The 72089-nt window shown below is 43.1% G+C and overlaps 1 protein-coding gene across 5 annotated transcripts; it reads left to right on the top strand.

Moving 5' to 3' along the window:
* Positions 1-32407: 32407 nt before the first annotated feature.
* LOC144680902 (actin-5) lies at positions 32408-67098 on the top strand. Of its 5 annotated transcripts, none has more exons than XM_078542438.1 (8): positions 32408-32432; positions 36245-36348; positions 39269-39397; positions 45256-45340; positions 45795-45919; positions 49467-49654; positions 60592-60725; positions 65002-67098. In XM_078542438.1, the coding sequence occupies exons 1-8, from the start codon at positions 32408-32410 to the stop codon at positions 65232-65234; spliced, it is 1023 nt and encodes a 340-aa protein (XP_078398564.1). In that variant the 3' UTR covers positions 65235-67098. The 5 variants fall into 5 exon arrangements, with proteins under 5 accessions (XP_078398564.1, XP_078398565.1, XP_078398561.1 ...); XM_078542439.1 differs by having other exon boundaries at positions 45145-45340; positions 49467-49507; positions 60631-60725; XM_078542435.1 differs by having other exon boundaries at positions 45145-45340.
* Positions 67099-72089: the final 4991 nt, after the last annotated feature.

The raw sequence follows: 72089 nt of genomic DNA, 5'->3' as shown, positions 1-72089 counted from the left end.
GTTTGTGAACGGGATGCCTACAAAGCGGGCTGCATTGTCCTGGACTGTGTCAAGTTTCTTGAGTGTTGTTGGAGCTGCACTCATCCAGGTAAGTGGAGAATATTCCATCACACTCCTGGCTTGTGCCTTGTAGATGATGGACAGGCTCTGGGGAGTCAGGAGGTGAGTTACTCACCACAGGATTCCTAGCTTCTGACCTGCTCTTGTAGCCACAGTATTTATATGGCGAGTCCCAAATTCAGTTTCTGGTCAATAGTAACCCCGAGGATGTTAATAGTGGGGGATTCAGTGATGATAATGCCATTAAATGTCAAGGCGTGATGGTTAGATTCTCTCTTGTTCGAGCTGATCATTGCCTGACACTTGTGTGGCATGAATGTTACTTGCTACTTTTCAGCCCAAGCCTGGACATTGTCCAGGTCTTGCTGCATTTGGACATGGACTGCATCAGTATGTGAGGAGTCGCAAATAGTGCTGAACATTGTACAATCATCAGCAAATATCCCCACTTCTGCCCTTGTGATTGGAGGAAGATCATTGATGAAATAGCTGAAGATAGTTGGACCTAGGATACTACCCTGAGGAATTCCGGCAGTGATGCCCTGGAGCTGGGTGACTGACCTCCAGTAACCACAACCATCTTCCTTTGTGCTAGGTATGACACCAACCAGTGGAGAGTTTTCCCTCTGAATCCCATTGACTCCAGTTTTGCTAGGGCTCCTTGATGCCACACTTGGTCAAATGCTGCTGATATCAAGGGCAGTCATTCTCACCTCACCTCACCTTTGGAGTTCAGCTCTTTTGTCCATGTTTGAACCAAGACTGTAATGAGGTCAGAAGCTGAGTGACCCTGGTGGAACCCAAACTGAGCATCACTGAACAGATTATTGCTAAGCAAGTGCTGCTTGATAGCACTGTTGATGACCCCTTCCATCATTTTACTGATGGTCGAGAGTAGACTGATGGGGCGGTTGGACTTGCCCTGCTTTTTGTGGACAGGCCAGTTAGATGCCAACAGTGTAGCTGTACTGGAGCAGCTTGGCTAGTGTTGTGGTAAGTTCTGTGCTATTGCTGGAATATTGTCAGAGCCCATAGCCTTTTCAGTATCCAGTATCCAATTACAAGGGCTGCTTGATAATTTGAGCCAGGTTTGTTGGCTTGCAGAAGTTGAGATTCTGCTTCACCTTTCTTATAAACCCATTCATGGTTGATGTGGTCAACGATGGTTGTCTGATTCTCGAACCTCTGGTTACAGAACTTCTGCGTAGAAAGAGAATTATTGGACTTCCAGGAGGACCAAGGTCTAAAGATGATGCATAAATCACAATCTACAAATTCTGGGAGCAAGCACCAGAAACAAAATATCTTCAACTCAAGAAAACTAGTGTGCGACTCATTTCAATTTCCGGCACAACATCGTGCTGTGAATCGCTGAAGTTTGTAAAGGCGAAACATCATCTAATCCTTACAAATCAACACCTGGTGGTGTGTACTGCTTCGTACAGCCTTGACAACATATTAGCGAGATTTTCAAAGACTTAGGGCCAGGATGGAGACCCGCAAGGCCTCCACTAGCAGTAATTCACCTGTGTAAAGTTTGTTGATGTCTTGCAGCTCTCGATCATCTGAAGATTCTTGTATGCGGCTCTTGGGTTCAGTAAGTTTGGCCACCCCTGCTATAGTTCAATGACCAGAACTGCACTGAGCGCTGAAACAGTGTTTTATGCAGCTCCAGCATAGCTTCCGTACCCTTATATTCTATGCCTCAGCTAATAAAGGCAAGTATCCCATATGCCTTCTTGACCAATTTATCTACTTGTCCAGCCACCTTTAGGGATCTGTGGACATGCACTCCAAGGTCCCTCTGTTCCGCTACACTTTTCAGCATCTTGCCATTTGTTGTATATTCTTTCACCTTGTTTTCCTTTCCCAAATGCATTACCACACACTTTTCTCCGGATTAAACTTCATTTGGCACTGTTCAACCCACTCAACTAGTCCATTGATATTTTCCTGCAGTCTACAGCGTTTTTCTTCGTTATCACAGCCAATTTTTTGTATTGTCTGTCAACTTCTTAATCATATCCCCTACATTCAAGACCAAATCATTGATATATACCACAAAAAGCAAGTGGCCTCATACTGAGCCCTACAGAACCCCAGTGGAAACAGCCTTCCAGTCACAAAAGCCCCATCAACCATTGTCCTTTGCTTCCTGTGTCTGAACCAATTTTGGATCCAACTTGCCACTCTGGGCAGAATATTGCCATCAGCGTGTAGGGACAGGCCTGACACGTTGGCACGTAAAATGATGCGCGATGACGTCGGGCATGTGTCCCGGCATCATCACGCGATATTTCGTTCGGCGGGCACACGCCAGAGTCAGCTGCGCGCCTGCTGAACTGTCAATGGCCTAGTAAAGCCGTTAAAAAAGTAATTTAACTTATTAACAACGTTGCCCGTCCAACCTTAAGGTTGGCGGCAGGCGAAGAGCCCAAGTGGCCTTCGCATTTTTCAGGAAACCCCATCCACAGGCAGGATGAGGTTTCCTGACGGTTTTATAAAATAATTAAATAAATTTTGCAAATTTCACAAATGTGCCCCTGCTCATGTGACACTGTCACATGAGGGGACATGTTTAAATAATTTTTTACTTTATTTTTTTTAAAGCTTTATTATCTACTTAACGTCCCTGAGGTAGCTCCATGCATGTGTGCGAAACAGCGCAGGCCCCGACTTTTCCTCCCCCCACCTGCACAGGTAGCGCTGAGCGCTACTGGGTGCGCATTACACTGGTTGGGCTTTAATTGGCCTGCCCGTGTAAAATGGCGGTGCGCAGCCCTCTCCCGCCCAGCCCGCCCGCCATAGGAAAAATGGGCTTTTACTTGTGTGACCAGTCTGCCATGTGGGACCTTATCACAAGCTTTGCTAAATTCCATGTAGACTACATCAAATGCGTTACCTTCATCAACATTCGTTAGTCAGAATGACCTTCCCTTAACAAATCCGTGCTGACTGTCTTTGATTAATCCTTGTCTTTCCAAATGAAGATTAGTGTTCTGCATTTCCATTGCTCGAGTTGTAGGGAAATTTAGCATGATGGGGGAGAAAATCTTCAACATTCTCTTCTCTTTTGTAATGGAATAGCACTATAGCAAAATACGCATTAGCCTATGTTGGGTTTTTAAATTTGGATTTCTATGTTGGTAGAGCCAGCACTTAATAAGTTAAATTAGTATTTCTCAAAAGAAAATACATTGGTTTCATTCCAGACCTATTGACAATGGTTTTCTTCACATATGCAAATTGACAATTGACAACAGTAGAATGGCCCAGATGTCAATTAGCTGGAATGGGAACATTTGTTGATGAACATATTGTGTTATTAATAGGAACTGTTTCCTATCAAAATTAATGGGTGGCTCTTTTGGTTTGATTTAATTACGAGGTATATGGTTGCTGCCTTTGTTTTGGTCTGCAGGAGTTTGGGGGCTGTTTACCACCCTGCTCACAGTTCAATGGCTAGGCCACAGTCTGGGTTAGCAATTTTGATTGGCACCATTTCTGAGACCAGGGTAAAGGGGGTAGGTTTTGGATTGGCCGGAGCCAGGGTTTGATCCCACAGACAATTTGTAGATGCAGCTGCATCCAGGAATTGCAGGGTTTCTTGGGTGTTGAAAATTCAGCGCCAGCTGGACAAGTGAAGGCAGGCTAGAATGAGACTGTAGTAAATAAATGCATGGTTAGAGGCTTTACTTAGAAAATGTTATACCTGGACTATTTCAGGCTAGTATGATTCTCTATAACTTTATAGATCAAGAACCATAGGAAAATACCTATTTCATTGTGCACAAATATCAACTCTGTTCAATAACAATAATTTGCATTTATATAGGGCTGTATTGGGGTGTGGTAAAACACCCCAAGGCACTTCACAATAACACAATTTGTCAGAAGTTGTCATTTTTTTTGTCAAAGATGTAAGTTTTAAGGAGTGTCTTAAAGGGGAAGACAAAGGAAATGGTGGTGTAGTGGTAATGTCACTGGACTAGTAATCCAAAGGCCCTGGCTATGCTTTGGGGACGTGAGTTAAAATCTCACCATGGCTAGTAGAATTTAAATACAGTCAATAAAAATCTGGGATTTGAAGCAAGTAATGTACCGTGGCAACTATCATCGATTATCGTAAAAACCCATCCCGCTCACTAATGCCCTTTAGGGAAGGAAATTTGCCGTCCTTACCTGGCCTGGCCTATATGTGACTCCAGACCCAATGCATTCTTAACTGCCCTCTGAAATAGCCACTCAGTTCAAGGGCAATTTGGGATGGGCAACAAATGCTGATCTTGCTAGCGATGCCCACATCCCATGAAAGAATAAAAAAAATGATGTGGAGTGGTTTTGGGAAGGGGGATTTCAGAGCTTAAGGCATGACCTCCACTGAGTGGATTGAAAGAAATTAGGAATGCAGAAGAGGCCAGAATTTGAGTTTGTGAAGGATTGTAGGGCAGGAAGGGGTCAGAGAGGGATTTGAACACACGGATGAAATTTTAATTTTGAGGCATTGGCCTCTGAGCACTGATGTGATGGGTGAATAGGACTTGAAGGGCAGGAGAGTTTGGATGACAAGTTTATGCAGCATAGCAGATAGAAGGTTGGTCAGGGGATCAATGGAATAGCTGGAACAGTTGTTATGGAAGTGAAAATAGGTAGAATCATCTACAAATAAATAATTTAGTTAAGTTTTTGTCTTAATTCAGCAACAATGATCATCTAATCTTCTGTCTCTCGAGAAAGGCGAGGTCATGTAGTGATATGAGTAAAGATTTTTAGTTCCACTCACTGTATTTTGCTGTTATTTAACTATTTGTTGAGCAGCAAAAGATGCATTCTGGAAACATTGACCCAGAGAAGATATTTAACATTCAAAATGTTTGTCATAGCTTTTGTGTTTTAATTAGTCACCATTAAGCATTTAATATATTTTGATAAATGTAAATGGAGTCTTTATTTAGTAACTTTGTGGTTCAGTGTAATTGTGCAGTTAAATGTTCCTTTGGACTATATCAGGCTGGTATGATTCTTTATAACCTTCACACCTAATTTTCTGTGAACTGCAGTTTAGTTTGAGTTATGTTGATGAGGCTTACTTGGAAACAAATCTTTTACTCTTGCTGATGGGTGTTCTTCACCTTCTTCTAGCTGAGATGCTTCAATTTTTATTACTTGCTTAATGGCCTGTAACTCCCAGGCTCCCCAGTGTTGGATTTGGGGGGGTGTACTCCAAAGGTGTGCTGGGAAATCCCTCTGGAAAGTTCCCAGGTAAGGGTTTGAACGGCAATTGCCCAGAAGTGCACACTTCCTCTGGACAATTGCGCTGCTCTGGGAACCATCTGAAAATTCAGTTTAAATCGCAAACTTCGATGGTTCCGCCAGGATTATACCAATAGTTACTCAGAAAAAGTTAGAATTAAAACCTCTTCTAACTTCTGAGTAACTATTGTAAAGACCCAGTCTGACCCCATGGGACTCCCCCCACCCGACGCTAGTTGGAAGTAACAACCTAATGTTTCTATTAGCTTGCAATAAAAGCAAAGGACAACAGGTGGGCTGTTCATTTGCAGTATAGATGAGAGGATGACCTCTTTAAGGTAAGAGTGGCATAACGTTGTGCAACAGTTGCCATATAGATGGCTTTTGAAGGAAATATAAGTAGAAGGTATTTTTTAAAAAAACACAGATAATGCCGCCTGCTAAAGTATCCGAGAAATGTCATACCAACACAAATTTCTAGTTCAGACGAGTTGGGTTTCTTCTCCAGAAAGGAAAAAGGTTTTTCACGCAGAATTGTGGCACTAGATATAGCCTGCAATTTTTTCAATTATTTTTTGTTGTTGTCATCTAACATGTGACCAGGATGCCTCAGAATGCTTCTCTATCACGAGTAAGGTTTGAAAGCAAAACAAATCAATGTCAGTGACTTCACTGATTTTTGTTTTCTCCTTCATCTTTCCCGGATTAGTACATTTGCACAGTACATAACCAGTCTTAAACGCCTAGTGAACACTGTACAAACTCACTTTCTTTTATACTCTGTATTAAAACTGATAATACAACAGTAGTAGCTTTCTTTTATTCAGAACTTTTAATGCACCTCAGGACATTTTGCTACATTGGTCAGACAAAAATTGACACCGAGCCAAAGGAGGAGGCATTAGGTCAGGTGACCAGAAGTTTGGCGCAAGAAGCCATGGTTGGAGGAACACAGATTTCCCGAAGGGATGTGGGTCTGGAGGAGGTTTCAGAGATGGGGAGGGACATGAGGCTATTGAGGAATTTGAAAACAAGAATGAGAATTTTTAAAATCAAGCCATTAGTGGACCTGGGCAAAAACAGCTCGGATTATTTTTGTGAGGCTCTGAGGAGGCAAGCCTCTTCGTTTCTATCACCCATACAAGCACATGCAGCTTCTGACCGAAAATGAAACTCGGGTCATAGGACTCCCTATTAAAGGGGGCCTAAAACAGTGCCTGAAACAGATGGGAGCTTTAGAGACAAAAACAAAAAACTGCAGATGCTGGAAATCCAAAACAAAAACAGAAACAGAAATACCTGGAAAAACTCAGCAGGTCTGGCAGCATCGGCGGAGAAGAGCACAGTTGACGTTTCGAGTCCTCATGACCCGAGGACTCGAGGTCATGAGGACTCGAAACGTCAACTGTGCTCTTCTCCACCGATGCTGCCAGACCTGCTGAGTTTTTCCAGGTATTTCTGTTTCTGTTTTTGTTTGGGAGCTTTAGAGAACGAGAAGTCGGCCCCATTTCAAAACAGAACTTTCCAAATCTTCAGTGTTTGCAATGCCTCAAGACTCAAATTTGAGATTAACACCAGGCGAAAGCCGTGAAATTCAAAAAGCAGGATTTTAATGCTGAATGATGAGCCAGCTGTCGGAAGTGGGTGAAGATAGAATGATTAAGGTTGGGCGATGAGTGAGGAAGAGGAGTAAAGTGGGGGACAGATAAAATTCCTGAAATCATGGGAAAAGAGTCTTGAGCATAAGCCAACAATTGTGGTACAGTTGTAGAGATTTGAGAGAGAGCTTGATATCCATAAATGTAACATTTAGAAATGCAGTATGTCTTTGTCTTTCTGCAGATGAAGATTGACCATAAGTACTATTTTAGAATTCCATCAATAGTTTTTTCCTTAAATTTGGTGATTAAATGCTCATTACATCAATGGGGCTACTGGCTTAGAGGAGTTACTGAATTCAGCATTGCAGAAGACAGAAGACTGCATGAATGACATTTAAAATAGGATCCCATAAAATAAGAAGCACCTGAGTTTGATTGCATCTATTTGATTGAGCACACTTGCTGCTCCAGTCACTACTTCTGTATTACAAAATCATGTTTTTAACACGAATGAGTCTCTTGAAGGATGCTCTTAATGATACCATTTGTGAGAGTATGTTCAGTGGAAGTCTCAACAGCAATATCAACATTTACTTTCTGCATCCTTTATCCCATTTTCAGCTGCAGTTGTTGATTTTGGGCAGGATGCAGTCCCACAAACAATAATGTCCTTCTACTTTGTCCAACTGTGAGCCTGTGAGTGTCATTGGGCTATTTCATCATGTTGTGCATCACATCTGAGACTGGCTTCTGTCAATCTCCCAAGATAAAAGTATTTCACCCTGTGCAGACTGGGAGCATTGAATGTGGTTTCCAAACAATTGTCGAGAGATGGAAGCAGGATAATCATTTCTTGACCAAGGATGGTATGTTGCATGGGACACCAGACAAAAGAAGAACAGCGTTTTAAAAGAAATCAAGAAAATGTTCAAATTTGCTATCTAGCTGCAGGGGGCTGTTTTTATGAATAGTTCTGTTATCATCAGTCGGAAGAGAAAAAGGAAGGTTCTTTGTTTCTTTTCTGCAGGCCCTAAAACAGGAAAAGAGATGGATGGAATTTAGGATTGTGGTGCTGCTGCCACTACTGTCAATAATGGAGCAAAAAGAAGTCAAATAAATGAGTGTCCAGGTTGGTGGCAGCACTGGAGATGGTTATGAAGATAGAAGAATCATTTAATAGAACCACAAGGTCTCAGCTCTGTATCGTGGACAGGGGAGGAGGGAGAAACTGAAACCCCCAATCCCCTTCCCTTCTGTCCGCAATCAGTGTGGTTTATTTTTGAAAAGGTAGATATGTGTGTTTCTAAACGCTGGTTAGTGCGTGGTCAATTGAAAGGTCACCAGCAGCAGACTTCCATGGATTTAAAGAGGACTTTTTATTCACGCACTCCCCGAAAGATCAAATCTACTTGTCACACACTCGAGAAAGATAGAGTTAAAGAAGGTAGTGCACTTTACAAGTATTAAACCAATGGAGTAGTTTACAGTTCATGTGTATTTGAGAGTCCGTGGAGGAAGAGAACATTTCCCCACTCTGGGAGATGAAGTCCCGCCTTCACATTGAGGATACCCTCTATCATGTTGTGTGACACTACCACCATGCTAAATGGGATAGATTTCGAACAGATCTAGCAACTCAAAGCTGGGCATCCGTGAGGTGCTGTGAGCCAGCAGCAGCAGCAGAACTGTACGCAATCGCAATCTGTAACCTTATGGCCCAGCATAGCCCCCACTCTACCGTTACCATCAAGCTGGGGGATCAACCCTGGTTCAATGAAGAGTGCAGAAGGGCATGTCAGGAGCAGCACCAAACATACCTAAAAATGAGGTGTAAACCTGGTGAAGTTGTAACACCGGGCTACTTGCTGCTTATGCTGTTTGGCATGCATTCAATCAACAGAGCTAATCAATTCCACAACCAACAATCAAATCTAAGCTCTGCAGTCCTGCCACATCAGTCATGAATGTGGTGGACAATTGAACAACTAACAGGAGGAGGCTCTACGAATATCCCCATCCTCAATGATGGGGGAGCCCAGCACATCAGTGCAAAATATAAGGCTGAAGCTTTTGCAACAATCTTCAGCCAAAAGTGCTGAGTGGATGATCCATCTTGGCCTCCTCCTGAGGTCCCCAGCGTCACAGATGCCAGTCTTCAACCAATTCAATTCACTCCACGTGAATACAAGAAACGGCTGAAGATACTGGATATTGCAAAGATTATGGGCCCTGACAATATCCCGGCAATAATACTAAAGGCTTGTGCGCCAAGCTGTTCCAGTACAGCTACAACACTGGAATTCACCTGGCAATGTGGAAAATTTCCCAGGTATGTCCTGTACTTAAAATGCAGGACATATCCAACCTGGCCAATTACCCCCCATAAGCCTGTTCTTGATCTTCAGTAATGGAAGGGGTCATCAACAGTGCTATCAAGCAGCACTTGCTTAGCAATAATCTGCTCAATGATGCTCAGTTTGGGTTCTGCCAGGGCCACTCAGCTCCTGATCTCATTAAAGCCTTGGTCCAAATGTAGGCAAAAGAGCTGAACTCCGGAGGTGAGGTGAGAGTGACTGCCCTTGACATCAAGGCAGCGTTTGACCGAGTGTGACATGAAGGAGCCCTAGCAGAATTGGAGCCGATGGGAATTGGCCGAAAAACTCTCCACTGGTTGGAGTCATGTCGAGCACAAAGGAAGATGGTTGTGGTTGTTGGAAGCCAATCATCTCAGTTCCAGGACATCATTGCAGGAGCTCCTCAGTGTGCTGTCCGACACTCAACCATCTTCAGCTGCTTCATCAATCCTTCCATCATGAAGTCAGAAGTGGGGTTGTTTGTTTATGATTATGCAATGTTTCAGCACCATTCACGATTCCTCAGATACTGACGCAGTCTGTAACTATATGCAGCAAGGCCTGGACAACATTCACACTTGGACTGATAAGTGGCAAGTTACATTCTCACTACACAAGTGCCAGGCAATGACCATCTCCAACAATGGATATTTTGTGTTGGTCTTCACTACAGAGGACACAAGTAACAGCCCAGGAAGTGGAGGGAAGAAAGGAACTCAAGAAAATTACAATCATCAGGTAAGTGGTACTGACAAATTGTTGGAGCTGTGGGCTGACAAGTCCTGGGGTCCTGATGGACTTCATCCTAGGGTCTTACAAGAAGTGGCTAGTGAAATAGTTGATGTTAGTTTTAATTTTCCAAAATTCCCTGGATTCGGGGCAATGCTCCGTTAGTTTGGAAAATAGCGAATGTAACTCCTTTATTCAAAAAGGGAGGGAGACAGAAAGCAGGAAACTACAGGCCAGTTATCTTACATCTGTCATAGGGAAATGTTAGGATCTATTATTAAAGATGTTATAGCAGGGCACTTAGAAAAACTTCAAGGTAATCAGACAGAGTCAAATGTGGTCTTGTGAAAGGGAAATCATGCTTAACCAATTTATTGGGAGTTCTTTGAAGGAGCTACATGTGCTGTAGATAAAGGGAAACTGGTGGATGTACTGTACTTAGATTTACAGAAGGTATTTGATAAGGTGCCACATCAAAAGTTATTGCGGAAAATAAAAGCTCATGGTGTGAGGGGTAACATATTAGCATGGATAGAAGATTGGCCAGCTAACAGAGTATGCATAAATGGGTCATTTTCTGGTTGGCAAGATGTAACAAGTTGTGTGCCACAGGGGTCAGTGCTGGGGCCTCAACCTTTTACAATCCATATCAATGACTTGGATGAAGGGACCGGAAGTATGGTTGCTAAACTTGCTGATTACACAAAGATAGGCAAGAAAGTAAGTTGCGGAGGGGACATAAAGAACCAACAAAACGATATGGACAAGTTAAGTGAGTGGGCAAAGATCTGGCAAATGGAGCATAATGTGGGAAAATGTGAAGTTGTCCATTTGGGAAGGAAGAATTAAAAAAAGAAGAAGCATGTTATCTGAATGGTGAGAGATTACAGAGCTCAGGTGCAGAGGGATATGGGTGACCTAGTGCATGAATCACAAAAGATTAGTATACAGGTACAGAAAGTAATTAGGAAAGCTAATAGAATGTTGTTGTTTATTGTGAGGGGAATTGATTACTAAAGGAGGAAGGTTATGCTTCATTTATACAGGACATTGGTGAGACCACATCTGGAGTACTCTGTGCAGCACTTGTTTCCTTATTTAAGGAAGGATGTAAATGCGTTGGAAGCAGTTCAGAAAAGGTTTACCAGACTAATACCTTGAACACGCAGGTTGTCTTATGAGGAATGGTTGGACAGACGAGGCTTGAATCTGCTGCAGTTTAGAAGAGTAAGAGTTGACTTGATTGAAGCATAAGATCCTGATGGGTCTTGACAGGATGTGGAAAGTATGTTCCCCCTTGTGGGAGCAGGTAAAACTAGGGGTCACTGTTTAAAAATAAGGGGTCACTCATTTAAGACAGAGATGAGAATTTTTTTCTCTGAGGGCCGTGAGTCTTTGGAACTCTTCCTCAAAAGGCAGTGGAAGCAGAATCTTTGAATATTTTTAAGACAGAGGCAGGTAGATTCTTGCTAAGTAAGGGGGTAAAAGATTATTGGGAGTAGGCGGGAATCTGTAGTTGAGGTTACAATCGGATCCACTATGACCCGATTGAATGGTGGAGAAGGCTGAAGGGATAGAATGGCCTACTCCTCCTAATTCGTACATTTGTATGTAATAAGAGAGAACCCAACCATCTCCTCTTGACATTCAATGGCATTACCATCACTAAATCCCCCACTATCAATATCCTAATGGTTACTGTTGACCAGAAACTGACTGGACCAGCTATATAAATAGTGTGGCTACAAGGCTGGAAATTCTGCAGAGAGTAACTCACCTCCTGACTCCCCAGAGCCTGTCCACACTATACAAGGCACAAGTCAGGAGTGTAATGGAATGCTTTCCACTTGCCTGGAAGAGTGCAGCTCCAACAACACTCAAGAAGCTCGACACCATCCAGGACAAAGCTGTGCACTTGATTGGCACCCCATCCACCACCTTCAGCATAGTGGCTGCAGTATGTACCGTCTACAAAATGCACTGCAGCAACTCACCAAGGTTCCTTCAATAGCATGTTCCAAACTCACGACCTCTACCACCCAGAAAAACAAGGGCAGCAGATACATGGGACACCACCACCTTCAAGTTCCCCTCCAAGCCACACACCTCACTTGGAACTTTATTGCCATTTCTTCACTCACTGAATCAAAATCCTGGAACTCATCTTCCTAACAGCGCTGTGGGTGTACCTACACCACATGGAACGCAGAGTGGCTCACCACCATCTTCTCAAGGGCAATTAGGGATGGGCAATAAATGCTGGCCGAGCCAGTGATGCCCACATCCTGTGAAAGAATAAAAAAAGCTCAGGAATTGGAGTTTAGGTAAATTCAGATGGCTGGGGTCAAATCCGGATTAACTGCAGGGTTCCTTCAAAATGAAGACTGTTCAGCAGGTCATGTGGACAGGCACAGGCTGTTGTATCTAGAGATCCAATTTCTTTACAGGTGAATTCGGAACTTTGGAAACTTTGGAAGGCTTTTAGAAGACTTTTAAGCCCCTCAGTTCTGGAAAGGCAAAGGTAGCAAAGCCTTTCTCTTCAATTATCGGCATTATTCTGCAGACTGCCCAGGTCTTTAAGTTTTGTGATAAAAGATTTCAGTATCCAAGAACTGGTTTCTGTCACATGCTTAATGGCATTGATATTCAATAGAAGGTAAATAGTAGCCTCACACTTAACTTGTGAATAGCTGGTCTCGTTAGCTTTCCTGTGTTACAATGCAAACCTGGAGACATACAGGCTAGGACTCCATTGTTTCTGTGTTTTGGAGTAACTGTCAACAATAGCAAGTGTGAAATTCCACAGTAGAGTCAAAGGATTGCTGTCTTGACATGTCTGTTCAAAGAGGTGACCCTGGAACTTTCTGGAAAATAGTCTATGTTGAAATAGGTCACCTGACCCCTTGGCATCCATCTTAACAGTTCAACAGTGTCCATTTCAAAAGGAATGTAATTTTTAAATTTGTAATATCTTTATGCCTGTACAACTGGCATGATGTCTCAGTGGCAGCAGTCTTGTTTCTGCATTTCTGATTGTGAGTAAGGATGAAATCAACGATGAGCGAAGCTCAAATGAGAGGTTAGCAGGCTGTGGAGACTTCATGGGTAGTATTTAGAAATAGAAAAGGATTTAAGACTGTAGTAGGAGTTGTGTGTGGGCCCCCTTGTAGCAGCGGTGAAATAATATCCCTTGCAATTTTTGTACACCATCATACGATGATCGGTACTAGAAAGATGTTTATGCACCATTAGGCTGTTAAACGCAGAGAATTAGACAAACGTGGAACAAAAGCGGTGTGATTTTAATGGGAGATTTTAACTTGCATATAGATTAGGATAGGCAAGACTAGCACATGTCAGAAAGATGGTGAATTCCTTGAGCAAATTTCAGAATAGTTTTCTGCGTCATTATTTCCTACAATGGGGCAAGCCATATTTGATTTAGTAGCGAGTAATGAGCTAGATTTAGTCAATAGCCTAATGGTGCATGGAACATTTTGTTAATAGTGATCCTAATATGGAGTTCAGAGTAATGTTTGAAAAGGAAAAACACAAAACTCAGACATAGATTGTCCACAGTTAACTGGGCAAATCTGTTAATGGGTAAAATGACAGATCAGTGCTATCTGTTTGAAAATAATTTAATGTGATGCAGAATCAGTTTATACTCCTAAGGAGCAAGAACTCTACTTTCCAAAAAAAGCATACGAAATAACTAAAGAGCCTTCTCCATGCATTAGCACATCTCTCCTTAAATACCACACCTCCACCTTTCAAGAATGCAGATGAGTTAGGGGCACACTCTGCCTCAATTGTACAGAGCCAAGAATGCGCATGACGGGACCCTATGAGACACGGGAATGAGGTTCATTCCCCAGGCACTGTTAACAAGAAGGTGCAGGCATTACTGATATGTTGAAATGAGACACTTACTGTGGTGAGATGGTAGCTGTAGGGGGTGGTGGTGTGTGTCAGCTTCACCTCTGACTTCTGATCGGTCTGAATCGCGCCCACTCCCTGGGTTCTAGACCTTGGACTTATTTGGGGGTTATGACAAAGTGCAGCAGACAACTGGTTTTGGTGCAAGAGAAAAAAAAACTGGGTTTATTGAAGTCACAAATGAATTTATAACATTAGGATTACACTGAGGTTATACAGACCTACAAAGTACACTTAGTTAAGAATGGGAACACACGGCATAACGAGGGAAAATCATGCTACTAATCCCCTTACCCTTGTCCCACCCCAAAAACCTAACTAAATTGAACAAGGAGAAGTCAGGGATCATGCTCACCAACCAGGGTTCCTTGACAGTTCGAAATCCAGCCAGGTAAGCTGGTTGCAGTTTTGGGGTACGCTCTTTGTGTCCTCTGGGGCCTGCCGTCCCCACGTGGTCCTGGTCTGTGGAATCTGCGAAGGTTCAGTTGAGTGGAGGACGCGGTTGTGGGTGGTCGATTTTCGTGGAGGGCTGCGGTTGCGGCCTTGTTGTCTTCGGTTGAGCCTGCCATCCCGTGCCCCTCGCCTTGATGTTGCCTGCGGGCCTGCAAGCCTCCAGATCTCCTCCCTCCGCTTCAACCACTCCAAAACTGCTCACCCTCCTCCCTTCGTAACTGGTGGCCCAGTTATACTGTTTTTCGAATTTCTTATCTCAATCCAAATCAAGGTTAGTTCTTTGTCTGATTTTGGTGGGCTTCTTCAGGTGATTGTTGTTTCGTTGTTTTTAAAGGGCTCGCATGATGTTTATCGTTGTCTTCCTGTCCCCGTAACTAGTCTTGAACTGAAAGCCATTGTATATGTGGAGTATTGATGGGTTCACATAATTGCATTGATTGCTACCTTCCTGCCTTAGTAGTTAGTAGCGATTATTTATGCAAGATTTTGATGGGCTTTAGTTTTGTGTAAGATGAAGTCTTTCTCTGGGTTGATTGTTTTAAAGGGAAGAATGCATATTCTATCTCCTCTCGTTGTCTGGCTTCAGGCAACAATCCACAAAGCACTCAACAAGCCTGGGCATGTCCAGTCCCAGGCCTTCATGGGCTTAGCCTCCTGTCTGCAGGGTTCTACACCTAACTCAGCAGTTGGGTCCTCTGCCATAAAAGTCCAAAAGTCATATCCTTGTTGATGATATGAAAAATGTCGGAATTTTGAGAACCCTTCATAGCACACTGCACAGAAGAGAGGCCCAGGATAGCAATCGTTGCAGTAAGTGGGTACCAGAACCAAGGTCTCACATGTGATTGACAGTGACACAGCTCATCATAAGAAGGAGGCTTAGACAAGTGCAGATATGAAATGACTGTGAGTCTATTTACATTTGTGAACATTATATACATATGGTTATCACCCATGCCAACATTGTGTAACTACATCTTTTTCACTTTCCTTACACTGCCACTATGTCTTGGTGCCCGACATCCACAGCAACATGGAGGCAGCCTGCTGACTGCTGTGCCCTGTTTCCTGTGATGACCTTGGTGGGCGTCCTCTGGAGGGCTGAGACCTGGAGGACCCCAGCCTGCTTTGGGTGGCCTGATGCGAAGCAGGTGCACCCTCCTTGTCTGTGGAGCTGGAGCTGATGGGGTCACAGGAAAAGGGGAACCGAATGGGCTGGACACTCCTGGAGTCACCTGGGTTGATGGTCCCAGGGTGTTGAGTTGCTGGCGGTCCTCCCTATGGGTGCCCAAGGGCCCCTGGCTGACCCCTTGAGGAGAAAGTTTAGCTGGAGTAAGAATGAGGTGTCCTCCAGCCCTCTCATGTTGACATTGATGGATGCCACCAATGACATGGAGTGCAGCTCCTGCAGCAGTGCAGGGCTGATATCCTGGCCCAAGGTCTCCGTGAGGGACACCATCCTATCAATGTGGACCTCAGTGCATTGGTATGTCAGCGCTGTCCCCTCAGACTGAAGGCGGACGGGCTCCTCCATCATGCATTGCAATCCGACGAGTGCAGCTGACATCCTTTCCTGGTGTTCCCATCGTTGTCTTTACAGCTCCAGCAACTGATTTAGGACCAAGTCTAGAGGCTCATTATCAGACTTGGATTCCGCATAATCGTGGCCTCCAGCAGTCCTCCGAGTGCCAGCGGCACAGAATGTCCCTGCCTCTGCCTGCTGTGGAGCAGATGGTGCGCTGTGCTCACCAGATTGTGACCCCAATGCTAATGTAGAGCTAGGTACCACTGACGTGTGTGTGTGTCACTGCGCTGGGGGAGGGTGTAGGTGAGCACTATGACAGGTTCAAAGGTGCTGTCCTCGGTGTCCTCATTCGAGGTATTGTCAGGGCTGGAGTTGAAAGTCTGGCTTGTGGATGCCCTCGGCAGCTTTCTAGAGGTCCCTACGAAAGAAAGGAGAGACAATTAGTGCCTGGCAGGTAACTCTGAAACAGGAGAAATTATTCATAGTATTATTGCCTGAAGGATGTTGCAGTGCAGGATTCTTACTTGGGTGTGTGCCACTGACCTCACTGTCAGTGCAGGCATGGTCTATGTCCTCTCTGAACAGCTCTACGGCTCTCTTCTCGAAGTCTGAGAGAACCTTGATCACAGGAGCTCCACTCCCGGTATTGGACTTCTCCTTCATGTGAGCCAACTTGTTCTGCATGAAGACAAATGGAGAGAGTGTGAGTAAGACACATGGGAGGGCAGGTGATAAGGAAGCCTGGAATGTGTGGGTGGCAAGTGGAGCCCTGGGCAGGATTAGGACAAACTCCAGAGGAGATAAGGCCAGATGAAGATATCCAGGTGTGTGGGAGTGATTGGTGATGTCCCTTGAGGTGGCAACAAGTAAGATCCTTGTGAATGTGTGATGGGCCTGAGTGTGAGTTGAGAGTGATGAGATGATAGACTTACCCTAGCGGAACAGAGGAGATCGTTCATCCTCTTCCTGCATTGGGTGGCTGACCTCTTCTGCAGGGTATTTGCACTGACCACCGCTGTAACTGTCTCCCAAGCTGGATTGGTCACCTTGGCCAGAGTGGGGGTAGAGAACATCATGGCGGGCCTCGACTGTGCCCAACTGGCGCCCCAGTGAGGTGTCACGGCATTTGGGTGCAGCATGCTTCCAGCCTTTGGAAGCCACGTCTCCACTGGAGGTGTCCTAGGCTGTAGAGAGTGTGAATGCTGCACAAAAACACCGTTTAAACATGGTTCCTGGAGCTAGGGAGTGCTGAGATCACGGTGGACGGGCGAATCAGACGCTGCCTGCCAGCGAAGTGGCATGTTCCTCGTGGATGAATAATTAATACAGCCTGAAGTGCACAATACAGCACAAAAACCTGCCATAGTGGCTGGTGGGTGGAACGTCATTTTTTTAATGCACTTAGTGCATTTCATGGCGAATCTTGGCCATCGATTATTAGAATGTGATGAACAGATACAGAAAATGATCAAATAAGCTAGTGGAATGCTGGCTTTTATATTGAGAGAACTACAATATGAGGTGATAGAAATTATGCTACAGTTATACAAAGCCCTGGTTAAATCATACCTGGAGTACTGTCAGCTGTTCTGGGCACTAAACCTGAAGAGGGGTATATTAGCCTTGGAGGGAGATTTACCAGAATGACACCTGGACTCTAAGGATTACATTACACAAACTAGGGTCATATTCTCTCAAACTTAGAAAGTTAAATAGGTGATTTGATTGAAGCTTTCACGATGTTAAGGGGAGCAGAAAGGGTAAATGGAGAGAAACTATTCCCACTGATACAGTAGCAAAGTACTACAGATGCTGGAAACCTGATGAAAGGCCATTGACCTGAAACGTTAACTCTGTTTCTTTCTCCATGGATGCTGCCGGACCTGTTGCGTATTTCCAGCATTTTCTGTTGTTAAACTATTTCCGCTGGCTGGGTAATCTTAACAGTTAGAGCCAGAACTTTCGGGTGTTAAATTAAGAAACACTTCTACACACAGAGGGTGGTAGAAATCTGCAGCTCTCTTCCATAAATGGCAATTGATGCGAGATCAATGATAATATTAAATCTGAGGTGGATAGATTTTTGTTAATCAAGGGTATTAAAGGGATATGAGGCAAAAGTGAAGTTAGGTCACAGATCAGCCATGATCTCGCTGAATGGCAGAAAAGACTGGAGGGATTGAATGGCCTAGTCCTGTTCCTATGTTTTTGAGTCAGAAGACTGTGGATTCAAATTCCACTCCAGAGACTTGAGCACATTATCTAGACTGAGACAATAGTGCAGTACGGAGGAAGAGCTGCACTGTTGGAGGTGCTGTCATTTGGATAAGATGTTACTCTCTCAAGTGTTGAAGCCGAGTAGTTCTCCCAATATATATCCTTCAATCAGCATCACTAAAACAGATTATTTCATTGCTGTTTGTGAAACCTTGTTGTATGCAAGTGGCTGCTGTGTTTGTCTAAGATACAACAGTGACTACATGCCAAAAGTACTTAATTGGTGATAAAATCCTTTGGGACATCCTGAGGTCGTGAAAGGTGCTATATATAAATGCAAGTCTTTTTCTTTACTTTCAGAAAACTTTTCATGCTCTTCCTTCCATTGGGTGGCATATATGTACGAGAATGATAAATTAATGAAGCAGGTTATCCCTCTTATAGAATGAAAGGATGCAACCCAAAATGTTAATATTGTTACGATCCTGTTAGGGATCTTTAACATTTAAAGAGAAATCTGGACACCTCATTTTAACCAATAGAACTACGTCACAAGCTTTTAAGTTTTTAAACTAAAGTATATAAAAAATATTGTATACAAAGCAAGCACTATTAACTTAATAATATGGTTTATGACTACATATGTTATAACAGGAAAGATCACTACATGCATATGTTATACATATGTTATTCAGGGGAGATGATGGCATAGTGGTAATGCCCCTGGACTAATAATCCAGAGACTCGGCTTAATGCTCTGAGGACATGAGTTCAAATCCCACCCTGGTAGCCAGTGGAATATTAAATTCAATTAATTAAATCTGGAATTGAGCCATCATCAATGGTCATAAAATCCTGTCCGATTCACTAATGCTCTGGCCTACATGTGATTCCAGGCCCACAGCAATGTGGTTGACTCTGAACTGGCCTAGTAAGCCAGTCATTTCAAGGATGATTAGGATGGGCAACAAATTCTGGTCTCGTCAGTGATGCCCACATGCCCGCAAAGAATAAAAAGATAAAACTCAGTTTTACTTCTTACTTCCCTCAATAATTCTCTTATACTTTATGATATCTTAAGAGTTATTTACTTCTGTCAGGACCATCCATAAGTAAGGCAAAGTTCTCTGAATTGATTTTACTTTTCCTCAGCTCCAGCTATTCTCCAAGGTCCCATACTGTCCGTTACTTTGTTTAATATCTTTTGACTGTGGATGCCTCAGTCCCTTGTATTGGTTCTCAATTGCTTCTCAATGCCTCCCAGCTAATTGGGCTGATTGCTTTCTTTATCATAAGGCTCTGTGAGGACCACTGTAGGTTTTTTCACCAGTTGCAAGCTTTATCAAATCTTCCAGTTTCTGTTCTCTCATGAAATCCAAACTGAGATTTAGCTCCTGCAAGCATTCCACATGAAACCAGAGAATCTTCCTAAGCTCCATCCATCTCTATGACGGCATGGCATGCTTGACTGGTGTCCTCAAACAAGCGTTTAGGTTAATTAAAATTCCTTCTTTGATCTGAAGAAATAAACGGACTCTACAATCCTTCAGGGTTACTGAATGCTTTTAAAGTAATTTAGCTCTAACTTCAAAAACATCTCTCTGGTCTGCCCTTACTGCAAGGATTGCAGACGTCATATCTCCAGTTCTTTAGCTAAGTAAGCCCCCCTGCTGTTTTACGACCTTGTCTTTCTTTCTGTTAACCTCTTATTGCAATTTAAGTGTAATAAACCTATTTGAATACTTGATGATTGTTACCAGTTTCTCAAACAGGTACCCCATTTTCTACGATTATATCTTTTCAGTTTTGGGAATTAAAGTTTTATTCTAAAACATATTAACCATATATGTGCAACAGTATAATCTTTGAATTTGATCCCCAGACTGTGTCTGTACTTTGTCACTCACTCACTGTATCTATGCAGTCACACCATCTCGCCTTTGATCTTGCAGAAGAGTTTTCCTGGGTGAGGATCACTCCCTTACTTACCTAGAGTCCTGATCTTCAATAATACAGTGCACGGGTCCTACTCATCACAGCTTCCTTGCTGTTATGTACTTTTTAAATCACGTATTCTGTTGTTGTGACACTGAGTAATAAAAACCTTCAGATCAAGAATCTTCCGTATTTTTTCATATTGTACAGACAACCTTTTTATCTAGTGACACCTGTAACTTTACTCATTTCCATTTATTTGGATAGAATAAGAGCAGCGGTGGAGAAAGTGGAGTTACTGTGGCAACAGGCTCTTGCCAGGGCTCAGCTTTTGCAGAAGGATCTTCAGTGCAGGGAAAAGGCTGAGCAGGTAAAGCCCAAGCATAAAGTGTTTTATTGTACAATAATATGGCTACTTTATTCTCTAACTCACCATCAAAAGGAATGACAAATTGCAAGTTTGATTAAATGTTTGCTCTTGGGCTCTTGTAGGGTAGAATTAATTGCATCTGAATTGATAATATTAATGGATTTTACTGAGTAGGCGTTGACTACAACATGCTGCACTGTGGCTGGGCACTGACAGACTGATACCTCAGTGTATGTTTATTTACATAAAAGCAAAATACTGCGGTTGCTGGAAACCTGAAATATAGGCCCGGATCTTCCGCAAAGCGGCAGTCGTCGGGTTGCCACTCTCTTTGAACTTTTCAACACCCTGACAGCGCTCCGCGTTTCTGGCCAGGTCTTCCGAGCCCAGCTTCTTCAGAAATGCGGAGCATGCAATCCCACAAAGAGCTCCATGGCAGTGCTGTAGCGCCAGGGTGAAGACAAGCCAAGTCTCTTTTTACGGCACTAGCTGCTGTAAGGTAAGTTTAAATGCCCGGTGTGAATGTTGGTGAGTGGATGAGTGAGTGACTGGACAGGGTGGTAGGTTGGGTAGGTGGGTGAGTAAAGTGTGTTGGGTGGCAGGTGGGTGAGATGGGTAGTCGGGTCAAGGGGTGATCAGATCAGGAAGGATAGTCACGTCAGGGGCTAGTCAGGTTGGATTGGGAGGTAGTGAAGTGGTGGGTAGTTAGGCCTGATCAGGGAGGTAGTCACGTGGTTGGGAAGGGTAGTTGAGTCAGGGGGTTGGTGTGGGATCATAGTTGGGTCAGGTCAAGGAATAGTCGTGTCAGAGGGGCGATTGGGGAAGTTGGTTCAGGTTTTAGTTGGGTCAGATCGGGTATAGTCACCAGGGGAGGAGAGTCAGGGTCAATGTGGGGATGGGCGGGGGCGGGGGATCAGTTCTGTAATTACCCAGGGGTTAGACTAGGATTTTCAGTCTAACATTTCTTGGGTAACTATCCAGGTAAGTATTGCAGAACAGTACAAAACCTCTGACTCTAGATCAGAATCGGAGACTTTTGTGGGAGCAGGGGAATTGCCTGTCGGAAGTTTAACCTTCCCAGACAATTTCCTTGGAGGTCAGCGCGTCGGGACTTCCACGGGGTCCCAGCGCACAGCTTGAGTCATATGCCTGGTCTCTGACAATCCGGAGACGGAAGATCTGGGCCAATACCAGAAAATGCTGAGAATACTCAGATGGCCCGACAACATCTGTATGGAGAGAAACAGGGTTAAGCTTTCAAAAAAGTTCACAGACCTGAAACACCAATACTTTTTCTCTCCACGATGCTGCCTGACCTGCTGAGTAATTTCCATATTTTTTGTTTTTATTACTTATATCTACTTAATCTAATATTGTCCTGATAAAGCCTTGATCCAGAGTTTGATTAAATATTTTCTTCTGTGTTCATTCATGTGTGCTCTACCTTGGCTCATTGTCTGCTGTTGCTTCATCCTGAGCCATTTTCTTGACGGTTTTGGTCAGTGGTAGTTTGCTATTGACTTCCACTCTGGACAGGACAAGGAGGCAGGTCCCAAGTCTACCTCGGCCAGAACAGGAATCAAACCCCTTCTTCTGTTGCATCAGACTCTTTGTTGTGGAAAGTATCTCGAGAAATGATCTAATATGGCAGCTTGTGTAGGCAGACAGTTGAAGATATCACATTAATGTTTAATTTTAAGCATTGATTCTGACCAACTAGCAACTGGTAATGCTGCAGTGCTCTCATTGACGATGGTCATTAACCTCAGAATATTTCCATATGACTAACACCTTGTATGATAGATTGATTCAACCAGGTGTTTTTAAAGTTAAAAAGGGAATTTAACACCCTTAACATTTAAGGGTGTTAAATTCCACCCCTTTGACATTACCTGCCTTTCCCCTACTCCTGATCCTGCTGAAACCTTCACCCATGCTTTTGCCTCCTCCAGCCTCAATTATGCCAATGTTGGTCTGGTCAACCTCACATCCTTCACCCTTTGTAAATGCCAGTTTGTCCAAAACTCTGTGGCCAGTATCCCAACTTGTAGCAAGCCCTGCTTACCCACCACACTTATTACCACTTATCTGCATCAGCTCTTAGCACCCCACAGCTTCAGATTTAACATTCTCATACTTGTTTTTACGATCCTCCAAAGCCTCACTGTTCCCAATCTCTGTAACCTTTTTCAGGGTCACAGGCTCCCCCACTGAACTCTCCTTTGCTCTGTTTGATTATGGTAGGGGTCACAATGGATGCCTGGTCCTGTCTTCACTTAACACCTACAACACACTTTGCAGAGGGGGCTATTGGATAGAGCTCAGGTGTGGGAAGCTTGGCTGTTTTATTTTCTTCTTTTACCTGTATTCCAGAGCCCTGAGTTCAGTCATAGCAGTCTATTGCCGTCTCTGTTGAGGCCAGCTTCCTTATAAGCAGAGCAGGATTGAATCATTGATGTTCCCGGCCTCTCTGAGTTACCTGTATGCCAAGCTGAGTACCATGAAGGAAGTTCTCATTTCCATTTTATACAATATATAGGCTTCTGAAATTAAGCACTATTCAGGTTCTTCTGTTTTGCAGAGTATTTTGAATAAAGAGTGAGTTACTTTAGAAATGTTCATCATTGAACATACTGTTAACCTAAACATACTGTTACCATAATGGAGGACAGACAATATGATGCTGTCTAATTCCTTGTGACACATTGGGGCTGCACATAGCACACAGTATGCTTGCATTGTACCAGTGGTTTTGGAAGTCACTAGCATACAAGTTTTCTTTTTTCTTTTGCCTGCAAGATTATTGACTTGATCACTACTGAAGGAATGGAGAAGATCCATTCGTACAAATTAGAAATTGCAAATAATTTGAGCCAAGCAGAGATTCTCAAACTGGATTATGATGTTGCCATTTATAACCCTGCAATGGTGAGCTTCTTTTATCTTTTTTTACATTTTGTATTATGAAATATCCAGTATTTTATCATATAAATGTACTGCTATCTTTTAATTCTGAAACTGAAAGTGTGTTTAAATGTAATGTAAATTATTCTATCATACTAGTTTACAATGTCAGGACAAAATTTTATATTTGTGCTAAACATATAGGCCGGGATTCTCTTGGGGCAGACAGGTCTCACCCACCAGTCGGAAAATCGGCAGGGAACCCCTGTTGCTTTCGTCAGGGAGGCTTGACAGAATCAAGTGCCTTTCAGGCACTTAAGTGGCTACCATCAGGCCTTCCCGTAACTGAGTCCCTGGTGGTGGAAGTCCCGCCTGCTGAGAGCTTCCAGCCAATCAGAGGGTGGTAGCTCATCATTGCTGCCAGTGGGAATGGTGGCAGCTGGCAGCAATGCACCCCATCAGAGGTCCAGGTCCATCATGGGACCCGAGACCAAAGGTGAGTGAAGGTGGGGCTGGGGTCAGAGGAGATGAGAGGCAGAGGGTTAGGAGGCAGGGGCTGTATTTCAACCCACGCCAGGAGGCTGCTGGTCAAACCCAATAAGTTTTGTTGGACAGTCTTTCGAAGGCGTGGGAAGCCCATTGTGGTGAGAACCATGGTGACCAGGAATCCTGCGAAAGCCCCTTCGCCCCCAGACTTATTCAGGGAAGGTTTTGCCATCACTGGAAGGCTGACACAGAGCCTCTCCTGTGATTAAGTGGGCCCAGCCACCATGGTTCTCACCACGACAGGCTGCATTAAATCCAGCCCACAGCTTTCCCAGAGCACACGAACCTTGCCCTTACTGCTAACATGTGTGGAAGATGCAAATACTTTGTCCAGTGAAGGTTATCTTAGAAGGCAGATGCTTCACCTTAAGTAACAATGACTGTTTCTTATTCATTATAGATTTGGTGCTTTGACTATGTCTTACCATTTTTAGAGAATTGTTTGTATTGTCCATGCTATTTTATAGAAGTTGATCGCCGAATCTAAGAGAGTGTTGCAGAATCTTAATGAAATAACCAAAGAGAAACCTGGAGGAAAAGAGGAGAATTGCAAGGAGAAGCTGAGCAGATTAAAAGATATGTTCCACATAGCTGTAGAACTGCCCCGGCAAACTTTAAAAGCAGTTTATGATTTCTACTACATCTTTGAAAAAGTAGGTAACGTATAACCAATCAGATCGGGGTGGCTGGGCATCTGGCTGGAAACAAAGATATTTACGTGCAAAGATGAAAAGACAAATATTATGGTGCTACACACATACTTGATTATCCAAAGCCTGCCCTTAACACAAGTACACATTTGAGCTTTCACACTGGTCCTTCACGTCAGTCTGAGGAGAAACTCAACAATTTGGGGTAAATTCTAACATTTAGTCTGGCACTACACGGGCAATAAAAGATGGACTGCTTGTCTTACTGCACCATTAACCCTGACGACACAGCCGGGAGCATTTTGAAGGAGGCTTACCACTGGGCATCTAAAGTGCTGAAACTCCTGTTTGAGATAATAGGCTCCTTCTAATATGCAAATAGGTCCAATGACCTGATTGCCATTTCAGTTTGGAACTGGTCGGAGTGTAATGCGATCACCATCCCCCAACCCAATTTCACTCCATGATCGCACACTTCCACTGTTACCTTGTTTGCAATGATGTGATCTTGGTCTTGATCAGCCACAGCAGGATACCTATTTGACACTGTGCCCACCTTGCCAACAGGATGTCAGTGAGTCTGTGGCCAAACAATTGCAGCCATCTCCTTGCCATGGCTATTGGTAGCCCTGGTTAGTGGCCCAAAAGTCAAAATTGACCCCCCCGTGTTTCAGATTAATGTGTGTGTCTTTTATTTAAATGTTTATTTGAATATTCACCCAGATTTTAAAATAGTTTTCCCAAAATGGTTCCTCCTAGATTGCTGGCTGGTATCATTTACTGCTGCAAGAAATATTATTTAAGGAGGCAGTATGTGCTCGTGATGTACACGTGTTGAGGTTTCCTCAAGAGGCAGCTATCCATCTTAAACCCAGCTGGCAGCACCAGGTTAATCGCTTCCTAAATAAAGCTCCTCTTCCAGCCATTGAAGAATTGTTTCAGCTCAGGGATTTGGCTGATTGCATTCCAGATGCGCTTCAGAGGAGAAGGGGAAAACTGCTATCCCATCAGTAAGTATTGGTATCCTGCTATATTTTCAAATACTAAGCCATAATGCTCATTTGGAGCGTTAGTGCAGACACGATGGGCCGAATGGCCTCCTCCTGTGCTGTAAAAATTCTGTGATTCTCTGATATTGGGAGATATATACACATCAACTGTGTCTTTTTATCTTTTTGCCATGATATTTCTTTTTCCTCTGCTCAGGTGCTTAATTGTAAGAAAGTTATTGACCTCTCCGGGGCAAGTCTTACTGATCGACTTAGAACAAGCAATTCAGTGGCAAGAAATGTATCTGGAGAGACTGCAAAGTGCAATGCTTCATCATGCTAATTCATCTGTTGATACCAAGGTCAGCGAAGGTGCTGCTGAGGCACTGAAAATTGCCAGTGAAGCACACGTTATTCAGGAACAGTTCATTGAAAATAAAGTACATGAACCAAAACCAGATAATGATTTTGAACCATACATATCCTCTGTAGCAAAGCATTCTTGCTGGAGTGAGAAAATCGAACACAGTAGGAGCAATCGTGATTGTGGCAATGTGGATGAGAAGCTGCAATTAACAACTTTTCTATCCACTTATCAAACTGTCCTTGTTCAACCTGACCAAAAAGGCAGCACATTAACCAAAAAACCCCTATCTTTAAGTTCTTTTGACTCTGGAATTGATGGAGCTGGGAGCTGCAATTTTGAGACTGGAAGTTATGAAGTAGCCAATAGGGAACACAGGGTAAAAAGAATCTCAAAATTATCACTCAAAAATAAAACCGCGAAACTAAGTGAAGAGACTAGAGTTAGTGGGAATGAGTCTGAAAAATGGCCAGGGTTTGATAAATTTGTGTTTCCTGATGCACCATCCACATCAAGTGAAGTACAGCCCATTTCAAAATGCAATACAATGGCTATAAACTTTGAGATAAAAGTGAGTCGTTCAGCTAGTTTGCCTAAGAATCCTTGGATTAGCCTTCCTGTTGAAGATCTTGAAAAGTCCTATGTGGTCACAATTACCCCCAAAAAACCTATGTTGGAGACAGACCTCAAACATCCAAAAGCTGGCAGTTGTAATATGGTGCATAAAAATGAAGAAAGAAATGTGGACCAGTTTACTGACATAGCTGCAAGACTGAACAGCCTCGAGGCAACATCAGTTCAGGTGAAAGGTACAGAAAAGGAGCAAGTTTTAGTTTTTGAAGAACTTGATGTGCAGCCTGTTGAAAGAATTAATCACATACAGTTCTGCATGGGCCATAGTTTGAATTCTACCGAACAGTTTGATGAAGATCTTGAAGATAAGATCCCAGAAACGCCGTGCAATAATTATGAACTTTGTAGACCCGAAAGACTACTGGAAGGAAATAAAAATGAAAGGTATTCCATTATTGCATTCTTCTCTATCCCATCTTCTGCCAAACCACTCCCACATTTTGAAAGTTCATTTGATAGAATCAAATCCCTCGTGATATTGGCCAAGCTATTTCTTCATGTGAATCTTAATTTCTTGATCAAATGGGGCCCAATAATTATAATTACAGCACATTTGGAGGCCTTTCGGCCATTGCGCTGTAGAAAGAGCTATCCACAGCTCCATTCCCATGACCTTTCCCCAGAGCCCTTCAAATTTCCCCTTTTCAGATGCTGACCCAATTCCCTTTTGAAAGTTATTATTAAATTTGCTTCCATCACTCTTTTAGGCAGTGCATTCCAGATCACCACAATTAGCTGTATAAAAGAACCTCTCCTCATCTCGCCTCTGAGTCTTTTGCCTCTTACCTTAAATCTGTGTCCTCTGGTTACTGATCCTTCTGCCATTAGAAGCAGCTTCTCCTTATTTACTCCAACAAAATTCTTCATGATTTTGAACAGCTGTATTTAATCTCACCTTCACCTTCTCTGGTCCAAGGAGAATAACCTCAGCTTCTCCAGTTTCCTACATAACTGAATTTCTTCACCCCTGTTATTATTCTAGTAAATCCCTCCTAGGGTCTTGATAACCTTCCTGAAGTGTGGTGCTCAGAATGCTGGGGTGATGTAATTTGAGTCACTTTTGCAAGAGCACGTCAAGTTTTGACACCAAAATCTTGTTTTGTTACTTTATTTATTTAATAGAAAAGTTACTTAAGGTTGTCAATTATCTTTTTAAAATGGATAGATCATTAATTGATGTGCATTAACTTACTAATGAGGCATGCCACAGAATGATAGCACTTGAGGTTGGTCCACCATTTTCCCCATCAAGTCCGATGCTGCTTCCCACTGATCTGTTAAGAGGATATGCTATTTGGACGGTGAGGCAATTCTTCGTTAGCAGAGAATTAAAATCAGATGCAGTCAGCATAGCATATTCTTGTTTACCTCCAAGAGAGAGTAGGAAGCAGATGATGAGGTAAGACCCTCAAACCTCTTGCCTAATGAAAAAGAATGCGGAAAGGGAAGAAAGTATGTCAAAATGGGTTCAGAAAATGCCAGAAGCACTCAGCGGCTCAGGCAGCATTTGTAGTGAGAACAGCTGACTTAACATTTCCGATGGGGACCCTTTGCCAGAGCCAGTTTCTTTCTATTCTATTGTAATGTATAGTATGTAATGTGCAGGACTGTTTGACAAACACAACCATCACTCTATTTTACTTCCCATATGCAGAGAACATACTGCATTGACTGAATTAAAGCTGTATGACGGTGACATGCAGGAGCAGGAGAAGCTTCAGGATGATATTGAAAAGCTTCTGCTGATGACAGCCAAAATCTTAGAGGTAAAGGTGAAATAATTCTGTGTGATTGAATCATTTCTTTATATTCGCTCATTAATGCGAACATATGAATTAGGAGCAGGAGTAGGCCACTTGGCCCCTCAAGCCTGCTCCGCCATTCAATAAGGTCATGGCTGATCTAGATGTAAGCTCAACCCCACATTTCCTGCCTACCCCCGATAACCTGTCACCCCTTGTAAATCAATGTGATGCATGTGAGTATGAACCAGGCAACTGAAGCCGCAGACGCCACAGGTTGGAATGGAGAAGGTGGATGTACCTGAAGCCAAAAGATAAGAGATCGTGGCAGGGGAATGAGGGGCTGGATAAGGTTGCGGAGGTTGGAGGGTGTGGGGGAAGGGAAAGGTGCTGGCCGAGGAGTGATTTGTAGATAATGACAATGATTTGTAAACGAGGGTGAAGTGAGGGCAAGCTAGGTCTGCAAGGATGGGTATGCGTGACAGTATGTGGGGAACAGAGCTTTGAATGATTTGGGATTTATGAAAGGTAAGTGTTTAGTGGCAGAGGACGCAGGTGTTGTAAAAATTAAGTCTGGAGGTGATGACAATGTGGCTAAGAGGTTTGGCAGCAGTGGAGGTAAAGGACAAATAGAGATGGGCAGTGTTGCAGGAGTTGAAGTAAGTGACCTTGAATGGAATATGGGCTCACAGCACAGCATCTTTATTAGTTGATGATTTACAAATGATATTTAGAACTGGATTCAAGCTTTGACTTTGGAGATGCAGAAGATAGGGTATGTAGCACACTGCTTTAATTCTTGTTTGTTTTTTTTAAATCCTATGACTTTTCTGTTATGAACTAAATATCCTGTCAATAATTTTACTTCAACGTTCAATATTTCCTCTGCTCCTCCCCACTCCTGAAGGCATGACTCAATGCCAGAATATTGTGCCATGGGCACTCTGCTGGCTTCTAGTATTTCAGCAAAGTGACTGTTGTTAATGAGTAAGCCTCAAGTGTGGGTGTCAGCAGTTCATGTGACTGCAGAGCCCATGTCAGCAAAGTTTGATCCTGTCTAAACGTGAGTCCTTCCAGCAGAGACCACTGGCCATTAACCATAAGTAAAGGAAAGAAATGCATGTTTATATAATGTATTTCACTACCTTAGGACATCCCAAAGCACTTTACATCCAATTAAATATTTTTGAAATGTTCTGATGTAGAAAACATGGCAGCCAATTTGTGCATTTCAAGGTCCTATGAATGGATCTTTCTCACCTAATGTCCCACTCAAACCAGAGACCAACTTTAACAGGGAGATGGAATCAGGGCAGAAACACGGGAAATGGGATAGACCTGGTCAAATGACCCTTCCACTGTAGTGGAGGAGAATCATTGGCTGTGAATAAAAGAAAATATTTTTGAAGCTCTGTTATGGACAGTGATATCATCAGAGTAGTTTCAATAGAGATGGAGAAACTGGGAAAAGAGAATGTGTGCTTGCAGGAAGCGAGTTAGGAATAATAATAATCCAGATAATCAAGGAAATTGGTAGGATTATAATAAGAAAGGAAGAATGAAAGGTATATGAAACTGAAGGATGGGTGGAAATTTGAAACACAATTCATGAAAATATCTAGATCAGGCCATATTGCAAAATCACATCAAACATTACTGGCACAGACATCAGTGTAACTGAAACAGAGGACAGGGAGATAGTCTGAGTAGGACTAGAACAAACAACGTTCATCATACCCTAGAAAAGACTGGCATAGCTAAAATCCGTGTGGTTCCCCCAGCCTGACACTTCTTATCTGGTGGAAGTAAGTGGAGTTAAAGGAAGGGTCTTGCAGCCAAAAAGTAAACCTGTCTTTTGGCTTTTGATGCTGCGTAGTCCCATCATTATTCGAGAGAACTACAGCCTGTAAGCCAGTGACTTCCAGTTATTTGCTTAGTGCCAACAATATGAATAATAACATAGGTTTTACAGGACTTAAAATGATCCCATCTTTTGGATCCAGGAGGAAGAAGATGTGCTCAGGCAAGAAAAGGAACTGGAGTTTCTTTTACAGTTGGAAGACAGTGAATGCTATGGTGATATTGAAGAATACAGCACAGTAGCTGATGTGCACAGAGACCAAGACACTGTGAGAAACGAGAAGGTAGTCCTCTCCAGAATAATTTCCCTGGGATTTTTTTGTGATGCGCTGTAGCCAGATGTTTGACTCACTTTCACTTAATTGATTCTCCTGCAGGTGAAAGTTTATTTTAATAATTGGGTTGGACATCTGAAAACATTGTTGAATTCAAGCATTATTTTAAGTTCACAACCTGTTTAACCTCCATCATTAGCACTGCTCTTTTTAGATTGTGATGAAATTTATAGGAATAATCTTCTGAATACATGCTCCTGGCAAGGACCTTGTCTATCTGGCACACAAATATAAGTATCACCCACAACGATTTTCCATCTATTAGAATTAATGGACAGAAAATTCTTGGGGATCATGCGCCGCATGTCAGGAAATTGCAGACATTGTCCCTACACAGACAACATTACGCTACTGGGAATGTCTTTTTTCTTGAAAACGTCAGGACAGATGATTGGCATCTGCATTCCTTTTTGTGCACAGCTCTGCATACAAGGAGTGCATGTCACAAATTCAGGCATAAGGGCATATCTCTCACCTCCCACCATCCCTTTTGCTTTGGTATGCCAGAAGCGCTGAAGACAAGTAACTGCCCCCATTAAAGATCTTTGTAAAATGGTATCATTTGGTTAAACTTACATACTATTACTTTTTTTTTCTCTAGTAGTGTCTTCTTTTATAGGAGCCATAAATGAAGCAAGGGCAATTTAACATGGGAAATTTGACATGAAGACTGTTCTTTGCGCTCAGGTTGAGAAATGAGAGTCCTGGGGAATTGAACCCTTTTCCAATTTGCTACCTAAAGTCAGTGTCAAGTAGTTGTAGGTCGGGCAAAGCATAAACCAGGTGTGTGCTGCCCCATTGAAGTATTTTAATCCTCAGCCTTAGAAGACACTTCACCAATGCACCCATGTCAGATTAACAGACATCTTTATAGACTCTTTGAGTGAGACTGTCAGTTTGTGTCAAATATGCCTAGTTTTTACACTGGCCCATGCTCAATATAAATCGTTTTGAGATGTCACATATTGGATTGATTTTTGGCCTCCACCTAGTCTGGGTTAGGATTAGCCCATTTCTCATGTGGAGAGGACAATGTGCAAATTCACTTACTCAATCTCCTGATCTTTAGTATTTTTAAGTAACTCATTTACTGAAGAATCTTTTGTTCCAGGTCATGATGTCCCTGAGTGAGCTTTCAGAAGCTGGAGTAATTGGATTGGAGGACTATGAGTGGCCAGAAATGGAACAGCAGGAATGTCATTTCAGTTGCACCCATTCACATTTAGCTTGTGATATCAAGTGCATCCAGCAAGAAAGAAGCTTCAAACCTTACAGTGGGTTTTTCACAACAGACTGTAAAGCTAATATTTCAACCCCAGGGTCAGACTGGGGCTTACACAATAACCCCAGGTTACTGCAAGAATTGAAAGAGCTAAATCAAATTGAGGACAGAATTCTGGAAGAGAACTTAAAGATAAGAGAGCTGTGTTCCTCTGAGGAAGAGCAGAATGTTCCAATGCAAAATTCAGGCAAGTCAAACCCAAACAAAGACAGAATAAAGTTCTTGACTGAGCTGGAGAGAGAAAGGAAAGAGGTTGAGAAAATGGAGCAAAGTCTAGCTAGAGAAGAACAAATGAAGTACAAGAATTTAAAGAAACTGCCACAAATATCTTCAAAGACAGGATGTGCTAATCAAACGAAAAGAACCATAAAACCATCTGCACGAGTTCTGAGTTCTTATTCAAAACCTAGCCCGAGAGCTGAAGTAAAAAGCCAATTTGGGTTAACAGATATGAATGTAAAGCCCAGTAAACTGAGTTACCCTGTAAATGGTTTTGATTCGGACTCCAGTCAGGACCGATCTTGCATCAAGCATACCTCAGACAAAACTCCTCCACACGTAAAGGAAGTACATAGCTCAAAACAAAAGGCGGCCAAAAAAATATATTCCAAAAAAAATTACTTGCGAGACCAAGTTCTTGGTCCAGTTTTAAATAATGCTGTTGCTATGAAAGAAGAAAGTGATGCAACAGATACAAAAGATGACCAGACATTTGATACTCATCTAGATAATGAAATTTTTGTGCAGGCCATTCATTCAAATAAAAATGAAACCATTGAAAATAATGAAAGCTATAAAGCTGGCTGTAAAAGCCGAAGAGATCTAGCTGTGCAAACTAAAGAAAAGCCAATAGCAGCGCTACGTACTAGCATACCTGTGAAAGTGGAAATGGTTCTGGCCTCTGCATCTTCTCAGCACTCCTACAGTGACTCTCTTGGAGATGCTGTAATGATGAAGAGTGGAAAGGAAGACCAGCTGAGAGTTCCAGTGCCCAAACCCCGAAAAACTATTAAACTGTGCCAAACCAAAACTTGCCCAAAACAGTGCTCGGAAAATTCCAGTGCTTTAAGGAAACCTGGTGAACATCAAGAGTTTTCAGAGTTTGTGGGAAGCTGTCCAGTTTCAACGGAGTCCAAAATGCAAGAGCCTATGAGCGCTAGTGCAACACCTGAACCAAATCCACAGATAGGTAACAAAAATCAAGCAGAAGATATCAGAAAGGACCATGTAGGCAAAAATTCTTCCAACTTGTCTGACAGCTCAACAAACATGCATATCGGTCAAGTAAATTGTGAGAAAGATGATTCTATCACTGAAGCAAGCTCTTTTGTAAACACCGCAATTAGAAAAATGTATTTTGGGGAAAAAGACTCCCAATTAGTAGTAAAGTCAGATGTATATGGTGAAAGTAAATGTGATTCACAACACATTCCCTTATTTAATGAAGCAATACTAAAAACCAGTGCAATTAGCCTAAAGAGCTTAGGATCAAGAGAGGATTGCATATTTGAGATGTTGCAGTCTGATGAATCCAGAAGCATTGAGACTCAGAAGGACTCTTTACATATAATTGGTGAAACAAGCCATATACGCGATAGTTCAAATCGAGCCTTGCATCCTGTATTTGAAGATTGTCTTGCAAAGGTATCGGTGGTACATAAACCACCAATCAATGCACACGTTTTTCAAGTATCCGTTATGAAGGTAACCAAAGATGATTGTTTTAATAGGACAGCTATTTATACATTGTTGTTGTAATGCAATTTTGCGATCTCAGTTATATGAGAAAAGTCTCTGAGAAGCTTGAATTTTGGTCTTATTTGGCTTTTTTGGGGAATGAGAACTTTTAAGGACAACAGAGGAAGATTTACGAAGAATGAGTTGATTTGATTTCAAAACAGCATGCCAAGGAAATGTTTCCTCCTTCATCCCCCCCCTGCCAGCCCAGCCCCACCAAATCAAATGCCTGGATCTCCACAATGAACTAAACCACACAGGAAGTTGTGAAAGGGTACTTTTTTTTTCTCGAAATAACTCTAAATTGATTTTTCTGCACTCTTCCAAAGAAAAGCGATGTTATAAAATAGATTGAGAGGATTAGCCATAATGAGGCAACCCTAATTTGCAGTATCTGTGATATAAATGTACCAGCGTTGAGGTCTCACGAGAGGTGGAGGAGCACGTGAATCAAGTGAGCGGCGCTGAGGGAACTTGGTGCTGCAGAACAATGGGAGGCTGAGACCAGAGTGAAGGCAGGCCGCAGATAACTCCCCACAAGCTTGACAACTTTTAGCAGTTGTGAGAGTGGGACTGACAGGGGACAAGTTACTATTATTAGTTTTTTTTTTAAAATAATGCATTATCTGAATACTGAAAGTGACCAGCTTTTTTAAAAAATCAAGCAATCAGAAACTCCAGTTAGTAGAGAATTCTGGTTGGTAGAGTGCCAGATAACACAAAGTTTACTGAACTTAGGGAGGGGAAAAAAGGATTAAGGATAGCTTATCTATTAAAATTTCCAACTTCACCACACCCTGTGGAGAAGCTGGGAATCACTGACCGCAAATTGTAGATTTCCATATTTAGTTTTCCATGTGCAGACACCAGAGATTGCTGTCAGTTTTGCAGTTGTAATGGTGGCAAATGCTTTTGCCATCATTACGAGTGCAAAATCTGGGCCAATATGTCAACAACCAATGTCATTTTGAAACAAAAGCATGCAAGCTTTTTAAAAGTCAGATCAGTATTGCAGAGATAGCCAGTCACTGGAGCATAAACATAGAAAATTATCCCTCAACATATCAGTGGATATATACATAAACTCCAGGAGTTGCCACTTAACTCCAGGTGCTCTACATTATAGAGGAGCCCCTCTGATAGTGTTATAAAGGATGGCAATGGACTCTGTCATCCTCACTACCATCTGACACACTCCTTCAGCATCCTTGCAGTGCCTTCATATGGTTCTTTTGTGCTACAAGCATTTTATAGCAGGACCCTTGAGAGCATTGTCTGAATGTGCAACGGCCAAGTCTTAACCTCTCCTACTGCTCAGGTATATTGTGTTCCACTTCATTACCAGTCATTTCCTTGTGAATCCTGAATCGTCGTGTCAATTCTTCATCTCGATTATCTGAATCACCCTGAGTTAACTTATCTGGGCTAGCGAGTGCAAGTGACATGATTCACAATAGAGTGGGTAGTTTCTGCTAGCACTGCTAAACGGTGAAGCCGCCCCCTCTCTCTCTTGCTTTTGGCATCTATGTAGATAAAAAGACTAAGAAATGTAATATGTTTCCTCTTGTCCATTTGCTGTTCCTGTTAAGCTCATGTAAGTGTCTTCTCAGAGTAAGAGCCTCAAAAGAGAAACTATTTCCGACCTTTGACCATTAGCACTTGGTCAACATAAATCTTCTGTGGGTGCAGGTCTTCCCATTCCTTACAGCAGTAGCTGCATGAGTTCTTAGGATTTGATTTGCCTCTTCCTCCTGTCATCTGGCCACCCTATTGATAAACGTCATATCAAAATTTTATGAAAGGAGTAAATTTTTTACTGTATAACAAAAAAAAAGCTTCTTGTTGTCAGACTGCTGAATTTGTTAACTATTTGACAAGTCTCATCACTTCTGTTTTGGTAATCCCAATGAATTAATGAACCTGGCATGCATTTGTTGTAGGATATTAGACACACTTAACTGAAGTCTTCCGTGTGAGTGTGTCATATTGGATCATTTAATATGCAGGATGATACCAGTGAATATAATTTTAAGGGAAATTAATGTTGACTCTTTAAAGTGTACAAAATGTGCATTGATGGCAGTTTACAGTCATCAGACCATCCCCCGCCCCCTTTGCGACCATATGAGGTCTTTAACCCTTGTTCTGCATTGGGGAATGTTCCTGGGAGGTTATGGAGTTGCCAGTCATTCCTGTGCCAAATGACCCTGCCTGCTCTGTTGGCACTTGTTCCCACCGTTCTACCCTTTCCCACTCTATGTCCAATTTTTGTCCACTGAGTTAATCTTTGATCCACAGTTTGGAATTGCTGTATGCTGGTTCTGCTTTGAAAGCAAAAGATCAGCTTTAAGAGCAACACTTTCATCGAGACCAGAGATTGCTGCTCCACTTTCTCCCTGCAACTCCCCACCCCCCCAAAATGAATTTCCTGGGTCTCTTTGAATAACTGATTATAAATTTTTATCCTACCCAAACACTGCCCAGTGCACATACAAAAGTGAATTGTGAGACTTGGCATTTCCTTATTTTGTTCCTTTTTGTTTTGTATAATATTTGTTACCATATCCTACACAATTTACACATTATTGACCTGTTTTACTCCATTGTTTTAAAAATGTGAATCGCAAAATCAATGCATTTTTCAAGGTCCACCACTGCATACAGGCCAATTTCAAGTTCAGAATATCATCAGTTAGAGTGGGAAATGAGTAAAGGCCATTAACACGTGTATTTTCTGCCACTGGCAGGCTTGTGATTATAACATACCAGTTGTACTAGACACAGGCTCTGGACTGATGAAAGCTGGCTTTGCAAATCAGGACCTACCAACTACTATATTTCCAACAGTCATTGGACGACCCAAATATGAGGTAAATATTGCTATCAGCTTATTAGGAAGCACCCAGACTAATCATAAACTTTAAGTCTATTTTATGAAAGAAAGTCATCTACAATGCCAGATTTTGCAGCATATTTAACAGTAGCCTTTAGGGAAACTATCTTTTATGCTGAAGAAAATTACTGTACTGTCAATCTATTCTAGTTTGCTGGTTTCTTAAATGGTAATTAACCATAAAACTTAATGGGGTTACCAATTAATGAGCTTATCACATCATATAACAAGCTATCTTCCAGATTGGATCTACAGATTACTTTTCTGAGAAGTTTGTTTTACCTGGCTATTTTTTATAAATGCCATTAACAAATTATATTTCTTAATTCAAAAGTTGTTTGCATTGAATTATCTGTTCACTTGAATTGAAATATTGCAAAAAAAAAATCCATCATGGGTCCTGGTGCTCCTGTTTATGGGCCCCTTATTCCCACCACTGTTGCCCACCCCTCCCCTGCCACTCCTGTAACCATCTCCTTCAATCATGCGTGATATTTTTTACGCTTTGCAGATTCACCAGTCAATTCACCAAACAATCACAGAAAGGTCCTAGTAAAATGATAATGCCCATTGTTGGCATCTGGTTACAAATATTGTCCAATGTATATGCAGTGTGGGTCATTAATATTAACAGCAGCAACAATGTGTTAGTGTTAGTAACACTAACAGTGTTAGTTTGTGTGCAGCCTCTAGGTGATCCCACCATGACTATTAAACAAATCAGAGTACAAATTTTACTTTAACAGCATCATGCAATATTATTAATTTGATAGGTAAATATCCCATTGGTTTGTTATATCATCTGTGCAGATGATAACATTGATTTTGGTGACTGCCTCAGCTCTCACTAACATGTTCTGCACATTGCACTACATGGACACGGTGACAGTAAATTCATATTTGGGAGGAAGAATAATATTTGTGACCCGGATAAACTGTACAAGAACTTTTTCATTCAGTAGAAGAAGTAGAAAACTTTCTGCTGCCTGGGTTCATGATATTATTCAATATAACTATTTCATACAAGGATGTAATTAGATTCTATTTTATCAGTAATCTCACAGGGTAGAAAGCTAAATGACTCCTGAGCAACAAAGAGGAATGATTGATCAACATAGGTCTTCACTGTCAGTGAGAAGCGTTGGAGCCCTCGGGTGTCTCTGTGTGACACAGCTTTTAAGAGGCCAGAGGACAAAAGACTGAATGGTTCACCATTGTATGTGTTTTCTTGATCAGCAAGTCCCCCGTCCCCATCCCCCCCGCATCCAACTAGCTCTAAAACGACCTAAGGTACTTACCAGCTTTCGAACAAATCTTCAATCAAGAACACACTCAGTTGCTGCTTCTGACCTTTGGGCACTTCGTGGTGTTTTGGCGGGTTTTTCAAATTCGGAACCACGAAGCTGCCGAAAATCAGAAGCAGCAGCACAGCAGCTCATTGAAACTAAGCTGAAAAACCCGGCTTTTTAAAAATCGGAACTCTCAGGCTGATGGTTCTGATTTTTAAAAAAAATAGTCTTTCAGGTCTGGCTGCTCACTCTGGATACCGTTACAACACCGAGTCCGGGCTCCCCCTAGCCCCGAACCCTGGTGTCTGGCACAGCCTGCGTCATCCTCTCCGGGCCCTGCTCTGAATTGCACATAGATTGCCATGGATCATAAGCAAATCTGCTCAATGATTCTCTGTCTGCTTTGTCTCCATTTTTGATTATTTTTTATTCCCACCAATTCCTGGTATTTAGCTCCATGCTCCAAGTGTGTGGGAAGAAGGCTGGATTGTATGAGTCCCACTTGACTGCATACTTTCAAATCTTTCTGGACCACCATAAGCCTCTTTTTCTTCATGGCCAAATGCTCCTATTGCTCCAACATCACTCTGGAGGGCAAAGATGGCCCTAATCCTATCACCACTGTCAGAAAACACCTCTTCATCCAGCACCCACATTCACCACAACCTCAGCTCTGATTGACAATGTGGGAAGCTAATGAAATTGTTTGTTTCACAGTCAAGGCCACCTGCAAAGCCTCCCTTTCTCCTCCACCCTCTCCTATTTCAAAACTTGGATTCTTCATGTACTTTGCAAGTTCTGTCCCTGTATTAAGTCTAGGAATGGAACAATGAGCAAGACACCTGCCCATTCCTGCCAGCAATGGGCCCCATCCATTTTGAAGGCCAGGCCACTGGTGCATGCCCCAAATGGACATTCTGCTTCTGTTCACCATCTTCTGCCTAGTGAAATATAGGGTTAACTCGTGGCCAACCTGCCCTCCCAGAAGGGGTTGGAGGGAGGCAACTGCAGTGGGGGAGGGAGATTGGGGTGGTGGCCACTCTCTCTAGTCCAGTTTCATTCTACTGTTTCTAGCTTATGGTTCTCTTTCTCTTTTCCACCCCTCACCGCCACCACCACCACACCCAGCCAACTCACCACTCCGTGCTCCTCTAGCCCCTCAGCACCAGCTACAGATTTTCATCTCTTTCTTCTGAAATTCCCTTTTTTAAAGCATTTTGGGGGTGAAATTCATCTTGGGTGATTATAATGGAGGATTGTCCGTCCATTTGGAAAGGAAAATTGGACAGAGTGTAAAGTGGACTGCCTTGCCCAAGAGGAATTTCACCTCCCTCTTCTTAAGCCTTCCTGAAAGATGTTTCGCATATCCAATCTTTTCTTATTGTGATCCATCTGTGCCCCTTGTGAAGTATGCTGAGAAACTCTTTATCTGGGAGGGCAAAACATAATTGTGTATAGATGAATGTTTCAGAATTTGCACTGTCCACAATTTTACAAATGGATGCATAATCCTAGCATTGTGAACTGGGAAAATTACCCCTGAGTGTAACAGCCTGTCTCTAATGCCAGAGCAAACCTGTTTTGTAATCCTGTTTATTTTGTCTTCAGAATGTTTGTCGTGGGAGGAATCGACAAGATTTTTACATTGGCCATGATGCTCAACACATGCGAGGCATTCTTTCCTTGCACTACCCATTGGAACATGGAATTGTGACCAACTGGGATGAAATAGAAAAGGTACGCTTGATTGAAATAGACTCAAATTTGAAAGCTGTTTTTACTAGATATTTCTCCAAAGCCTAATGGGTTAGGCCCTTTACCCCGTATAGACCATAAGACTCCAGGTATGATTTCCCCAGTGTTTGGTTAGCTGATCTTGGCCAGAGCAGCAGTTGGGTATTATAAATGATTGGGTGAGCAAGCTGGTTAAAACTAGTTAGGGTTCCCAGTTCTGATTGTTATCCTGACTGGAAAGTGCTTGGATCTGGGTGTTTCAACTCCAATTGGTGAAGCCCAATTACAATTGCAAAGCTAACTTATTCTATTTGGTTTAGTGTCAAATTTTAAATGGGTTGACAACTGTGTAAAAATAACACCCAGAATAACCTACAAGGGAATTGAGCTTTCTTTAAACTTCGCCAATTAAAATTTCTGAACTTGGGAATTGGATTCCAATTAATAATTACATCCTTAAACACTGCTTCGGTGCTAACCTCTGAATAGAACGTGAGTGAATCGTCTGTAATGTCGCTGGACTAGTAATCCAGAGGCCCAGGTTAATGATCTGGGGACTTGATTCAAATCCCACCACGGCAGCTGGTGGAATTTAAATTCAAATTAATAAATCTGGAATTGAAAAGCTAGTCTCAGTAATGGTGACCATGAAACCATTGTTGTTTGTTGTAAAAACCCATCTAGTTCACTAATATCCTTTAGGGAAGGAAATCTACCGTCCTTACCTGGTCTGGCCTACATGTGGCTCCAGAATATTGGTGTGGGAGAAATGGATTCCAATTTATGGGGCACTAGCACCAGTACCGGGGAAGGAGAGAGCTGTTGCATTGGGGCGGGCTTTATTTGAAGCATGCTGGGACCAGTGTCCTTGGTGAATAATCATATAACTAGGGTTGTAGATGGGACTTTAAACTAATTGGTGGGAGGGGAGGGTTCAATTGAGGGGAAGTTTAAAAAATCAAAAAGAAGTGAGAGAGCAGAGGTGCAGGGTAGTGAAGAGGCAAATGATAACCAAAGTGTGACAGGAAGGGGCAGAAAATATAAGCAAAAGCGTGCAGCAGAAATCAGAATCAGAATGAGCAATAATGGTAAAAAGTCAAAGCTGAAGACTCTTTATCTGAATGCACGCAGCATTTATAACAAGATAGATGAGTTGACGGCACAAATAGAAATTAACGAATATGACTTGATAGCTATTACAGAGACATGGTTGCAGGGTGACCAAGGCCCCCGAATAATTTTGACCGTGTGGACCCTTCCAGGTATCAGACAGCCTTCTGTTACCCTGGTAATAGGCATTGTGCTCTCTCCTGGAGGCACCTCCGAGGAGGAGGAAGAGAGGGGCAGAAGGGAGAGGAGGCCAGGTGTCCCAATGCAGCCTCCAGGGGAGGGACCTGTGGGAGGATGGGCGCAGGCACAAGGGGCACAGGACCAGCAGGTAGTCCAAGGCGGAAGGAGCCGCAGAAGACACCACTGTCCTGCTGCCAGGGTTTAAAGGTGGCGATGCAGCTAATGCAATATGTCTGAGGTGCATTGCCGAAGCAGGCTCCGTCTCCCCAGGGAGACTGTGACCTCCATTTGTCATATGATCGGGCCTGAGATCAGCTCCGACTGTGTGCGTGGAAACCCCATATCAGTGGCTCTGATATGAAGGTCACAGTGGCCCTCAACTTATGCCTCTGGCTTGTTCCAGGGGCCACTGGGGCATCTGTGTGGAGTGTTCCAGTCAGCTGTCCACAGCTGTATCAAGTTGGTGACAAAAGCTCTGTTCAGGCGGGTACTGACATTCATTCATTTCCATACGGACGAGGCCAGTCAGGCAGAGTGAGCCAGAGGCTTTGCAGCGATTGCTGGGTTCCCCCACATCCAGGGTGCCATTGGCTGCACACATGTGGCCATCAAGGCACCAGCGGGTGAGCCCGGTGCCTTCGTCAACAGGAAGGGCTTCCACTCCATGAACGTGCAGATAGTTTGTGACCATAGGATGCAGATTCTGCAAGTCTGTGCAAGGTACTCTGGTAGCTCCCATGAAGCGTAAGTCCTGAGACACTCCCAGGTGCAGGGGCTCTTCAGTGCTCCAGCCCGACTGGATGGGTGGCTGCTGGGTGACAAGGACTGTTCGTTGAAAAGGTGGCTTATGACACCTCTCCACCACCCAAGAACAGAGGCAGAGCAGCATTACAATACCAGTCATGCCTCCACAAAGGCTGTGATAGAGAGGACCATAGGTCTCCTGAAGATGCGCTTCCGATGCCTGGACCATTCAGGGGGAGCACGACAATGCCCCCCCAGAGCAGGTGTCTCTGATAGTGGTTTCATGCTGCACTCTCCACAATCTGGCACTGTCAAGGGGGGGTCCCACTGGAAGAAGAGGATCTTGAAGCAGCTCCACAGGCCACAGAGGATGAATCCAGTGGTGAGTCAGAAGAGGAGCACGGTGAGGAGAACACTGAGGGCGTGGAGGCCGACCTCTGTATCCTTCAAGGAGGCAGGGACACCAAGAACGCCTTGGTCCAACATTCCTTCAGCTAGGCTGCCAAAGATCTGCTTCCACCTCATGCCAGGGCTGCCGCCTCCATCCCGGATGTCTGAAATGACCCTTTCCTTTGATCCCAAAGTCCACTCAGTGCCTGTGCAATAAAGTTTTGAGCCACTCACGTGCAGCATTACATACTGGCGTACCCTGCACCAACAAAAAGGTGAAACATACTCAGGCCATTACGACAAAAACAAAATTGATGTAATTTTCACACTCAAAACAAATTAACATTACCATCTCTGGTGTTCATTTCCACACCAGTGAATATAAACAAAACATTACAGAACAGAAGATCACCAGTGACCAGTCCCTCTTGTGCTATTGGTGCCTTAAACTTACGTTTACGAATCCTACGTCTTGGTGCCCCCCTGCTCGCTGGCAGTGGCATGGGAGACAGCCTGCTGCTCTGCTAACTCTGCTGTCTTGTGGGCCTTGATGACCTTGGTAGTCATCCTCTGACCAATGGAGCCTGTGCAGGTCCCGCCTTGAAGGGAGCGGCCAGTGCCACGGATGACAGCTCCCCAGTCATCCTAGCCCCATCAGATGCCACGGTCACTGGCGGAGGGGTGGAGGAGCTGCTGCCATCATCCAGAGTGCCCTGAGAGGAGCCCGTAAAGGCAACAAGCAGGTTGTGTGCCTATGTGAGGTTTCACTGGACCTCTCTGCTCGCCAGTGATGGACAGGCACCTAGCTGGGATATTGGGTGCCTCATCCATCTCCCACACTGACACTGACCACCTAAGGCCATTGCCCATCTGAGGGCTTGCAGATCTGAGCGCAACTCAAGGAACCCCTGATTCTGTTCCTGGAGCTGCCTCTCCATGAGAGTCGTCGCTTTCTCAATGGAGGAGGCAGTGCGCTCGGCCATGAGGGTCAATGCAGTGCTCATGCTCCACATGGACTCCTCCACAACAGAGACCATGGCACACATACCGTCATGGATCTCTGTCGGATCCTCCCACACATCTCGCTGGACATCCAGCATCTGCCGCCTAATGGACGACTCCAGAGGCTCATCATCTGCCGTCAACTAAGCATCGTCCTGGCCCCCAGCAGTCCTCTGACTGCTGGCGCCCTGGGCACTCTCTGCCTCCACCTGCATCTCAAGCAAGTGTGAAATGCCCTCAGCGCTGTGCACCAACATCCTAGCTGAAGATATAAAGCCCACTGAGGTGTTGGTATCTGCGCTGATGCCTGGTTCAGAGAGCGGGTGTGACGCAGGTGCAGCTGAAACCCAGCAGTCCTCTGGTGTCAGGGGTGGCTCTTCAGGGTCCTGCGAATGAGTGCCTGATGGTGAATCTAAGGGAGAACAACGACATATCATTAGTTTCAGTCATCACCCTGTCACTGTGCATGCCAAGCACCCTGGTGACACAATGGAGATCTGCATCATGGTGTCATCGTCTTTCAATGATCAATGGGGAATCCAGTTTTGAGGCTCCCATCAATGAAGAGACTACACACGAATGTTTGCAGCATCTGAAACTCTCACCTCTGTGCACTGCACTCTTACCTTCATCTCTTACCAGCCTCTCCACAACCGGCCGACCGAGGCGGTGGCGCCTCTCCAGCTTCAAGGAGTCCTGCTCATATCTGCTAAAGGATTAGGAGGTTTGGGGGCCCTCCGCCTGTCCATGACCTCTCAATGTTGTTATCAGCCATCTTCTCCTGAAAGGACAGAGGAGCATTGATTAGCCCACTCTCTACCTGCAGCACCATTGCAGCCTGGCCAACCCCACCTGAGGAGCACCTGGCAGGGCACATCCGAGTCGTGGCCCTCGAGTTGCAAGGCACCCAGTCCAAGCAGTCAGGGATCACCCCCTTGGCCAGCTCCGGCGTCATTGACAGTTGGCACTCAGACTCTTAACACCCCTGAGCTCCACAGGGTGACGGCCAACCCTTAACACTTCACCACACTGATCCATGCAAGCACAGCATGCAGCCTTACCGAGCGCAGCAGGTCTTTTGCGGCACTGTACCCATGTGCGCCGCACAACGTCGTGGCTGCTGACCTGGGCTGTCACTTCCTCCCAAGCTTTTTTTGTCTGGTGCGGTGGCCTCCTCCTTCCATCTCTGGAGACAAGGGTGTCCCTCCTGGCAGCCATCTCCTCCAACAGCACCGCAAGGCACTTGTCTGAAAACCAGGAAGGGGCGGGGGGTGCTGAGTGCCCACCCAACCTGCCCTCCTGCCTGGTGTCTCCAGCTGCAGTTGAGGCCTTGGATTCACTCTCCAGAGCATAGAAGATACGTTCTTCCCTGGCAACCTTCAAGGAGCTGCCTGTGCCGTTTTTAAACCGTCCGCAGGGTCACCATTGGCCCTGGTGCCCGAAAGGCCCCGCCCGGCCCCTCCCGACCATTTGGAAGACACGTTTCACGCTGGGTGGCCCTTAATTGGCCATCCAGTGTGAAATCACAGGCCGGGGCCTGTTTCCCGACTGGTCCCACTGATCACACGCACCTGCCAAGGGTAAAATTCAGGCCGATGTTGCAAGATAAGCCGGAAATCCTTTGGAGCCGCTTCAGGTCCGTCAGTGTTACTTTGCCGGAAGTGTGAAGCTCTGTAAATGGAGTTCTGGCTGGACTTCAATGAAGTGATGGTGGTGGAGTGGGAGCAGTTCTAATGAATTAGCCAGCCCCGTACAGTTAGACCAAAGATGTCGGTGAGGAGGGAAAGTCAAGAGATGGCAGCTTAAAAAAACTGTCCGGTTTTCGGATAGCCAGAGTTGAGACGGTGTACCTATTTGCATCCTCCAGGTAGCCCAAAGTGCTTCACAGATATTGAAATGACTGTTATTTAGTTAAGGCAGCATCTAATTTGCACAAAACAAGTTCCCACAAACATCAAGCGAGATTAAGGGCCAGTTACTGGTTGAGGATTAAAAATTGGCAAGACGTTAGGGAGAACTCCCCTGCTCTTTTTCGAATAATGCCAAGAATCATTTACATGTTGAACCTGGCCTCAATTTAGCATCCCACCCAAAAGACAAAAACTGCGACAATGCAGCAGTCTCTCAGTACTGCAACAAATTATGAGTCAGGATTAAGCTTCCAAATTCATTGCAAGGATTAATTTCAAAACATTCGGATTCAGAGGTGAGAGTGTTGACATGGAGCCATGTTGACCGTTAAAGAGTATTCCACTAAAGTGTGTTTCGTTGACTATGGTTTGATGAAAACAATAAACGACTAATGATGAGTCTATTTATTTCAGATCTGGCATCACACATTTTACCATCAACTCCGTGTTGACCCAGAAGAGCACCCAGTCCTTCTGACTGAGGCAGCCATGAACCCACACCAGAACCGAGAGCGAATGGTTGAGATCATGTTTGAAGTCTTTAATGTGCCTTTTTCTTATGTGGCGATGCAAGCTGTCTTAGCACTTTATTCTTCAGGGAGGACAACAGGTATATAAGCATGTTTTTTTTTAAAATGTACACGTTCGAGAGGAGGGATGTTAGTCCTGGAACTCTTCCTGTCGGAGACACCCAATGTCAATATCAGCTAACTCCGGGGCTGTGCTGCGCACCACAAGCATTGACATCAGGCAGTTTGCTGTTTGAAGAGTTAGGAAGGGCATGTGAGAACAGGAAAGTTATTTTAATGGGAATTCTCTGAACTGAATGAATTACTTTGATTTTCCTAGTTTATAGAATTAGAGTTTTTGGTTCTGTTTATCAAAGGGCTCAACAACAACAACTTACATTTATAGACTGTCTTTCATGTACAAAAATGCACCAAATATCTTAAGTAGCTAACTGATGTTCTACTTCAAGAATTGATACCAATTCCCACCCCCCCTCCAAATTACTAAATCTTAAGCACTCCCTGAATTACCTCTTTTTTTTCCACAAATAACAGGTATAACCTTGGACTCTGGGGATGGAGTCACACACACTGTACCAGTCTATGAAGGGTATAGCCTCCCTCATGCTGTACAACGCTTAAATCTGGCTGGTCGAGATCTCACAGAATATCTAAGAAAGGTGTGTAAAATGTTTATTTTAAAACAGATAATACATCTAGGGGGTTGGGTGGGAGCACCATACCTGTAAGGACTAGAGTTGTTTGAGGAGAAGGTCCAGCACCACCTTAGGGCCACTTGGGATATCACCCACATCCTAAGAACAAATATTTCAAAATGCTGGCTATCCACTGTGTAATGGCATTCATTCACCATGGCACAAATACATTATCTTTTTTAGATGAGGGAATTAAGAATTACAGAACAAAGACAGGCAGATGGTATTAAGATACAAGTCAGCCGTGATATAATTGAATGGTTGAACAGGCTTGAGAGGCTGATGGCCTACTCCTGTATCGATGTTTCTTCCCATGATTCAGCATCACAACTTTGTTTGTGACCTTTGTACTAATCCAGTTTTATTTTATAGTCAGATTTGCAGGTGACGATGGACCTTGTCCATGTGGAATTAGAAGACCAGAAAAAAGACCTTTCAACATAATCTATTGTTATGACAAGTCAGATCCCAGGGTGGTACCTGGATTAATAGATCCCAACTTATATTTTTTTGTATAGAAAAGAGCAGATATTGAACAAAGTCACAGGAGTCTGCTGAAGATCTTTTTAAAACAGAATAAAACATTTAAACACTAATTAAATAAGAAAATATGAACTATATTACACTACTGCTCTGCCCCAACTCTACCTTTATGGGTATAGTCGTTTTGTAGTACAGAACGTGAAAATGGATGAAAAAAAGACACGTTGAAGCTTTTCATCTTGCACTCATCAGAACAATTGCAAGAATACCAATGTCAGGGGAAGCAACATACTGTATGAGAAAAGAGTGCTGATTGGTTGTCAAGTGGACTCTGATTGGTAGAGGTGTTGCCATGGAAAATGAACCAGTTAATGGTGACTGACAGTTAACTGCCAAGCATTGTTTGAAACTTAAACTAAGCAGCTTGACCCTAATTGGTCAAGGCATTGCCCTGAGGTATGAGTCAGCGAATGGATGTCACTTATTTTGTTTAACTGAAACGGATGCAATGTGTGTACCTGTTCTTTCTGTCTGCAAAGAACAGGGCCCTGTGTATTAATATATGTAGCTTCCAATACACCCAAATGTGTCACACTGCGAGCCCAACTGACAATCTTAAATGGGTTGTTACTGTTTATTCGTTCATGGGATGTGGGCATCATTTGTCAGACCAGCATTTATTACTCACCTCTAGTTCAGAGGGCATTTTGAGTCAACCATATTGCTATGCGCTTGGAGTCACATGTAGGCCAGACCAAGTAAGGACAGCAGATTTCCTTCCCTAAAGAACATTAGTGAGCCAGATGGGTTTTTACAACAATTGAAAATGGTTTCATGGTCATCATTAGACCTTTAAATTCCAGATTTTTATTGAATTCAAATTCCACCATCTGTCATGGTGGGATTCGAACCTGAGACCCAGAGCATTACCCTGAGTCTCTGCATTGCTAGTCCATGTCAGCATAATTTTTAACACACTGTTATTTAGCAAATGGTGTCCAATTGCGGAATCACATCCAATGTGATTCGAGTTTTGCAAGCACCGGCTGGTTGAGTACAGTCTGTACCTTGCCTGTTGCGAACAGCGGGAGGGACACGCTGTTTGATACGATCCACCAGTCTTTGGGACGTATGGCCTACATACCTAGCATCAAACTGGCACTGAAATTCATATATCACATTACACATTTGTGTGATAGGCAGGACATCTTTTTGGCTTGACGGCAGCATCCTGTTAGTGGCGAATACCACTCGTGTTGCTTCTGCATAGAAGCAGTATGAAATAGCTATCTTCACCTGTTGCTCCAATTTTTGAGATACCTTACCCTTCCAGGGTATTCTGAGGTAGATTGGGCACTTTTCAGAGTCGAAAGTGATGGCTTTAGACCCGTTCATGAGTTTGCGTGATACACAACACGAAATGATCTGATCAGGGTAGCCATTATCCTGCAGGATGCCTTTGATGCGCCTATTTCAGCATCAGGCTTGCATGGTGAGCAAATGGCTTGGGTCCTACTTACAAGGTTGCCAATAAGACCAATCTTATAGCATGTGGAACTGTAAGAATCCCAACGCATATATTGACTAGTGAAGGTAGACCGTGGTAGAGAACCGATTGGAAGATTTCTCAACTAGTATGTCGAGAAAGGGGAGTTCATTTGACTGCTCCATTTCACAGAACATGAGCACAGAATGGAACTCTTTAAGGCATGTAAAGAAATTATCACATGCAGCTGCAGATTTAAGTATATCATCCACATATTGGAAATATGCGAGGGGTAGGAGGTTAGGTGTCATTCCATTGAAGATCCGTTTCTCATGCCCAACAAAGATGTTTGCGAGAGCTGGGCCTAGAGGGGATCCCATGGCAACACCATCTATTTGGGCATACATGGTGTCATTAAAACTGAACTCAAACTGCACGAGTTGTCGAGTTCATAAGTTCCATGAATACTGATTCACGTGATGGTGGCGGGTCCAAATCACCATGATATAGTGCTGCAGCACAAATATCTTTGGTTTCCTTAAGTGGAATATTGGTGAATAGGCTAGCACCTTCAAATGAGCACATGGACACAGCAATGCAATCAATATGCAAGTCCTGTATGGTCTTTGCAAACGTGAAGGAGTCCTTCAGTGTGTATGTGGAAAACTTGTCCAATACTGGTTGTAACAATTCACCCAACCATTTGGCCAATTCATGTTGTGCAGAACATCCGCGTATGTATGGACTGCCCGAGACACACACAGGTGATGTCCCCATACACCCTCTCTTATCTATGACCGGCTCTGCACAATATTGCAAGAAGGACAATATGCATATGTGCGGCCTTTTCAGGGCTGACGCATGCGCAGAGACCGCTGGGGCCCACTGAGAACTGTAGTCCTCAGCCTTCGAGGGCCCAATCTCTGTTTCAAAAGGTAAGTTTAAGGGGTTTTTCTCCGTTTTCCTTTGGATTTGTCATACTATTGCCTTATCAATCCTCAAGACATCCCAAAGCACTTTACAGCCGGTTCGTTATTTTTGAAATGCAGCCGTTGTACTAATGGGGTCAAGTTGTTTGAAAGTTGTGATGTCACCTCCGCCTTCTCAAGGGCATTTAGGGATGTTTCCTTTCCCTGAAATTGGAAAGTGTGTGTTCAACTATTGCATGAAAATGCAGTGGTGGACTGAGTGCTGAGCCCAGTCTGCTTAAGACTGGAAAAGATTGTGGTGACAATGTCATTTATGTTTGTACCCAGTAGCACTGATGCCTGTGGAGGAACCCAGCAATAACATTTCTTGAGGTGGCTGTCTGCTGCACCGGAGGCAGCAATGCTGTATGGGAAAATGGCTGTACTTTATTCTGGTTTTGTATCAAGTATATAATTATACCAGTACCTCTCCACAGCAGGAGTGAATGCCAATTAAACCTTGCGATTGTGTTGCATTTATAAAAGCTTTATTGGAAAGGGAATAATTTCCTTGCAGTTTGGTTTTCTACTCAGTAAATAAAAAATAATTTTAAATACCTTTCTGGTTTTCCAGCTGCTGAAAGAAAGGGGTTATTCATTTAATACTTCTGCAGAGCAGGAAATTGTTCGAGATATCAAAGAGAAGCACTGTTATGTTGCTGAAGACTATGAAGCAGAACTGGGCGGCTTGGAAAATGGTGAAGAACTAAACTACACATTGCCAGATGGACAAATAATTACAATCGGCAATGAGAGGTTCAGGTAATGTGGAATGTGAATTTACTTCTGCTATTTGGTAGCATAATGATATGTGACATAAAGTTGGGGAAACGGATCAAAGATTATTTGAATCCTGTGTGTCTAGGAGCTATGAATGTCATATTTTTGATACAGCCAGTCATCTCATGCTGGTGTGGCTTGCTGCTTTCTGGGTCCACGTCTGTAATTCCCTTGGGTGATACGTTGCCTTATCCATAGGAGGAGGCTTCACATTTTAAGAAATGTGGGGAAAGAAGTCAAGAGCACCATCTGTGTTCATAAACCTTCTAGCAGTCTAGAAGTGGCATCAATGGAGCAAATGGTCCATGAAAGAAGAAATAAAGGGAGTCTCCCTATGGCAAAAAAAAGCATGGGGTTGGAAATTTGTTATACCGTAGCTCATTTTTGGAACCCTAACCAGCATTGAGGCCTGAGGCTGGCCTAAAGTTGTTCCTCGGGCTTAATTTTACACAAGTTACCAGCACTTTTGATACCTTTTGGAGATGGTCACTGCTTAGGCTGCTTAAGAATCCCATGCAAAGCACAGAACCAGGAATGTAGACCATTTAGCCATTCGAGCCTTTTTTCTGGCGTTCAGCGAGATCATGGTTGGTGTGTGGCCTAACTCCATATACCTGCCTTTTGCTATATCCCTCGATACCTTTGGTTAACAGAAATCTATCAATCTCAGATTTAAAATTAACCATTGACCCAGTATCAATTGCCGCTTGTGGGACAAAGTTCCAAACTTCTACCACCCTTTAAGTGTTTCTTAACTTCACTCCTGAAGCGCCAGCTCTAATTTTTAGATTATGTCCCCTAGTCCTAGATTCCTCAACCAGCAGAAATAGTTCTCTGTATCCTACCCTCTCTGTTCCCCTTAATATCTTTAAAATTTTGATCAAACCGCCCCTTATTTTTCCAAACCCCAGAGAATACAACACTAGTTTATGTAATAAAAACAGAAAATGCTGGAAATACTCAGCAGGTCTGGCAGCATCTGTGGACAGAGAAACAAAGTTAACATTTCGAGTCCGTATGACTCTTCAGAGCTAGTTTGTGTAAGCTCCCCTCTTAATTTAACCTTTGGAGCCCAGGTATCTTTCTGGTAAATCTACACTGCACTCCCTCCGAAGTCAGTATATCCTTCCTAAGATGCGGTGCCTAGAACTGCACACAGTGCTCCAGGTGTGGCCAAACCAGGCCTTTGTATGCTGAAGCATGAATTCTAACCGCTTGGATTTTTGTTCTCTAGGTAAAAAGGCCAGCAAACCTTTTAACCTTTACGATTTTTTTCATCAATTCATGGCATTTTAACGATCTATGTACGTGGAACCCGCCCCCACCCCTCCAAATCATCTCGGACCTCCACTGCTTCTAGCTTTTCACCTTTTAGAAAGTACTCTGTTTCTATCCTCTTGTGTCCCAAGTGGATGCCCTTGCACTTACCTATGTTGAAGTCCATTTGCCACGGTTTTGCCCATTCACTTAACCTATTAATAGCTCTTTGTGATTTTATTCTTCCATCAATACTGCTTACAGTGCTGCTTATCTTTGTGCCAACAGCAAGGTTGGATATGTGGAGCTCCACTCACTCAAAACCAATTTCTGCAAGGGGGCTTAAGACAGGCATTAGGCCCAGTGTTGACATGAGGGAAACATTTTTTATGGATCAAGTCATTTGGATGTGGCATACACTGCCCAAGGGTGCTAGATACAGAGTTAATTGTGACTTTCCAAGTGGAATTTAATGAGCACCTGAAGAGAGAAAATTTGCAGCACTCCAAGGAAAGGCTTTATGTCAGGACCTAACCCTTGTTTTCAGCAGTTGCCCAGGAAACCTGCAAAGCCGCCTATACCAATATGGTGACGCCCATCGCACAGGCACAGATCGGACTCAGGGTGTTGCTCCCCCTTTTTCCCCTCATTTTCCATTAGGAGAACAAGGACCAATTTGTACCCCATGATGGTTTTGGGCTTGATTTGATACCATCTCATAGGAACATAGTAGCAGGAGTAGGCCATTCAGCCCATGGAGTCTGTTCCGCCATTCAATTAGATCATGGCTGATCATCAACCTGAACTGTACACAGTAGTCCAGGTGCGGTCTCACCAAGACTCAATACAATTGCAGCAAGACTTCTCTACTCCTGTACTCAAATTCCCTTGCAATAAAGACCAACATATCATTTGACTTCCTAATTGCTTATTGCATCTGCATGCTAGCATTTAGTGACTCATGAACAAGGACAGCAGGTGCTTTTGAACATCAACACTTCCCAACCTCTCAGCATTTAAGAAATACTTTGCCTTTCTGTTTTTTTCTACCAAAGTGAATAACTTCACACTTATTCACATTATATTCCATCTACAATGTTCTTGCCCATTCACTTAGCCTGTCCAAGTCCCCTTGAAGCCTCCTTTCATCCTCCTCACAACTTACATTCTCTCCTAGTTTTGTGTCATCTGCCAATTTGGAAATATTACAGTTGGCCCCCATATCCAAATCATTTATATAGTTTGTGAACAACTGTGGCCCCAGCACTGATCCTTGCAGTACCCCAATCAGAACAGCCTGCCATCCCAAGAATGACCTGTTTATTCCTACTCTCTGTTTTCTGTCTGTTAACCAATTCTCAGTCCAAACCAGTATATTATCCCCAATCCCATATGACCTAATTTTCTTTACTCCTCCTGTGTGTGACCTTATCAAAAGCCTTCTGAAAATCCAAATACACACATCCACTGGTTCTTCATTATCTATGCTACAAGTAACATCCTCAAAAAAACTCCCTAACAGGTTTGTCAAATACGATTTCCCTTTCATCAATCCCTGTTGACTCTGCCTAATAATATTTTTTAAGTGTTTAGTTATCACATCCTTTATAATAGATTCTAACATTTTCTCTACTACTGACGTCAAACTAACAGGTCTGTAGTTCTCTATTTTCTCTCTCTCCCTCCCTTCCTAATTAGTGGGGTTACATTTGCTACTTTCCAGTCTGCAGGAACCTTTCCAGAATCTACAGAATTTTGAAAGATAACCACCAATGCATCCACCACCCCCATAGCCACCTCCTCCAACACTCTGGGATGTAGCTCATCAGGTCCAGGGGATTTATCAACACTCAAGTTAATTTTTTGAATACTGCCTCTTTATTAATATTAATTTCTTTCAGTTCCTCATTTTCACAAGTCTCTTGGTTCCCCAGTATTTCTGGGAGATTTTCTGTATCTCCCTCCATGAAGACCAACGCAAATTAAATGTTTAGTTTCTCCACCATTTCCCTATTCTCCATTATAAATTCTCCTGTCTCTGCCTGTAATGGACCCACATTTATCCGTGCTGATCTTATCCTTTTCACATACTTTAAGAAGCTTTTACAGTCGGCCTTTGTTCCTCACTGGCTTGCATTCATATTCTCTTTTCCCTTTATCAGTTTCTTGATCCTCCTTTGCTGGATTCTAAATTGCTCCCAATCCTCGGGCTTACCACTTTTCCTGGCAACCTTATCAGCCACTTCCTTTGATCTAGTGCAATCTTTAAGTTTTGTTAGCCACGATTGATTCACCTTTCCTGTTGGGTTTTGGTGTCTCAGAGGAATGTATACTTGTTACGTTTGTCCCCCATGTCAGGATTGTTCCAAATTTGAAGCCAGTTTGAATTTGCATTAAGATCTGTGTGGCAACCTTTATTCACACCTGCAAAGCAAGAACTGTGGCTGATCATGCAATACAGATTATAATTGCCTGCTTTTGCCTTCCCACCTTCAAACATCCTTACACAAAAGAAGACACTAATGTGCAGCAGATTGAATGTTGAGTTTTAGATCAAAGTCCATTTGTTTCTATTTTCTATTAAATGCATTGAAAAACGTTATTGAAAAGAAGATGAGCAACATTTCCATTGAAGATGAAATCGACAGTTCTGTGTAATTTCACTTAAATGTAATATTGATGAGTGTTTCCACCCACAAGCTGATGATCATAGTTTTATGTCCATCTTAAAGCCTCAAAGCTTGAGGTATTCTGCTGGGTTCAAAGCAGTCTTTGAAGCTGTCTCTGCCCTACTCTAAACCCATGTCAATCCTCAATACCTAATGACGTGTAATGAGGTAGCAGGAATGATGTTGTGGCTCTGTTATACTGTGCATTTTAAACTTTACAAGTTTTGAATTTTTTTTTAATCTTGCGTGTATTTTCTTAAAACTTTGGATGTGCAGTCTCCGGTTGTAACAACGATTGGGCTCTATTTACTGCAGTCCACCGTGACAGCAATCATGGCAGCTGGGCCCGCTTAAGCGTAGGAGAGGCCCCCACGTCAGGCTCCCAACGATGGGAAAACCTCCCTCCCCCGATTAAGTTGTGGGGGCGGGGCGGAAGGGACTGACGCAGGACTCCCGGCCGCCTCCAGTGATATGTCAATTAGGCTCTTCAGTGAACCAATTGATGCTCATTATCCCTGAGCCTACCACGATTTAACGGTGGCTCAGGAATTTAATGGAGGCTGCGTGGATCTCCCTCGCACTCGGAAGGATTCCCAGCAAACCCAGGGTTGGTGGGGTGGGGGGGCCTTGCTATCGGGCACCTTGCGCCCGATCGAGGGACCAGGCATTCAGCAGGCAGGTGGCCCCTGAAAGCCACACCCTCCCCTTGCCTCTGACCAACACCCCACCCCCCTCCCCCACCCAACAAACTCCATCCCACCTTCACCTATGGTCCGCGATGCTGGCCTCACGTGGGGGTAGTGTTGCCAGCAGCCACTGCTTCCTACTGGCACTGGCAGCATGAGGAGCAGTCAGCTTCTGACTGGCAGCCCCACAGTGGGCAGGACTTCCACCGCCCAGGACTTCAATTGTGGAGAAGGCTGAAGAAAGCCTCATGCAATTAAAGCTCCCACTTCTATTTCGAATATTAGTAACGCTTGAAATTGGCCAGTTGAGTGCCTGAAGGGCATTTGATTCAGTCAGGTCCCCTCCACGGAACGGACAGTGGCTGTGAACAAGATGGCTAGCGTAACAGGGCAGTGCTGTAATACTCCTTTCTTTTATTTTGTTGAGTGACTAATCTTAACGAGACCCTGTCTGTCTGTCTGTCTGTCTGCCTCCCACTCATCCTCAATTCAGCCCAAGTTGCTTGTCGTCTTTCTTGCTGTAGCCACATGCTGGACTGAGTTTCAGATGATTTATTCTCCAGTTTTCCATCATCACAGGAGAGATAAAGAAAAGACACTGAGTTTACAACTGGTGATAATCTGACCAAAAATCTGTATAATCCTGTTTAAACCAGCTTTCTGCCTGTATATAATACGGGTAAGTGGTGTGGACCAGGAATATTCACAGTTGTAATACCCATCATCAGTACCTCTTTGACCTGCACAAACTAACACACTTTTAACTGGTCAGATCAGTGCAAGTTTATTGCCCTGATCTTAAATTACCCCATCAGGAAAAGTTGACTTTAACATGGACATTCGGAGACTGATTAAATTTCAGGCCTGCAATTCAGAAAAACAACCTGAGTGAATTAGACAGAAGCTGAGTTTAATTGAAATAAAGGGGCAGAATTTTAGTCCCATGGGCAGGTGCACACGCCCAACCCATTCGGGCGTAAAATAGCATGCGATGATGTCGGGTGAGCGTCCTGACATCATCGCGCACTCGCGTGATATTTCAGTCGGCGGGCGTGCGCAAGAGTCAGCAATACGCCTGCTGACAATTAAGGGGCCTATTAAGGCTATTAAAGTTTCAATTAGCAGGGATTCTCATTGCCTGTCCAATGCTACATTGGCGGGCGGGAAATCAGCCAGGCAGCCTTTGGATTTTTGAGGAAACATCCAAGGGCGCAATGAGGTTTCCGATATTAATTTTTTTTAAATTAAAATGTTTGGGCAGAATTTTTATCATCAGTATGTTTAGGTGAGTGACTCTTATGGGTGGAAATTTTTTTTGGAATTTCATAATGTTTATTTTTGGATTTGAAATTCCTCAGCTCCCCGAGACAGCTCTCTGGCTTCAGGGAGCTTTCATTGCATGCTCCCCTGCACTGGCGCTGACTTCAGCATCGCCCTCCTCCCGCCCCCACCCCGGCAGCACTGAGCCTTTCACGCTGGCTGGCTGTTAATTGGCTGGCTGTAAAATTGCGGTCGGGGGCCAATCACAGGCGGTGTTTCCTGTTTCCTGGGCCCGCCCATCCGATGACCTGAAAACCCTGTCCAAAGTTCCACGATGATCAGTTTGAAAAAGGAAGATAATTCATTAAATTGTCTCTGTGCTAAGTAAATGGAACATTACACATGCAACGCTATAATCAGCAACTTTAAGATTGACATTAATGCAATTGGATACCACAGCTTTTTGAACGATATTAGTGATTTTAAACGTGCCATTTTAAATGGTGGGAACTGAACCTATTTTTTGCAGCAAGTTATGTATTTTGTTTTAAGCACTCAAGCACAGAATGGATTCATTGTTATTTTTTGTTGACTTCTGCACTGTGTATATTTCAGTTACAGTAAATGGCAAGATTTTCCAGATTAAACATACTTTTTATAATCAATTTTTAATTGTTGCAACTAATCTGAATTTTTATCGTAAAGTATATCTACTTTGCAAATGACTTCCTGCCATAATAGAGCTAAATCAATCAGAAGATCATATTATATTGCTCATTTGACTATAAATGTGTTTTAAGGATTTGAATGAGGGAAGAGTTCTTAATCTCTCGTGCGACTGTCAGGCCCCATGATAACAAGACATGGACATGGAGGTTATTCTATCTAACTTAGCAAAACCAATAGATCCATTAGTGTGTGGCATTGTTTCATGCTTTTGTTCTCGACGTCTGGACATTGCTGTCAGTGCATTGAGCCAACAGCAATGGTGGCTCATAACATTGCAGCATTATGTCGGGTATATATTTTTTTAATCAGTAGCCAATCAGAGCACCTAGTCACCAAAGTTTAGAAAGAAATAATGCCATAAAACATTATGACTGCAGCAATTGTGTGCTGAGGCAAGCATAGAAGACTCACCAGAGGTGTCAGATGGCATTGTATACTGTCCACACCTGAGCCTCCCTTCGGATTAGGTATAGTTACCTGGTAGTGACTGAGGACTGCTGCCTCCACTCACTCTCTAGTTTAATGTAGAGACAATTGAAGCGCTGGTCAATTTTCTTACAGAATACCTGCAAAAAACATGGGCATGGCACCGTCAATGAATCTCAAGGTAACAATGGATATTGTTATTATTCAGAAGGGCTAATGACTTCTTCATTTTCACCACGGGTAACATGCGAGAGTAATATTTTGACAGAACTGCTGCTTTCCAGAGACTGAAGGATCATCACCTGCTGAGTTGCCACTTGTGCCCCTGGGCATGATGCTGTACCCCTGGGTGACGTGAGAGGGACTTAATCTCAATATGTGACCACCAAACAGAATCTTATAGGGCAGAGCCTCAGGATCTTTGCACGTGTCCTGTTATTTTATACTCCTTTAGCTTAACCCACTTCTCGAATTATGATCTCTCACATCTTGCTGTTAACCGATTCTTCCCCGATATCCTGTTTTGTGAAAATTGAAACAAAAGTCCTTGTTAAGTATTCCCGCCAATTTCCATTTATCACCTACTAACTCACTTTCTTCTCCACTGTGGCATCCCAGCTGATATTTAACAATTCTCTTTCAACTGAGAGTTTTGCGCAAATGACATTCTTGAACTTGCTACCAGGGAGTTCCGAGCCTACTAATTTATGCTTGCCTTTCGAGGGAAACCTGAATCTGGATTTTCCTCTTCTATCACACCCCAAATCAAGCAGTATAGCAACAGAAATAATGGGAAAATGTGGTGATGGAGGTTACTGTCACCTTCATGAACTGACTTTTCCTTGCCCCACTCCTATTGGGACTACCACTGGCCATCTTTTCCTGCCCGCCATGTAACAATACAGATGGGCAGATGGAGCCTGGCATCCTGGCATATTTTCATCTCTCCCACCTTCTTATTGCTGCTCACCATACTGACAGAAAACAAAGATAAAAACAAAAAACTACTGCGGATGCTGGAAATCCAAAACAAAAACAAAATTACCTGGAAAAACTCAGCAGGTCTGGCAGCATCGGCGGAGAAGAAAAGAGTTGACGTTTCGAGTCCTCATGACCCTTCAGCAGAACTGAGTGAAGTTAGGAGAGGGGTGAAATATAAGCTGGTTTAAGGTCGGGGGGGGGAGAGAAGTTGGGGGGGTCGTTGTAGGGACAAGCAAGCAGTGATACAGATGATCAAAAGATGTTACAGACAAAGGAACAGGGAGGTGTTAAAGGTGGTGATATTATCTAAGAGAATGTGCTAATTAAGGATGGATGGCAGGACACTCAAAGTACAGCTCTAGTGGGGGTGGGGTGGAAAGACTGACAGGGTATTATAGTTATAGATTTTAAAATAATGGAAATAGGTGGGAAAAGAAAAATCTATATAAATTATTGGAAAAAACAAAAGGGAGGGGGAAGAAACGGAAATGGGGGTGGGGATGGGGGAGGGAGTTTAAGATCTAAAGTTGTTGAATTCAATATTCAGCCCGGAAGGTCATCTAATTCCATTTTGACTCTCTAGCTTAATGTAGAGGCAATCAAAGTGCTGGTCAGTTTGCTTACAGAATGCCAGTAAGGCATTGTCAGTCAATCTCAAGGACATCCCAAAGGACTTTACAGCCAATAAGTATTCTTGCAGTGCAGTCACTGTTGTAATTTAGGAAATATGGCAGCCAATTTGCCCACAGCAAGCTCTAAAACAGCAGTTTTTTTAAAATTCTTTCATGGGATGTGAGCGTCACTGGCTAGGCCAGCATTTGTTACTCATCCCTAATTAGCCTTGAGAAGATGGTGATGAGCTGCAGCCTTGAACCACTGCAGTCCATCTGGTAAAGGTACACCCACAGATCTGTTAGTGAGGGAGCAATGCGACTATGACCAGGTAATCTGTTCTTGTGATGTTGATTGAGGAATAAATATTGGCCAGGACACTAGGGAAAACTCCCCTGCTCTTCAAAATAGTTCCGTGGAATCTTTTATGTCCACATGAGAAGGTAGATCAACATTTCATTTGAAAGATGGAAGGCGATTGTGGGGTCTAACAGAGCCACCTCTTCCTCCATTTTGGGTCCAAAATCTCCCCTTCTTGGGCTTTGACTGGACTAAGGCCTGAAAAGCATTTTTTTGATTTATCCTTTTTGGGACTTCTCCCAATTAAATGCCCGACTGTCTGTACATTGGCTGCAGGGATTCTGCTACCAGTGGAGCCCACCCTACATGGTAAAGTACTCGAACCACTGGAAAATGGGTCAGGGTCGTGGCAGGGTTGGAGAGGTAGGTGCTCTGCCAAATCCTGCTGCCCATTACTCTACTAAAGAAAGAGACAGTCAGCCCCTGGCCTCTTAGTAAATGCAGCAGAGATGGGAACTCTCTCTCTAGGTTGGGAGAATCAAATTTGCAGCTCTTTGCTTTATAGCACGATGCAGCGGTGCTGCCATACTGCCTGTGGTGGAGGAGTTTTAAAGAGCTGAGATTTGATGTTTCATACGCTTTAATAATCTTTACATAGAAAAAAAAAGACTTGCATTTATATAGCACCTTTCACGACCAACCCTCTAATTTTTTTGTACTGTCTGGGCCTTTCAAGTTTTTTAGCATAGCCGCACACATGTGGTAACTTAATGGGGCTGACTTGTGTGTGACCCGTGTGGTAACCTTCAGGTTGCTGCACAGCTTAGAGAGAACACTGTTCAAAAATTCACAATATCCCAAAGCACTTTACAGCCAATGAAGTACTTTTGAAGTGTAGTCTTATAGGAAAAGCAGCAGCCTGTCTGTGCACAGCAAGGTCCCACAAGCAGCACTGTGATAACAGATCAGATCATCTTTAGTGAGGTGTTCATTGCGGAATAATTATTGATCCAGACATGATGGATAGCTTCCCTGCTCTACTTCAAAACCATGCCATGGATCTTTTACACCCACCTGAGAGGAGAGACTAGGGGCTGGATTTTGTGGGGCCGGCACCCACTGGTTGAAGAACCGATAGGGAACCCCCGTCAGTTCCATGGGCTTCCCTGGTGGTGGAAATCCCGCCCACTGAGAGGTACCGGCCAATCAGAGGCCGACAGCTACTTGTCACCATCAGTGCCAGCAGGGGCAGTGGCTGCTGGCAGCACTAAACCCACCAGAGGCCAAGGAATGTCATGGGATCCCAGCCCAAAGGTGAGTGTGGTTGAGGTGGGTGTCATGAGGCGGGTGCGGGGAGGAGGAGGTGTCAGAGAGAAGAGGAGGGGAGTGGCTTTCAGTGGCCCCCTGCCCCTTCCCGATTGTGGGTCCCTGATCAGGCATCGTGTGCCTGACAAAGTTTGCTGGGTGGCTTTCCGAGAGTGTGGCAAAGTCGTGAGGCTCTATTAAATCCCTGAGGCATCTGTAAGCTGTGGTGGGCTAGGGGATAATGTGTGTCCATTGGCTCATTAATGAGCCTAAATGACATGCTGCTTCTGCCAGCTGGGAATCCCAAGTCAGCCTCTTCCGCCCTCATACTTGATCGGGGAGGTTCTCACTGGGAGCTGCGGCAGGGCCTCTCGCACAATCAAGTGGGCCCAGCCGCCATGATTCCCACCGCGCAGGGCTATATTAAATCCAGTCCAAGGCCTTGGTTTAACGTTTCATCCAGAAGCCAGAACCTCCAACAGTGTAACACTTCCTCGGTAATGCACTGGAGGGTCAGCCTAAATGTTTGTGTTCCAGTCTCTGGAACGGCTCCTGGCTTGGAGACAGAGAAGTGCAACACGCTGAGCCATGGCTGGCACAGTGAGACATTCTGTGCTATAATTTGAGACGTTAATTGCATGGTAACTGTACTATGGATGTAAAACCTAATTGTAATTTTTCTCCCCTTTTCCAGAGCTCCAGAGATTTTGTTTAGACCAGAGGTGATCGGAAGAGACCACTATGGAATTCATGAGAGTCTTCTCCGCGCCATTATTCTCTGTGATGTAGACCTGAGACAAACCTTTGCTGCAAACATTATTCTTTCAGGTATAATGGCTGGCCACCTGCTTCAAATAAACTGGAAATTGAACTGCATAACTTAATATGGGTGTAGAAATAGAAGATTTTGATTTCCTTTAGCGAGCATTCTCCATGAAAATGACAGGATTTTTTTTGCTATAATGCAACCTTTGAGCAGCTCATGATAGTGATGCATTTACCAGCCTTATTTCTACTGGTATGTTTGTGGAGAACAATGTTAAAAAGCAATACCTTTATAGACCATCTGAAAGTGGACTTGGCTACCTCACTAGTTAGAAATATAGGTTGAAATGTCTGTCTGCTCCACTTAATATCATTGTCATGTTCCAAGCCTTTATGACCACTTTTCAAAAGAATGGATTTAGAAAAGGAGCTCCTGTTAATACTGGGATTTGTAAAAGTGAGCTGCAGTCAGGGGTACCAAGACAAAAGGTGGTTGATATGTTAAACATGAGTTAGTTTTCCCCAGATACTAAAATTATTAGCCTGTTGAAGTAATTGAAAAATCCCTCTTACCCTCTGTGGTGGAATACTCTTTTGATTGATGATTGTTTGGTTCCTGACGCAGTGGATACAGAGAGGGACATGTACACTAAGAGGTTAGTCTAGCTTTTGCACCAGAGACACTGCTGGGACAGAATGGGTCCAGAACAGGTAGGCACTGAAAGTCCGAATGCAAAGGGACATGGACTTTACATCCAGCTAGATGAATTATTGAAGTGTAGCTAGCATAGCATATTGATTATTTTTGTTAATAGAGAAAAGCTGTATCAATTGAACTATATAAGTCTCATCACAATTTTTTTCACATTCATCCAATAGCAGAATAAAGCAGTTTAACTATTTGATGGCATACCATGATGAATCCAGATGAGCCAAGACTTCTTCAGAGAGATTAAAAAATGCACATACCTACATAGAAACATAACATAACCTGAGAAACAGATATCCAGTTCCAGTCATAAGGGTGGTCCAATGTTAATTGCTAGGTCAGGGTATCAGGCTATCGGAGTCAGCTGCCAAAAATTGAAGACATTCAGAACACTTACGGGAGCGAATGATAGCCCTAAACCTGTGAAGCTGTCCATGGCAGAAACTAGTTTGTAATAAATGCATTATACACTGACAACTTGACATTGTCCACTCCCTCAACTCCAGGCTTGGATTAACCCATTTGAGCAGGTCTGTTGCACCTTGACTGTCCCTATCAATTGACATGGAGACTAGTTTGATTGTCAACATTTTTCTTGAATAAGCCTGTCAGGATTCACGCTCTGACTCTTGAAGTCTGTTTCACCTCTCATGTCCTCATGGGATTCTCTTCTTTCCTGGGCTGTCCTCTCAGCTCTGTTGAGTTAGTGACATCCTGCGATGTCTCCTGAGCTGCAGCCCTGCATATGTCTCCCTGTCCGATAGCTCCCTTAGTTATAGTTGCTTTCATGCATTCTATCCTAGACTGTATTATTTCTCTGAGCAGACTCCCCACATGTCATTACACACAGAGGGCGGCCATTCTGCCCTTTGAGTACATGCAGGCTCTCAGACCAATCCAATCAGTCCCATTCCCCTGCTCTATCCCTGTAGCCCTACAAGTTTATCGACCTCAAGTGTCCATCCAATTTCCTTTTGAAATCATACATCATCTCTGCTTCCACCACCCTCAAAGACGACGAGTTCCAGGTCGTTACCACTCGCTGTGTAAACAAAGTTTTTTCTCACATCTCTCTGGCATCCAATGCCCAAAATCTTAAATCCATGTCCCCTTACCTTTGTGCCATCAGCTAATGGGAATAGCTATTCTTTGTCTACCGTAACTAAACCTCTCATAATCTTGGACACCTCTGTCAAATCTCCCCTCAATCTCCTTTTCTCCAAGGAGGCCAAACCCAGCCTCTCCAACCTAACCTTGTAGCTAAAATCCCTCATCCCTGGAACCATTCTGGTAAATCTCACTCCGCAAACACAGTCTGCAGTCTTTCAAGGACCCTCATCCTTCCCAAAGCATGGTGACCACAACTGGATGCAATACTCTAGTTGTGGCTTAACCAGAGCTTTCTAAAGGTTTACCTGATAACTTCCCTGCTTTCGTACTCAATACCTCTATTTTTGAAGCCCAAGATCCCATATGCTTTGCTGATTACTCTCTCAATATGCCTTGACACCTTCAAAGTTCTATACACATGAGCCCCAGGTCCCTCTGCAAACTCTTTAGAATTGTGACATTAAGTCTATTTTGCCTCTCCCAATCCCTTCTGCAAGCTAATAAATTTAGTATCTGGGGAAAAATAATTTACATTTAACATATCAACCACCTTTTGTCTTTATGAATCATCTCACACTTCTCTCTACTAAATTACATCTACTACTTGTCTGCCCATTCTGCTAGCCTATGTATGTCCTGTTGCAATCAATTATAATAAGACCATAAGATGTAGGAGCAGAATTAGGCCATTCAGCCCATTGAGTCTGCTCCACTATTCAATGAGATCATGACTGATCTGATAATCCTCAACTCCACTTTCCTGCCTTTTCCTTATACCCCTTGATTCCCTTACAGATTAAAAATCTGTCTATCTCAGCCTTGAATATACTTAATGACCCAGCCTCTACAGCCCTCTGCGGTAAAGAATTCCACAGATTCACTACCCTCTGAGAGAAGAAATCCTCTTCATCTCTGTCTTAAATGGGCACCCCCTTACTCTGAGATTATGCCCTCTAGACCTAGACTCTCCCACATGGGGAAACAACCTCTCAGCATCTAACCTGTTAAGCCCCCAAAGAATCTTTATATGTTTCAATAAGGTCGCCTTTCATTCTTCTAAACTCCAACCTAGTCAACCTCTCCTCATAAGAAAATCCCTCCATCCCTGGGATCAACCTAGTGAACCTTCTCTGGACTGCGTCCAATGCCAGTCTATATTTCCTTAGATAAGGGGACCAAAGCTATTCACAGTATTCAAGGTGTGGTCTAACTAGTGCCTTGTATAGTTTTAGCAAGGCTTCCCTATTTTTATACTCCATTCCATTTAAAATAAAGGCCAACCCATTAGTATCATTATCCCTGTTTACCCCAGATGCAACTTCGGAAACATCAGCAAATGTAATTTTGCTCTGTACTCCAATATTCATCATTTATTTATTATATACATTTAAAAAAACATGGTCCTAGCACTGAACCTTGGGGAACACCTTTATCTACCATCCTCCAGTCTAAAAACAACCCATTTACCACGACTTGTAGTTTTCTGTGCTTAAGCCAATATTTTATCCAAGCTGACACTGATCCTCCTATTCCATGAGTCTCAATTTTGTTAACCAGTCTTCCACGTGGTACTTTGTCAAACGCTTCCTTAAAATCCATATAGAAAACATATTTGCCTCATGCCAGCTTGCTGACCAGTTTTCTTGCTACTGTATTTAAATCTCCAGGGCTCCTAGCCTTCTTCCTTAACTCCCGCGAACTCTATTCTCCTAAACCACTCCTGTACTTCCTTATTGACTTCTTACAGTTGGTGCTCCCCACACACTCCTGTATTTTCATAGCCCACCCATGGTTTTCTCTTCTTACAATTCCTGTGCTTTGTGTATTTGATTCTCCCTCAGACTTCCTGCTTCTCGCTTCCCTACCCAGTGCACCTCTCTCTGCCAGCACAGAACTCTCTCTTGGGGCTTTCATGCATTTCCTTTCCATTTCCAAGCCTCCCATTTCCTTTGGCATTGTTCACCATGCCAGAGGTTCCCTTTGATTATGTGCAATACACCCTTTCATCCCCCAGTGACGCCCCCCCACAAGCCTTCCCATCTCCTGTTCAATTATTACAAAGCTGGAGCTGGGAAGATTTATGGTGCAAGTTGTTGCTGCTGCTCTCTGTAATTATATCTGTCAACGTGTCGAGGTAGCGCAGAATTCATAGCCTGATGATCGATTCACAATCTTCTTGCCATCTCATACTGTGGAAGAGTTATGGCCTTCAGTGAGTGCTCAGTTGTTCTGGTGTCAGTAACAGTAGCGTTTTGTTGAAACGGTCCAATAAAAAGTAGTTTTCAATTCCTTTTCCCATTGGTCTGTGAGATGACACTTTTCAAATTAGTATCTGATCCAAGTAGGCCCAAAAATATTCCAGGTTCCTTGCCCAGGTAGCCAGATTTCAGTCAAGATCTCAGTAAGAATCTCACAATTGAATTGTGGAAGGGGAAAATTAGATAAGGAGAATTAACTATGCTTAAAATGAAGTTGCTAATGCCATAAAAGGGCATTTCAAATCTGTTTCCTTTCTTAAAGGTGGAAACACAATGTTAACTGGATTATCAGCAAGAGTACAAAAAGAAATCTCTTCCATGTTGCCTCTGGACCTGTCAAAATATGTACATGTTACAAGCCCAGCAAATCGGGACTTCACAGTGTGGAGCGGGGGTGCTGCCCTGGCAAATTCATCTGCCATTGAGTGTGCCTGGATCAACCGAGAAGAATATTATGAGTTTGGTCCGAAGATTGTTCATAGGAAGTGTTTTTAAATGAGAAATCCTGGACGAAGTATTTTAAGGTTTTCTTTTATTGATCATAAGTGCAATCATGATTTAACCAGTGTTAATTGAAAGCAATATTCCAAAATAAGGTCTATACTTCTTTACAGCAGGTGACTTTTCTTTTCAGAATCATCATTTCCCACCTCGTCCCTGTCTGCAGCGGGGAGGCGCAGGCCTTGGTGTTTCAATGCTTGAAGCTTAATGTTTCAAAGTTTCTGCAAGTCCTGTTCCCATCCCTGCTGCATATTGTGGACAGAAGAAAAAATATTTTGCTGCATCCTAACGGCACTGAACATTTGAGCGCTAACCTCATTGCCGCAGATTGGGAGGATGCAGTTACAAATGTTGATCCTTCCATATGTTAATTTTGTACGCTTGGGTGTGGGGGTGGTGTGGAATGTTGAGTTGGAGCTGTTGACATCACCTATGTTGGAAAAAGGGCGTAAAGAGGTGGAAGCAGAGGAGATTAAATAGGTTGGTCAAACTTGGGCTGCCATCCAAAATGGGAGTTGTTGGAAGGCTTCATTTTACTCATTTACCTTCTTGAAAGGGCAAGGAAGGGACTTGATATTAGCTGAGCTAAGGAACTTTAATAATTTGGAAGTAGTAATTAGCAATTAAAAAGGAAATGTATATTTTGGAGCAATCTCTATCTTTATTCAAAGAAATGTTTACTACACTCAGCATCACACAAGAACTTTTGCTTGCATGAACATATAGAGAATCTCCTTTCCAATAAAATTTGCTCCAGATTCTGAATTGTGTCACAAATAATTTTAACATGTCTTTTACCTTATCTATGTGTCATTATCTGAGACACAGTCACGGACTAGTTTAGGAGCATCAAGGTAGAATGCCATGATTCTAGCTCCGTGCAAAAGAGTGGTTCTATTTTAGAGGCCAGTCCTTTGTGAATACATTTCTTTAAAAATCAGTTAAAGTAAAATTTGGATGTTTTATTGATATTTAAGATCAGGGATAATACCATCACAGGGCCTTTCCTGGGAGATTCACTTCATGAAATATTTTTTAGTATAAATTGCCCTGAAACTGTGTGCTGTAATACAGCTGTTACTTTCTTACCTTTACCTAATAGCTGCCTCGAAAAGAATCATGCCTTAGACAGGTTTTAGGAATGTATTTTTATGTGCCATTGACGGGGTGAAATTCAAGCCCCCTTAGAATTAGAAACTGCAGTGTAAATGCTACAATGATCATTTTTGGAAACTGCTTTTTATTACAATTCTTGTTCCAACATTTCAATGTATTTTTTGCTTTTACGTCAGTATTGCCATTAAATCCTGATAAATGTGAATCAAATTTGCCAAGGGATCATCTTGAAATGGAACCTCGAACTACAGGAGTGTTTGAGAAAACCTGCAGCCTATTGCTATGGTACAGTTCACTACCTTCAAAGAACACTATCTTCAGAGAACTGAAGGAAATACAATCATGAGAACCAGTTATCTGCCAATCACATCCATATGTAGACAAAGTCTGCACACTTTTCCAATTGCTAACTTACTCAAAAATTTGGCAGATACAGAATGCTATCAATTCTAATTATGAACAAGAAACTCACACTAATCCAACCATTTGAATTACTCACTTTTTTTCCTGGGAATCAGGAACAAGGAACTGCTGCAAAATGAGATTCTTCAACCATTTCATTTCAAGTTGCTTTTAGCCATTACTTACCTTTCTCATTCAGGTAGATATACATGGCTAAAGAAATTCAATAAGATATTCAAATTAAGCAGATCATTAAAGGGACATGTACAAGAGCCATGTAGAGACATTGGGTGATGTATGGGAAAAAGACAGGCAGTCTGATAACAGGAGAAATACTTGCAAGTAAAAAATTTGGGAACTATAAATAAAGAATTAGACAGAAGGAAGGAAGTGCAGAAAGTGATTTTATTTGTTCGGGAACAAAGTACCAGAGATCAACTTTTCTAATACATTGTGTCATTGTAAAGCAGCATATTCTCCAACTTGCTATAAGCAAAGCCACAGGAGGTCTGTTAGTACCTTCTATAAATATGCACATGGATGTGATCTACAGGGAAAACTATTAATTAATATTACTTATTTGTAGAGTTAAATACAGATGGAAGAGGTTGTTTATTGTAATTTCATGAATCACAGCATTGCTGATGGCTTTTTTTCTTGAGGTAATATATTGTTTCGTTATGTTGGATTATTTGCACAAAAATGTATTACTGGTGAGCAAAACGTGATGAGCAGGGCCTTTTTATTTTTGTCCCCTCCAAATTGTGAAATATTAGCCTGTACAACATTCTGAAATGATAATGCTGAAGTGTTATACAATATACAATTTTATCTTTTGTTCTAAATAAATGTATTTTTAAAGTTAAACATCACTTTTAGTGAGACCTGTGTGGACTCCTTGCTGCACTATCCCTATTTAACTTGGAAAATATTTATAAAGCTTCCTTGAGACATTATCTTCCACAGAGATATGTCAGAAAGAAAAAGAGTTGCTGTTGCACAGAAGTCTCTTTGTTTCCTGTAGAGTTCTTCTGCAGATTTTTGCTTTTTTAATAAAACTCATGATTAAGTCAGATGATGCTATTTAACGCCTAAATCACTGATAGGTGCTCCATGCTGTGTAAAAAATGTACCCTTTTGTTCAGCTTCACTTGCGTTCTCCCAGATCCCAATTTCCGCCCCCCCCCCCCCAGGTAAGACAGCTCCAGCATAATGAATAGATGAAAAGGAAGCAAAAGATGAATGAGTATTAAGTCAAAGAACTGTGGAGAAAAAAATCAGCCCAGCACAGAGAGAAAGAGAGAGCTAAACATGACCAGACTTTTAAAATGCAGCAAACTTTCTGCTGCTGCCTGCAAACCTCAGCTCGTTCCTGTGTCTGAGAGAGGGAAACTTCTCTCACCCATTTCAGTGATGGTGAATGGGGGGAGTGGCCATCCCACCAAGTAATTCATAGGACTTGGTGCTCTTTGATATGTGAGCACAAGTTCTGTTTGCCTTAGCTAACTGCCCTGTTATGCAAATTAATTGGAATGGGGTGAAGAGTTTTGGGTACCACAGTGGAAAGAAATGTGTGAGGTTGTACATAACCGCCAATCCTTTGTTCATTAATTAATACTCCAAATCATTCTTGTTGAGATGAAATTATTGGCTGCTGACCCAGGCAAAGAAATTGCCACCTGCAGTCTTGGAAATTAATCTTTAAGCTGCATCTAATATGACAGACATTTTTTTTTTTAAAAATCAACTCCAGACATTACAGGTAAATCCCAAATTACCATATCCTTTTTACGAGCTATGGCCACACATGATTTTCTACTGCCCAACTAATCATGGGACCAGCCAGCCTCCCTACATTCATTTCCATTCACAAACAATATATCTGCCTACTAGGCAATGTCTGAATTCAAAGCTGGAACACATAGTGTATTTTTGAATCAAGGGTATGCCAGTTCCAGATAACAGTTTAGTTTGCAGCAGGGTGTTGAAAACTGAGTGTCGTGTAAATGTCTCGTTGTGATTGGCATGAAGCTTTGATAAAGCAAATAAGGAGAAACCATTTACATTTACAGGAGGATCAGTGACCAGATCTTAATTGATTTTCTTTAAGATAATTGGCAAAAGATCTAAGGGTGAGGGCAGTGGGTTGTTTTGATCTGTGTTCACCACTCTGAAGAATTTCTATTTGTTCATGGGATGTGTGTGTCACTGGCAAGGCCAGCATTTATTAGCCATCCCTATTTACCTTGAAAGTGTGGTGAGCTGCTGCCTTGAACCACTGCAGTTCTTGCAGCGTATGCACACCCACCGTACTGTTAGGGAGGGAGTTCCAGGAACTTTGCCCAGTTACTGTGAAGAAGTGGTGATCATAGTTCCATGTCAGGATGGTGTGTGGCTTAGAGATGAACTTGCAGGTGGTCGTGTTTCCTTGTGCCTGCTGCCCTTTTTCTAGGTAGTAGAAATTATGGGTTTGAAAATGCTGTGGAAGAAGCCTTGGCGTGTTGCTGCTGTGCATCTTGTAGATTGCACACACTGCTATCCCTGTGGAAGGAGTGAAAGTAAAATGTTATGGCATGGTGCCAGTTAAGCATGTTGCTTTGTCCTGGATGGTGTTGAGCTTCTTGAGTGCTCTTGGAGCCACACTCATTCAAGCAAGTGGAGAGTATTCCATCACACTCCCGACTTCTACCTTATAGATGGTGGAATGGCTTTGGGGAGTCATGAGGTGAGTTACTCACCACAGGATTCCCTGCTTCGGACCTGCCCTTGAAGCCACAGTATTTATACGGCTGGTCTAGTTAGGTTTCTGGTCAATGGTAACCCCCACGGGATGTTGATGGTGGTGGATTCAGCGATGGTGATGCCATTGAATGTCAAGGTGAAGTGTTGGAAGCAAACTCAATAGTAGCTTTCAAAAGAGAATTAGATCATACTTTAAAAGGAGAATTTGGCAGGGCTATGGGAAAGACCAGGGGAGTGGGATTAATAAGATAACTCTTTCAAAGACCTGGCAGATGCATGATGAGCCAAATAGCCTCCTATGTTGTAACTTGTGGAACATAAGCTGGATGGTTTTGGGTGTCGGGGGAAAAAAAGCACTTGTCTCCATAGTGGCTAGTTACCTCCATTGCCAGTACAGACATCCCCACATCACATGCAAAGTGCAACCCCAATTTTACAGGTCTCTCAACGTCAAAGCAACATGTCGTCTGCCAACCAAGAGCAGGTAATATCCTATTGCTGGATGGCCTGCATCCTAAGGTCTTAAAGGAAGTGGCTCCAAGAGATAGTGGATGCAACGGTTGTAATCTTCTAAAATTCCCTAGATTCTGGAAAGGTCACAATGGAGTGGAAAACCACAAATGTAACACCACGACTCAAGAAAGGAGGGAGTCAGAAAGCAGGAAACTATAGGCCAGTTAGTCTAACATCTGTCATTGGGAAAATGCTACAACACATTATTAAAGAGGTAGCAGGAAATTTAGAAAATCATAGTACAAGCAGGCAAAGTCAACATAGTTTTGTGAAAGGGAAATAGTGTTTGACAAATTTTTTAGAGTTCTTTGAGGATGTAACAAGCAGGGTGAATGAAGGGGAACCATAGATGTAGTATATTTGGATTCCCAAAAGGCATTTGGTAAGGTGCCGCATTAAAGCTTACTGCACAAGATAAGAAATAGCTCATGGTGTTGGGTGATGTATTAGTATGGATAGAGGATTGGCTAGCTAACAGGATAGAGTTGGGAAAAATGGATCATTTTCAGGTTGGCAAATTGTAACGAGTGGGGTGTCACCAGGATTAGTGTTGGGGTCTCAACTTCTTACAATCTACATTAATGACTTGGATGAAGGGATTGAATGTACGGTAGCAAATTTGCCAATGACATCAAGATAGGTATGACTAATTTGTTAAGAGGAGGTAAAGAGTCTACAAAGGGATATAGATAAGTGAGTGGTCAAAAATTTGGCAGATGGAATATAATATGGCAAAACGTGAGGTTGTCTACTTGGGAAGGAAGAATAGAAAAGCAGAATATTATTTAAATGGAGAGAGACTGCAAAATGCTGCAGCACAGAGGGATCTGGGTGTCCTTGTACATTAATCACAAAAAATCAGCATGCATGACGGGGAGGTGGTGACATAGAGGTATTGTCACTGGACTAGTAATCCAGAGACCCAGGGTAGTGCTCTAGGGATCTGGGTTTGAATCCCACCACGGCAAATGCTGGAATTTGAATCCAATAAAAGTCTGGAATTATAACTCTAATGATGACCTAAAATGGCCTAGCAAGCCGCTCAATTTCTCAAGGGCAATTAGGGATGGGCAATAAGTGCTGTCTTCCTACATTCCATGAATGAATAAAAAAAGGTACAGCAAGTAATTAGGAAGGCAATTGGAATGTTGGCCTTTATTGCAATGAGGGTGGAGTATAAAAGTAGAGAAGTCTTGCTACAACTGAAGAGGATGCTGCTGAGACCACACCTGGAGTACTATCTAGTCTTTTGGTCTCCTTACTTAGAAGGGATATACTTGCATTGGAGGTAGTTCACCAGACTGATTCCTAGGATGAAGGGGTTATTTTGTGAGGAAAGGTTGAGCAGGTTAGCTATTTGGAGTTTAGAAGAATCAATGGCGATCTTATTGAAGCATATGATTCTGAGGGGGCTTGACACGGTAGATACTGAGATAATGTTTCCTCTCATGGGAGAATCAAGAACAAGGCGACACAGTTTAAAAATAAGGAATCTCCCATTTAAGACAGAGTTGAGAAGGAATTTTTTCTCTCAGAGGTTGTTAGCCTGAGCAGTGGAGGCTGGATCATTGAATATATTCACGGCTGAGTTAGACAGATTTTTGATTGACAAAGAGACAGGCTAGAAAGTGAAGTTAAGACCACAATCATATCAGCCATGATTTTACTGAATGGCAGAGCAGACTCAAAGGGCTAAGTGGCCTTTTTTTTTTCCTATTTCTTACATATTAATAGACTGTTTAGTGCCTCTACATTGGGTATCCTTGCACCTGATTTTTACCTGGCATTTCTTTCCTTCCAGCTAAGTAAAGGCTGACAAATTCACCTTGAGCCTCTTTAAGGATTGAAACGAATAGGGAGATTCCCTGCTATAGTGTTGTGATGGTGCATGATCTTAGACATGGACAGTTGATTATGAAAGTCAAGAATGCATCTACCACTGGATTTCACTCTGGATTGCTCTTTGTTCTTTTCCATAGCCAAACTAAACCTTATGATACTATGATCACCACCCCCTAATGTTGCCCTACGGACATTTGATCTACTTCACCCACCTCTTTCCTCGGAACCTGATCC

This window comes from Cetorhinus maximus, chromosome 5, assembly GCF_964194155.1.
Source record: "Cetorhinus maximus chromosome 5, sCetMax3.hap1.1, whole genome shotgun sequence".
Classification (NCBI taxonomy): Eukaryota; Metazoa; Chordata; class Chondrichthyes; order Lamniformes; family Cetorhinidae; genus Cetorhinus; species Cetorhinus maximus.
Note: the sequence above shows the minus strand (reverse complement) of the source record. Positions and strands in the feature narration are given on the sequence as shown.

Coding starts and splice junctions, on each gene's coding strand:
- LOC144680902 (XM_078542435.1), top strand. CDS start 32,408: ATGAAAGAAGAAAGTGATGCAACAG. Junction 39,398..45,144: donor ACTGGGATGAAATAGAAAAG/GTACGCTTGATT, acceptor TATTTATTTCAG/ATCTGGCATCACACATTTTA. Junction 45,920..49,466: donor TCACAGAATATCTAAGAAAG/GTGTGTAAAATG, acceptor CTGGTTTTCCAG/CTGCTGAAAGAAAGGGGTTA.